General features: G+C 47.2%; 2 long non-coding RNA genes across 2 annotated transcripts; one reads left to right on the top strand and one right to left on the bottom strand.

Annotated features, from left to right (window-relative positions):
- The first annotated feature begins 50,761 nt into the window (after window positions 1–50,761).
- LOC125512370 (uncharacterized) lies at window positions 50,762–53,679 on the top strand. The gene is made up of 4 exons (XR_007285335.2): window positions 50,762–51,376; window positions 52,221–52,356; window positions 52,633–52,751; window positions 53,421–53,679. It is a non-coding gene; the product is annotated as an uncharacterized LOC125512370 (long non-coding RNA).
- A 9,521-nt stretch (window positions 53,680–63,200) lies between these two features.
- LOC147965769 (uncharacterized) lies at window positions 63,201–66,920 on the bottom strand. Its single transcript, XR_015607551.1, has 3 exons — window positions 66,559–66,920; window positions 65,049–65,123; window positions 63,201–63,476 (listed from the first exon to the last, which is right to left on the bottom strand). It is a non-coding gene; the product is annotated as an uncharacterized LOC147965769 (long non-coding RNA).
- Between the last annotated feature and the right edge of the window lie 5,169 nt (window positions 66,921–72,089).

Below are 72,089 nucleotides of genomic sequence, written 5' to 3'. Positions count from 1 at the left end.
CGGAGTCCACTCCTCGTGAGAATAACCCGCCTAACATGGAAGATACAGACAACCCTAGTTGATACATGAGCTATTCGAGCATACAAAACAGGATATTAATTTGAAGGTTATGAGTTTGGCACATACGAATTTACTTGGAACGGCAGGTAGATACCGTATATAGGTAGGTATGGTGGACTCATATGGAATAACTTTGGGGTTTATGGAGTTGGATGCACAAGCAGTATTCCCGCTTAGTACAGGTGAAGGCTAGCAAAAGACTGGGAAGCGACCAGCTAGAGAGTGACAACAGTCATGAACATGCATTAAAATTAATCAACACCGAATGCAAGCATGAGTAGGATATAATCCACCATGAACATAAATATCGTGAAGGCTATGTTGATTTTGTTTCAACTACATGTGTGAACATGCGCCAAGTCAAGTCACTTAAATCATTCGGAGGAGGATACCACCCTATCATACCACATCCCAACCATTTTAATAGCATGTTGGCACGCAAGGTAAACCATTATAAGCTCCTAGCTAATCAAGCATGGCACAAGAAACTATGATCTCTAGTTGTCATTGCAAACATGTTTATTCATAATAGGCTGAATCAGGAATGATGAAGTAATCATATTTACAAAAACAAGAGAGGTCGAGTTCATACCAGCTTTTCTCATCTCAGTCAGTCCATCATATATCGTCATAATTGCCTTTCACTTGCACGACCGAATAGTGTGAATAATAATAATAATAATAGTGCACGTGCATTGGACTAAGCTGGAATCTGCAAGCATTCAGTAAACAGGAGAAGACAATGCAATATGGGCTCTTTTGTCAGATCAACAATAATGCATATAAGAGCCACTTCAACAATTTAATTATGGTCTTCTCCTATCGACCCCCAAAGAAAAGAAAAGAAATAAAACTATTTACACGGGAGAGCTCCCAACAAGTAAAAGAAGAACATGAAATCTTTTTGGGTTTTCTTTTTAATTAGTACAACAAGCATGGAAAGTAAACTAATTAAAAGCTACAACCGATTTTTTGGTTTTTCTTAAGGTTTATTAAACACACAAGAAGTAAGCATAAAAGGGAAAATAAACTAGCATGGATGATACAATGAAAAATTATGAGCACCGACATCTAACAATGAGTGTGTGAACATAAATGTAATGTTGATGAGAAATATGTACTCCCCCAAGCTTAGGCTTTTGGCCTAAGTTGGTCTATGGCCACGGCTGGCCTGGCGGATATCCATAATAGCAGTTGGGGTCGTATTGCGATGAAGAAGACTCTGATTGCCACTGGTTGGCAATCATCTCTGGATCCCACTGGTAATTAGACTGTCATGGAGGATCAACTTGTGGTTCCGGCTCTGGCTCTGCAGCTGATGTAGGGTTCCGATAGGCATGGATAGCCTCTAACGGAACAAGGTACTGGCCTACAGATAAATCAAACAAGGAAGGAGCAGGCAGGGTAATAGTCTCAGGATGATGTTTATCAAAGAACAATTTGTATTTAAGCTCTCCTTCCCTATTCTTAACAATAAAATCATGTGCCACCATACTCTTATAATCTAAATAAACACGAGGCAGCACTTTTTCTTCCTTCTCATAATGCCTAATAGGTATATTAAAATGTGCAGCTAGGCGTGAAGCATAGATGCCTCCAAAGATGGGGCCCTTTGTACGGTTCAGACTTAACCATTTAGCAATAATGCCGCCCATACTAACAGAGTTATCACTGAATAAACCGTGGAGCAAAATAATAATATCAGGAACACTAAGGTTTCCACAGCTTTCGCGACCGATTAAACAACGACTAGCAAATAATGCAAAATAGCGTAAAACAGGAAAATGTATGCTAGTGATTTGTGCATCGGAAACCTTCCTCGTTTCCCCTACAGTGATGATATCAATAAACCCATCCACACTGCTGCGATGTGGTTCCTCTGTCATGCCCTTGGAAGGGACCAAACAAACCCGACAAAAATCATAAAGTGACATCTCCTTATGCTCATCATATAAGTAAAACTCCACCGTAGGTGGTGAGCTCCTAGAATGGAAATGAAAGTTTTGCATAAAGATATTTGTGAGTAAGAGATACTGATCGCGTTGGTCGTGGAGGAAAGCGGTGAGGCCTGCATTCTTAGCCAATTCATAAAAAATCTTCATAAATCCCGGCCGCTCTCAATAAATCATCGGAAGGCCATTCACACGATCGAACCTCCGCGGTGCGAGGCAGATTATACTTGGGCTTCTGTGCCTTTTCCTTCGAGCTTTGGCTCAATGAGCCCCTCAAAAGTCTCTTCATTATTTTCAAGGAACAATCTCCCCAAGCAGTTTTGTGAGAGGTGCTTTGAGCAAGGAGATCGAAAATGGCAGCAAAATGAGCTTGGACTCGAGTTTAAGTTGGATATTCGTGTTTGGGGGAGGAAGAAGGAGTGTGTGGGTGAAAGGATAAGTGGAGCAGGGCCACCGTGGGCCCACGAGGCAGGGGGCGCGCCCAGGGGGTAGGGCACGCCCACCACCCCCGTGGCCAGGTGGATGACCCCCCTGCTGTGTTCTCAGTGCCAAATATTCTCAAATATTCCAGAAAAAATCATATTTAAATTTCGGGGCATTTGGAGAACTTTTATTTTCGGGCTATTTTTATATTGCACGGATAATCAGATAACAGACAGAAAAATACTATTTTTATTTTATTTAATATAAATAACAGAAAGTAAAAGTGGGGTACAGAAGGTTGTGCCTTCTAGTTTCATCCATCTCATGATCATCAAAAGGAATCCACTAACAAGGTTGATCAAGTCTTGTTAACGAACTCATTTCGAATAACATGGAACCGGAGAAATTTCGAATAACACTATGTTACCTCAACGGGGATATGCACATCCCCAATAATAGGAATATCATATTTCTTCTTGACAGTAGGAAGAGGAAATTCAAAACCTCCAAATATAATCGATGGGATTTTTCCAATAGAGTTGATACTATGAACTTGAGGTTGTTTCCTCGGAAAGTGTACCATATGCTCATTACCATTAACATGAAAAGTGGCATTGCCTTTAGTGCAATCAATAACAGCCCCTGCAGTATTCAAAAAGGGTCTTCCAAGAATAATAGACATACTATCGTCCTCGGGAATATCAAGAATAACAAAGTCCGTTAAAATAGTAACGTTTGCAACTACAACAGGCACATCCTCACAAATATCGACAGGTATAGTAGTTGATTTATCAGCCATTTGCAAAGATATTTCAGTAGGTGTCAACTTATTCAAATCAAGTCTACGATATAAAGAGAGAGGCATAACACTAACACCGGCTCCAAGATCACATAAAGCAGTTTTAACATAGTTTCTTTTAATGGAGCATGGTATAGTTGGTACTCCTGGATCTCCAAGTTTCTTTGGTATTCCACCCTTAAAAGTATAATTAGCAAGCATGGTGGAAATTTCAGCTTCCGGTATCTTTCTTTTATTAGTGACAATTTCTTTCATATACTTAGCATAAGGATTCATTTTGAGCATATCAGTTAATCGCATGCGCAAAAAGATAGGTCTAATCATTTCAGCAAAGCGCTCAAAGTCCTCATCATCCTTTTTCTTGGATGGTTTGGGAGGAAAAGGCATAGGTTTCTGAACCCATGGTTCTCTTTCTTTACCATGTTTCCTAACAACAAAGTCTTTCTTATCATAACGTTGATTCTTTGATTGTGGGTTATCAAGATCAACAGCAGGTTCAATTTCTATATCATTATCATTACTAGATTGAGCATCATCATGAACATTATTATTAATATTATCACTAGACTCAGGTTCATTACCGGATTGTGTTTCAGCATCATAAATAGAAATATCATTTGGATTCTCAGGTGTTTCAATAACAGGTTCGCTAGAAGCATGCAAAGTCCTATCATTTTTCTTTTTCTTCCTTTTAGAAGGACTAGGTGTGTCTATATTATTTCTCTGAGAATCTTGCTCAATTCTCTTAGGATGGCCTTCAGGATACAGAGGTTCCTGAGTCATTCTACCACCTCTAGTCATAACTCTAACAACATTATCATTATCCTTACTATTCAATTCATTGAGCAAATTATTTTGAGCTTTAAGTACTTGTTCTACTTGAGTGGTAACCATAGAAGCATGTTTACTAATAAGTTTAAGTTCACCTCTAACATTAGCCATATAATCACCCAAGTGTTCAAGCATATTTGAATTGTATTTCAATTTTCTACCAAAATAAGCATTAAAATCTTCTTGCTTAGCCATAAATTTATCAAACTCATCTAAGCATGGGCTAGCAAACTTAGTAAATGGGATTTCAGCTTTATCATATCTATAGAGAGAATTTACCTTTACTACCTGTGTCGGGTTATCAAGACCATGAGTTTCTTCAATAGGTAAAGGATTAAGATCATATGTTTCTTCAACAGGCGGTAAATTAAGACCATGTATTTCTTCAATAGGAGGTAAATTCTTAACATCTTCAGCTTTAATACCTTTTTCTTTCATAGATTTCTTTGCCTCTTGCATATCTTCAGGACTGAGAAATAGAATACCCCTCTTCTTTGGAGTTGGTTTAGGAATAGGCTCAGGAGCTGGCTCAGGAGGTGTCCAATTATTTTAATTTGTTAACATATTGTTCAATAGAATTTCAGCTTCATCCAGTGTTCTTTCCCTGAAAACAGAACCAGCACAACTATCCAGGTAATCTCTGGAGGCATCGGCTAGTCCATTATAAAAGATATCAAGTATTTCATTTTTCTTAAGAGGATGATCAGGCAAACATTAAGTAACTTGAGAAGCCTCCCCCAAGCTTGTGGGAGACTCTCTTCTTCAATTTGCACAAAATTATATATATCCCTTAAAGTAGCTTGTTTCTTATGAGCAGGGAAATATTTAGCAGAGAAGTAATAAATCATATCCTGGGGACTATGCACACAACCAGGATCAAGAGAATTAAACCATATCTTAGCATCACCCTTTAATGAGAACGGAAATATTTTAAGGATATAAAAGTAACGAGTTCTCTCATCAGTAGTGAACAGGGTGGCTATATCATTTAATTTAGTAAGATGTGGCACAACAGTTTCAGATTCATAGCCATGAAAAGGATCAGATTCAACTAAAGTAATTATATCAGGATCAACAAAGAATTCATAATCCTTATCAGTAACACAGATAGGTGAAGTAGCAAAAGCAGGGTCAGTTTCATTCTAGCATTAAGAGATTGCTGATTCCATTTAGCTAATAAGCTCTTGAGTTCATATCTATCTTTGCAAGCTAAAATAGCTAAAGAAGCTTCTTTATAAAAAACATAACCCTCTAGAATAACAGGTGATTCTTCATCATCACTTTCATCAATATTATCAGATTCAATATTTTCATTCTCTCTAGTCCTAGCAAGTTGTTCATCAAGAAATTCACCAAGTGGCACAGTAGTATCAAGCATAGAAGTAGTTTCATCATAAGTATCATGTATAGCAGAAGTGGCATCATCAATAACATGTGACATATCAGAACGGATATTAGAAGCAGGTTTAGGTGTCGCAAGCTTATTCAAAACAGAAGGTGAATCAAGTGCAGAGCTAGATGGCAGTTCCTTACCTTCCCTCGTAGTTGAGGGATAAATCTTGGTTCTTGGATCTTTCAAGTTCTTCATAATGATAAGCAGATACAAATCCCAAGTGACTCAAAGAATAGAGCTATGCTCCCCGGCAACGGCGCCAGAAAATAGTCTTGATAACCCACAAGTATAGGGGATCACAACAGTTTTTGAGGGTAAAGTATTCAACCCAAATTTATTGATTCGACACAAGGGGAGCCAAAGAATATTCTCAAGTATTAGCAGCTGAGTTGTCAATTCAACCACACCTGGAAACTTAATATCTGCAGCAAAGTGTTTAGTAGCAAAGTAATATGATAGTAGTGGTAATGGTAGCAAAAGGTAACAGTAGTAAAAGTAATGTTTTTGGTATTTTGTAATGATGATAGCAATAGCAACGGAAAAGTAAATAAGCGAAGAACAATATATGGAAAGCTCGTAGGTAATGGATCGGTGATGGAGAATTATGCAGGATGCGGTTCATCATGTAACAATCATAACCTAGGGTGACACAGAACTAGCTCTAGTTCATCAATGTAATGTAGGCATGTATTCCGAATATAGTCATACGTGCTTATGGAAAAGAACTTGCATGACATCTTTTGTTCTACCCTCCCGTGGAAATAGGGTCCTAACGGAAACTAAGGGATATTAAGGCCTCCTTTTAATAGAGTACCAGAACAAAGCATTAACACACAGTGAATACATGAACTCCTCAAACTACGGTCATCACCGGTAAGTATCCCGATTATTGTCACTTCGGGGTTAACGGATCATAACACATAATAGGTGACTATAGACTTGCAAGATAGGATCAAGAACTCTCATATATTGATGAAAACATAATAGGTTCAGATCTGAAATCATGGCACTCAGGCCCTAGTGACAAGCATTAAGCATAGCAAAGTCATAGCAACATCAATCTCAGAACATAGTGGATACTAGGGATCAAACCCTAACAAAACTAACTCGATTACATGATAGATCCCATCCAACCCATCACCGTACAGCAAGCCTACGATGGAATTACTCATGCACGGCGGAGAGCATCATGAAATTGGTGATGGAGGATGGTTGATGATGACGATGGCGACGGATTCCCTTTTCCGGAGCCCCGAACGGACTCCGGATCAGCCCTCCCGAGAGGTTTTAGGGCTTGGCGGTGGCTTCACATCGTAAAACGTGATGAATCCTTCTCTCTAATTTTTTTGTCCCCGAAACCAAATATATGGAGTTGGAGTTGAGGTCGGAGGAGCTCCAGGGGGCCCACGAGGTAGGGGGCGCGCCCTAGGGGGGCAGGCGCGCCCCCACCCTCGTGGATAGGTGGTGGGCCCCCTGGCCTTCATCTTTTTCAAGGATTTTTTATTATTTCCGAAAAGTTGTTCTGTGAAGTTTCAGGTCATTCCGAGAACTTTTGTTTCTGCACATAAATAACACCATGGTAATTCTGCTGAAAACAGCGTCAGTCTGGGTTAGTTCCATTCAAATCATGCAAGTTAGAGTCCAAAACAAGGGCAAAAGTGTTTGGAAAAGTAGATACAACGGAGACGTATCAGCGGCCTCCCTGGCTGCGGGGGCACCTGCGTCGGCGGGTTGTGCTGCTGCCGCGGTCTTGAAGGCAATCCTGAGCGCTGTCGCGGCCTCCTTCATGTCCCCCTTGATGGTGAGGATGCCCTTGCTCCCTGGCATCTTCATGAGGTTGTAAGTCGGGTGAGTCGCTGCCATGAACTGAGCGAGAGCTGGGTACCCTAGGATGGCGTTGTACGGGAGGCCGATGCGAGCGACCTCAAAGTCCACCAGCTCGGTGCGGTAGTTGTTGCGTGTGCCGAAGGTGACAGGGAGGCGGATCTGTCCCAGGGAGTGGGTAGCTCCACCACCCGCTCCTGAGAAGGGCTTACTGAGGCCGAGCCGCTCGAGTGGCACATGGAGAAGGCTGAAGGCTTCCACGGAGAGCAAGTTGAGGCCGGTACCACCGTCGATGAGGGTCTTGGTGACGATCACGTTGCAGATGGTGGGCATGCAGAGCATCGGAAGCACTCCGGAGCCGGCGGTGGAGTCGGGGTGGTCTTCTGAGCCAAAGGTAAGGTCGGCCTCTGGTGCAGCCCAACCCGGGGAAGCCCGGGCGCCTGGAGGTGGCCCCGATCTGACGGAGGAACGGCTTGGTGTGGCGGTCTGACGGCGGTGCCTGAGAGCCGCCCAGCAGGGCCGCAACGGCGTGGTGCGCCGGCACCGCGTAGCGAGCAGTGAAGAGGTCGCGGAGCTCCTACCAAGATGCCACCGTGGATCTGGGAAGGTTGAGCAGCCAGGTGCGTGGCTCGCCGATAAGGGCCATGGGAAGCCAATTGGCCATGACCTTGTCATCGCCCCCGGCTTCGAGGACGGCCTCCTCATACGCCAGCAGGAAAGCTGACGGGTCCTCCAAGCCGTTGTAGCATGACGGCATCTCTGGCCTGAACTGGGGCAGCCACTGCACCCGCTGCAGGGCGGGGGGCCAGAGCTTGGAGCCCCCCTGGCCCCGTCATCGATGCTGACCGTCGGAGTCGGCGGTAGGGCGCCTACCATGTGGGCGAAGCGCGGTGGCGATAGAGCGTAGATCGACGGAAGGGAAGCCGCGGCGCACCCCTACTTGGCGCGCCAAATGTCGGATGTGGGGTTTCGGCAAACCCTTAAGGTTCGAACACTGGGGTGCACGCGAAGTCTCTTCCTCCCACCGATCTACGCCTTAGCTCGTTAAGATCTTGCGGACGAACTCTATGAACTCGCAACACAGAAAGACACATGATTTATACTGGTTCGGGCCACCATTGTGGTGTAACACCCTACTCCAGTGTGGTGGTGGTGGGTTGCCTCTTGGGTTGATGATGAACAATACAAGGGGAAGAACAGCCTCCTGAGGTTGAGGTGTTCTTATGCGTGGCTAACTTGTGTGGGTGAGAGAGCGATCTAAGATGCCGTCTCCTTGCCCCTCTTTTTCTATGGTGGTGGCTAGCCCTACTTATAGAGGCCCTTGTCCTCTTCCTAGATATTGAGTGGGAAGGGAGCCAACAACGGCGGGCTAATTTGAAGGCGGACAGCTAGTACAAGCTATCCTGACAAAAGGTGGCCTGCGCCTGCGAAAGGCTCTGGTGGTGACGCCGTATTGGGCTCCACGATGACCTCCGTCTTGCCGTCCTTCTAGTCTTGGTCTTGTTGCACCAAAATGGCAACCTTTGCCTGATGCCTCGGTACTCCTCGCATGCGCTAGTTTCCTTAGCACCAAAGAGGAAACAAGGACGCTGCGCATGCTGGCGCCCGCCTAGTGTTGATCGTCATGGCTCACGTCACGAGAGCCTCGTGAGGTTCGCCTCGCCTTGATATCTCCGCTCCTCATGAGCCTGCCTGACTAGGCCACTCCAGACGAGGTATCGTGTCGTCCTCCTTGCGAGGCTTGGCTCCTTGCGAGGGTCTTGGATGCCTTGTTGATGAAGATGGGCCGTACGGCCTGCTGGCTTAGCCACGCAGCGGGCCGCACGCAGGCAAGTCTGGGGACCCCCGTTCCCAGGACGCCGACACTTAGTGAATTCATGAACTCCTCAAACTATAGTCATCACCGGTAATTGTCCCGATTATTGTCACTTCGGGGTTAACGGATCATAACACATAGTAGGTGACTATTGACTTGCAAAATAGGATCAAAAACTCACATATATTCATGGAAACATAATAGGTTCAGATCTGAAATCATGGCACTCGGGCCCTAGTGACAAGCATCAAGCATAGCAAAGTCATAGCAACATCAATCTCCGAACATAATGGATACTAGGGATCAAACCCTAACAAAACTAACTCGATTACATGATAAATCTCATCCAACCCATCACTGCCCAGCAAGCCTATGATGGAATTACTCATGCACGAGAGTGAGCATCATGAAATTGGTGATGAAGGTTGATGATGACGATGGTGATGGTGACGGATTCCCCTCGCCGAAGCCCTGAACGGACTCCAGATCAGCCCTCCCGAGAGAGATTAGGGCTTGGCGGCGGCTCCATATCGTAAAACGCGATGAATCCTTCTCCCTGATTTTTTCCCCCGAACATGAATATATAGAGTTGGAGTTGAGGACGGTGGAGCCTCAGGGGGCCCACGAGATAGGGGGCATGCCCCAGGGGGGTGGGCGCACCCCCACCCTCGTGGACAGGGTGTGGGCCCCCTGACATTGATTCTTTCGCCGTTATTTTTTATATATTCCAAAAAAATCTCCGTGAAGTTTCAGGTCATTCTGAGAACTTCTATTTCTGTACAAAAATAACACCATGGCAATTCTACTGAAAACAATGTCAGTCTGGGTTAGTTCCATTCAAATCATGCAAGTTAGAGTCCAAAACAAGGTCAAAAGTGTTTGGAAAAGTAGATATGATGGAGACGTATCAACTCCCCAAGCTTAAACCTTTGCTTGTCCTCAAGCAATTCAGTTGACAAACTGAAAGTGATAAAGAAAAAACTTTTACAAACTCTGTTTGATCTTGTTGTTGTAAATATGTAGAGCCAGCATTCATGTTTTCAACAAAGATGTCGGTGGGAACGACACCTATGGGATCACAAGAATCCCTACTACGGTTGCGGGGCGCGGGGTCGTGATAAGAGCGGATCAAATAGATAGCACACGGTTCGTTTATCCAGGTTTGGGCTGTGGGGATGCGTAAAGCCCTACTCCTGCTTTGGTGGATTGTACATCTGTGTTCTTGAGCTAGCTATGGGGCGTGAGGAGCTCCAAAAAGCCGAATCCTCCTCCTGGTCGCCTCGGGCCTCCTTTTATAGGAAAGGGGGTGCCACAGTAGCACCAGGAGGTGGAAAGGGAACAGTGATGTGAGGTTATCCCTCGCATTACATGACAAGGCGCATTTAATGCGTCTTGCCCAGGTGTCCTTGCTTTATCGGGGATGGGGGAGAGCCTTGTCTCGTCCGTCGCCGCTCCCTCTCGCGTCGACACGCGCCCTGGCCAGCGGCGCCCGCGGTGCCATGTAGGCAGGCATGCAGCTGAGGTGGCGCAGTGGTGGGTCTCCATGAAGATCTGCATGCCGCCACACAAGTGCCTGCCCAGCTGGTTGGGTCGGCAGCTGCATGCGAACGGTGGTGGAGGTTTGACTGGCGTGGGCCTGATGGTGGCCCAATGGGTGTTCTTGGCAAGGGCCTTGCCGGGGCCCCGGCAAGGGTCTTGCCGTGGCGCCTGCTGTCATCCCCGGCAAGGCTCTTGCCAGGGGCCTTGTGGTCCTCCTTGGCTGGGATCCCGCCAAGGATCATCATCTTCTGAAGGGTGTATCTGATCTCGAATGTCTTCACAAAGATCTGCATTCCACCACGGGTATGTCTCCCGAATCCTTGCCCCATGGGGGCAGTGGACTCAAGGGTGACTCACTCCGTAGGTGTGGGGCGAGCTGCCACGGCAAGGGTCTTGCCGGGTTTGCTAAAACCGCCTCCCGACAAGGATCTTGCGGGGGGGGGGGGGTCCGCTTCATCCCCTTTGCTCTTTGTGGTCTTGGTCTTGGCGTCGTTCTGCTTCTCCTGAGCTTCGGCCTTACCTTGGCTCACCTCCCTTGCCTTGTTCAGTGTGGTGGTGCCCGCGGCTCAGACTGCCCGTGCATAGTTATAGGGGTACAAAAAGCGTACCCCTCTTTTTGTACACCGACAGGAGCCGCCGGGCCTAGGCCACACGTAAGCGCAATCGCGTCATTGGGCTAGGCCCAAAAACGGTGCGCGGGCAGGCGGGGTGGTTTTTACCGCGGTAAGTCTCTTCGTGCGCTGCGCTTCCCATGCTTCCCGCGCGTGGCGCGGCGTGGGGAGGCGTGTGTGACGTGGGCGGCATGCGTGGGGCTCAGCTCTGCATGCATGCGTCACGTCGTAGTAAAGGGGGTGGTTTGCGCCTTCCCCATAAACGGAGGGAGGCGTGGAGGCGTGGCCCATTTACTGAATGGGGCCGAGGCGTGGTCTTCAAGGCGTCCACTCCCCACGATCACGGGGTGGGGAGAGGTCGCCTCACCCGTCGCCTCGGTCCTGCATGCCTGCCACGTGGCTCTCATGCGCTTGGGGTGGTGAACGGTGGAGGCGGGAAACCGAGCCGCCGCGGGCTGGGGCAGCGGGTCGGTCCCAGTTCCCTGCGCCTTCCGCGTCTTGATTGGCTGAGCGGGGCAGCCGCGCCCCCAGCCCGTTCCTTTATAAAGAGCCGGAGGGGGGGATGGCATCCCGCATTCCTTCATCTCCTCCTTCCTTCAGCTTCTGCTCCCCCTTCCATCCGTCATGGAGAGAGGGAATCCTGGTCCTTCAACGGTGGCGGCGAGGGTCGCCGCTCAACAATGCGTCCCTCCTTCTCCTGCACCTACGGTGGCAGAGCCAGCCGTGAGGGGAAGGGGGAGGGGGCGAGGCCGTGGGCGAGGCCAAGGCGCTCGGGGAAGAGGAGGACGGGGCGGCGCGCCGGCCTCGCCTCCGCCAGCAGTTCTTCCCCCCGTGGAGGGCCACGTTGGGGATGACCCTTGCGAGTTCTTCGTCAGGCTACGCTGGCCGCCTCGCCGTCGCCTTCGTCTCCCGACTCCATTCGCGCGGGAGATGGAGCTGGATCCGCCGGAGTCGTTGTGGCTGCACATGAGGGGCTGCGCGATTAGTGGCACACGGGCCCACGTCGATTTCCCCGCCCCTCACGTGATGTATCTCCGTCGGGGATGGAAGACATTTGCCCATATCCACCGCTTGACGGAGGGGCTCACTCTCCATTTTAAGCTGATGGAGGGTGGCCTTCTCTCCGTCAAGGTCTTCGGGTGCTTTGGGACCCGTGCAAGGTGCTGCGTGGAGAGCTCTTCTGATAGTGAAGACTCCTCCTCGGGCGGGAGTGACGAGGAGGACAGCGGCAGCGACGATGAGGGTAGTAGGCGGCAGGATGACGGGTCCGATTAGGTGTCGGGCGCCGCTCCGTGCGGCACCGGCGACCCCATCATCCGCGTCGCCGGCTCCCTGAACTTCTCGGGGTCGTCTCCTTGGGCGGCTGGCGTTGGGAAGCTGCGGAAGAGGAAGAGGGCGGGAGGCAAGGCCGTCAAGTCGGAGTACGTGGGCACCGACGCCTTCGACGCGTGCTGACGTCTTGCCGCCTCTCTTCGAGATCTGCTTCCGATGCCGCCATCACCATCCAGCCTTCGGACGGCCACCGAGATGTTCTCTTGGTGTCTTCTGCCACCCGTAGCTCACCTAGGCGCCCCTTTTGCCCTTTTCGCCTCCTTGACCTGCCTCCTGAGGAGAGGGACAAGAAAGGGATTACGGGCACATTATCTCTTTTTAGTTTGTAAGCCTTCGGGCCTTAGCTGAATTTAAAACTTGTAATTCCATCATTCATGTTTTTCATTCCCTATGGACTGTACCTGAGTGGAATGTTTTTAATGAAAAAGGGATGCTTGCCGGGTCATTTGTTTGTGGGTAGAACCCACGACAAGGAGTAAATCCTTGATATCCTTAAGATAAACATTTCCTTGCCCGGCAACAGGCCTTGCTGTCTCCCCACTTCGCTCGACCTTTCTCACACCTTTGGTGGAGGCAGAGATGAGGTGGGTTCAGGCTCCTTGTTTCATCCTCTCGCTGCCGCGACTACTACCAAACCTGGCCCCAGGAACGAGCCCTAGGGCCTAGAGTTAGGGGAGCACGATAGTTTTAGGAAAAAACGAGGTTTCACATACCTCAGTCCATAAGGGAATGCATGATAAGGGATGAAGAACTTATCTGAAGCTGTAGCCCTCGGCAACTCTGGTTTGCCGTGGGTGAATCGTTGCTCTTGCAGCCCCCGGCAATACTGGCTTGCCAGGGTCTAGATGCTGGTCTGTCCCTCTTCTCTTTTTCGCCCTCAAGTGATCCGGCAAGGATACCTGTGAGTCCTGCAAACCAAAGAAGACGAAAGAACGGTAAAGAGACGCACACTCGACCTCTAAGCTAGGGGTTAGTCGCCGCTAAGCACTATCAACCCTAACCAAGGACGAGACTGGACCTAGCATGCATGCTATAACTTAGGGCGCCAGCGGTTCATTTACTTGTGCTCAGGGTCTGCGCCTAGCTTTGTACAAAGGGTTACATGCATCATCGGCAATGCTTGTACAAAATGTGGCTTGCTGGGGGGCCCGGCAAGCCGCGCCTCACGGGTAAAACTTGCGAAGATGCTCAATGTTCCAGGAGTTACTCACCGGAACGGCATTTTCGGTCTCCAGGCGGACTGCGCCGGGCCTGGTGACTCATATTACCCGATAAGGTCCTTCCCACTTTGGCGTCAACTTGTTGGAATTCTTGGCCAATTGAACGCGCCGAAGGACAAGGTTGCCTTCCTCAAGGCTTCGGGCATGAACCTTGCGGCTATGGTAGCAGCGCAAGGCTTGCTGGTAGCGTGCTGCTCTCACAGCCCCCCGAAGACGATCTTCCTTAAGGAGCATTGCGTCATCTTGCCGCAGTTGCTCTTGCTCAAGCTCATCATAAGCGAGCACTCGAGGTGACCCGTATATGAGTTCAGTGGGGAGAACTGCTTCTGCCCCGTATTCCAGGGCAAAAGGTGTCTGGCCGGTGGCTCGATTTGGCATCGTCCTGATCAACCAAAGAACCATCGGCAACTCATCAATCCAGCGCCTTCCACTCTTATGCAGCCTGTCAAAGGTCTTGGTCCTTAAGCCTCATAGTACTTCAGCGTTTGCCCTCTCAGCTTGACCATTGCTTCGTGGGTGAGCAACGGAAGCGAAACAGACTTTGCTGCCGAGGTCTTGGATATATTGCATGAAGGTTCGGCTTGTGAATTGTGTGCCGTTGTTGGTGATGACCTTGTTGGGTACACCAAAACGGCACACTAGTCCCTTGAAGAACTTGACGGCTGACTGAGCTGTGACCTTCCTCACTGCCTCCACCTCTGGCCACTTTGTGAACTTGTCGATTGCAACGTACAAGTACTCAAAGCCCCCGACAGCACGGGGGAAAGGGCCCAGTATGTCGAGCCCCCAGACCGAGAAGGGCCAGGAGAGAGGAATGGTTTGAAGGGCTTGAGCTGGCTGATGAAGCTTCTTTGAATGGAACTGGCACACTTCACACCTGGTGACTAGTGTCGTCGCATCCTGGAGGGCGGTGGGCCAGAAGAAGCCTTGCCGAAATGCCTTGCTGGCAAGGGCCCTTGACCCGATGTGGGATCCACATATGCCCTGTGTATCTCTGCCAACAGCTCCAGTCCTTCCTCCCGAGGGATACACTTCAATTTCACACCGTTCGGCCTCTTTCTGTACAGGACGTCATCGACGAACTGGTACATGGTAGAGCGACGGGCTACTTTTTCCGCTTCTTCCCGCTCTTCAGGAAGTTCCCCTGTTTGGAGGAATCAGACGGTATGCTGTGCCCATGCTGGAGCCTGAGGCTTGACGGCGAGGACTAAAGGCATTTCCTCCGCTATAGGAGCGGCTGTCTCGACGGTAAGAGCTTGACGCTCCGCCAGAGCTAGCCGTCCCGTGGCGGGCTCAGTGTCCCCGGCAACATCCTTGCCGGCGGCTCCGGGGAGCTCGGCGGGAAAGTACTTGCCGGGTCCTGATTTCCTCCTCTTGTTCTACTCTGTTGATGGATCAACGGATGGCTGAGTTAGCTGGAGCACAAAGGTACCTGGTTCCACAGGTAGCTTGAGGGCAGCGCGTTTTGACAGGTAATCGGCGATATCGTTCTCCACTCGGGGAACGTATTCAGCCTGTATACTGTCGAAACACTCTTCCAGCTTTCTCACTTCATCGACGTAGGCCTTCATCAACGGGCTCTGGTAGTCCTTGTTGACTTGCTTGACGACGAGCTGTGAGTCGCTCCTGACGATGAGCTTCTTGATTCCGAGGTCTGCCGCGATCCTAAGACCGGCAAGCAGCCCTTCGTACTCTGCCGTATTGTTTGTTGACACCTCCCTGGGGAAGTGCATCTGGATCACATACTTGAGGTGCTCTCCGGTGGGCGCGACAAGCAGTACGCCAGCCCCGGCGTCGTGTAAGGAGAAAGCTCCATCAAAGTACATGATCCATATGCAACTTGCCTCCTTGCCGGGGAGAGCAGTCTCTTGGGCTTCTTCGTCAGGCGTTGCGGTCCATTCTGCAATGAACTCAGCCAGGACTCGGCTCTGAATCGTCGAAGTACTTTCAAACTTGAGGCCAAAGCTAGACAGCTCCAGTGCCCATTCCACAATTCTTCCCGTTGCATCTGGATTGTGCAATATCCGTTGCAGTGGGAGGCGAGTGATGACAGTGATCTCGTGTGCCTGGAAGTAGTGACGCAGCTTCCTCGAGGCCATAAGAAGGCCGAAGAGCAGTTTCTGCACGCCGGAGTACCTTGATCTAGCTCCCTGCAGGAGGGAACTAACAAAGTAGACCGGGTGCTGCATCATTTTCTTCTTCGGTGGCACTTCAACTGGCTGTGTCGTCTCTGCATTGGTGGTGTCGGGCTCTGTCGCTGCCATTACCTCGTCGTCAACCTCTCTCTGCGCCACTAGTGCGGCGCTGACCACCTGGTTCGTTGCCGCCAGGTATAGCAGCAACGGCTCCTGTGGCCTAGGCGCAACTAGTATTGGCGCGGAGGAGAGGTACTTCTTCAAATCTTGCAATGCTGCTTCGGCTTCTAGCGTCCACTCCATCGGGCCCTCCTTTTTCAGGATCTTGAAAAAGGGAAGGGCGCCCTCGGCAGACTTGGAAATGAATCTGCCCATGGCGGCGACGCAACCAGCAAGCCGACGCACATCCTTGATTCGCTTGGGTGCTTCAATATGCTCTATAGCCTTGATCTTGTCCGGATTGGCCTCTATTCCACGCTGTGACACAAAGAACCCGAGAAGCTTGCCGGACGGGACGCCAAAGACGCACTTCTCAGGGTTCAGCTTGAGATTGATCTTGCGCAGGTTTGCAAATGTTTCTTGCAAATCCGGTATGAGGGTTGCCCTGTCCTTGGTTTTGACCACTATGTCATCCATATAAGCTTCCATATTTCTATGGAGCTGGGGTTCAAAACCAATCTGGACCGCCCTTGCAAACGTCGAACCAGCACTCTTCAGCCCGAAAGGCATCCGCATGAAACAATACGTACCACATGGGGTGATGAATGATGTTTTCTCTTCGTCTTCTCTTGTCATGAAGATCTGGTGGTAGCCGGAGTAGGCATCGAGGGATGACAACAGATCACACCCAGCTGTGGAGTCAACAATCTGGTTGATGCGCGGCAACGGGAAGGGGTCCTTAGGACAAGCCTTATTGATATCTATGTAATCAATACACAGCCTCCACTTCCCATTAGCCTTGCGCACTATGACTGGATTATCCAACCACGTTGGATGGAGCACTCCTCTTACCAAACCCGCTGCTTCCAGTTTCCGGATCTCCTCTGTGATGAACTCTTGTCGTTCCAAAGCTTGCTTTCCGACCTTCTGCTTGACGGGCCGCGCATGAGGACAGACAGCAAGGTGGTGCTCAATCACCTCCCTGGGAACGCCGGGGATGTCGGAAGCTTGCCATGCAAACACATCGACATTCGCCCGCAGGAAGGTGACGAGCGTGTCTTCCTATTTGTCGTCAAGGGTGGAGCTTATGGTGAAAGCCCCTCCCGTGCCGTCCTCATTGACAAAAACCTTCTTGGTTCCCGGCGGTATGGCCCTGGGCTTCTTGTTTCCGCCGGTGGAGCTCTCTGGCACGTCCTCGACGGGAGCGCTACACTCCGAAGAGGTGCGCTTGCCGGAGTGGGTGTCCGAGGTCTCACCGGTCTTCTTCTTCTTCTTCTTCCCTCCCGGGGTCCCAGCGGCAGGAGCAAGTGCCCTAGTGGCGGCAGCTGCTACAACTGGTGGTATAGTTGGTCAGCGCAAATCAGCGCATCTTTCTTATCGGAGGGGATGGTGATGATCGTCACAGGTCCTGGCATCTTCAGGGTGTTGTAGGCGTAGTGTGACGCCGCCATGAATTTGGCCAGCGCTGGGCGGCCAAGGATCCCGTTGTAGGGCAAGGGGATCTTGGCAACATCAAACACGATCCTCTCCGTCCTGTAGTTCAGATCGCTTCCAAAAGTCACGGGCAGCGTGACCTTTCCCTTAGGTTGGCTTCTTCCCGGGTTGACCCCCTGAAACGTGCCCGTCTCCTTGAGGTCTCCATCAGGAATCTACAGTTTCTCGATCACGGCAGGCGAGATCAAGTTCAGACCGGCCCCGGCATCGACTAGCATCTTTGTCACCTTGAGGTTGCGTATTGTTGGTGAGACCAACAATGGCAAGCACCCGACCGCAGTAGTGCGATCAGGGTGATCCTTAGTGTCAAAAATGATAGGTGTGTTGGACCACTTCAGCGGCCTTTGGGCATCAAACGACGGCTCTGCCGCTGTAATCTCTCGCGCCCACTGTTTAAGCTGGCGGTGAGAAGTATGCAGCGAGGCGCCGCCGTCGATGCACATGGCCTCTGTAGCTTTCTGAAACTCTTGGTCGCCGGATTCGTCGTCCTCTTCGTGATCGTCGTCTTTTGGCTTTTTGTCATGGCCCCAGGCGGGCCTCTCCTATTGTTTATCTTTGCCGCGACGGCCCGCCTGGCCGTCACGCTTCTTGCCGGACCCCTCAGCACCGTCTTGGCCCTTCTCCTTGTCCCGCCTCTCATATTCAGCCCTCTGCTTCTCAGCGAGGAGCTCAACCTGTCAGCAGTCTTGGAGAGCATGGCCTTTGGTGCGATGGATCTTGCAGTATCGCTTGTCAGAGTTCCCTGGCTTCTCGGCAACCGCCAAGGCCCGGCAGGTGACACATCCGGCAATTTCCTTGCCGGGGTCATCTGCCTTGGTTTTCTTGGTGGAGCCGGTGTCACCAGATCCCTCGACGGCAAGAACGGCTTTACCTTTGCGCTTCCTGTTGCGGCGCCGGCCCTTCTTCGCCCGGGCGGCAGTATCTTCATCTGAGGAGTCGGTTTCCACGCCGGCGTCTTCGCCGGGGTACTTCCTTCCCTCTTCAGCCCGGGCACATCTGTCAGCAAGAACATAGAGTTCTGCTACATCTTTCACCTTGTTCATTGCCAGCTCTTCGCGCATCTTGCGGTTACGCACGTTCTGATGGAACGCGCTGATGATGGCGGCAGGGTGAACATCAGGGATATTGTACTGTATCCGGCTGAACCTCTGTATATACTTGCGGAGACTCTCGCCTCCCTTCTGGGGAATGACGTGCAGGTCGCTCGCTTGGCCATGGGCTTGGTGGCCTCCAGTAAAGGCGCCCACAAACTCATGGCACAAATCCGACCAGGAGGAAATAGAGTCTACCGGCAAGTGCATCAACCATGACATGGCATTGGGTTTAAGAGCCAACGGAAAGTAATTCGCAAGCACCTTATCGTCGCGGGCTCCGGCAGCTTGCATCCCAATGGTGTAGATGCTGAGGAACTCGGATGGGTGGGTCTTGCCGCTGTACTTTTCGCCCACGTCAGGTTTGAAGGTGCGGTGAGTGGGCCACTGGAACTGCCGCAGCTCACGGGTAAAAGCCGGACAACCTACCTCGTAAGGTAGGCCTCCAGGGCTCTCCGGTGCCGGGTGGTTCACAGCAGGCCCTGCTCGCCTGTCTGACTGGTGGCGCGCTCTGCACCGGCGCTCGATAGTGGTTCGAGCGTCTTCATGTTCTCGTTCCCGAAGGACTTGGTGCTGGTCACAGTGGGTCCGCGGGTCGGACGACGCTATGGAGATTTCGTCGCCCGCAACGTCACGACGGGCTGGGGTCCGCGGTACCGGGCGAGGAGGAGGCGAGTGCACCGTGGTCGCGGTGCCGCCGGCTTTCCTGCCACTGGTGCGTGGGACTCCATCGGAGCATCGACCCGGGGGCTCCACCGGACTCGGTTCGTCTTTGTTGGCCACCGCAACAAGGCTTCGGATAGTGGCTCTCCATTCGTCGAGTTTCCCCGTAGTGGGAGGAAAATCGAGGAGCAACTGCGCGCGCCAGGGCTTCTGCTGGCATTGGTGGCAGTGAAACCTGCACGGATCGCGACGCGCTTCGACTTCTGACCATGTCAGAAGGAGCTCTATCACGACCCCGCGGTCGCATGCCACCTTCACCAGCGCCTCAGCGAGCGGGCAGGTCTTCCACCTCCCGAGAGTGGCGCTCGGGGCTCTTCCCGCGGCGACGCCCGAGGTCTTCGGCGTGGTTGCGCCGTTCGTCGCGCGCCGCTTGAGAGGAGCGCGCCATCGGCGCTGGCGTGGGAGTCTTGGAGGCCCTCGCATCGCCTTCGGGCGGGGCGGTAGCAATTTTGGAAGGCCCCGCGCCACCCGCGGAGGGCCTGGCTCCGTCTTTGGATTTGGCGGCGTGCGGCCCGCTACCAGGCGCACGAACATCGCCGCCTCCCAAACTCCGGCTGCTGGGACGGTGTTGGTGTTCGCGAACGGCGCCCCGGATCCTTTCTGTGACCGGTCCGCTGCTCGCTCGCGTTGGGACGGGATGTCCGGCTTCCGACGGGCCAACCGCCACCGTCGTCTTCTTCTTGGGAGCCATGACGATGAAGAAGCGTCGAACTAACTGCTAAAGTCGATTCTCACAATTGTGCGCCCCCCTACCTGGCGCGCCAAAGATGTCGATGGAAATGACACCTACGGGATCACAAGAATCCCTACTACGGTTGCGGGGCGCGGGTTCGTGAGAAGAGCGGATCAAACAGATAGCACACAGTTCATTTATCAAAGTTCGGGCCGCGGGGATGCGTAAAACCCTACTCCTACTTTGGTGGATTGTATATCTGTGTTCTTGAGCTAGCTACGGGGCGTGAGGAGCTCCAAAAAGCCGAATCCTCCTCCTGGTCGCCTCGGGCCTCCTTTTATAGGAAAGGGGGTGCCACAGTAGCACCAGGAGGTGGAAAGGGAACAGTGATGTGAGGTTATCCCTCGCATTACATGACAAGGCGCATTTAATGCGTCTTGCCCAGGTGTCCTTGCTTTATCAGGGACGGGGGAGAGCCCTGTCTCGTCCGTCGCCGCTCCCTCTCGTGTCGACACGCGCCCTGGCCAGCGGCGCCCGCGGTGCCATGTAGGCAGGCAGGCAGCTGAGGTGGCGCAGTGGTGGGTCTCCACGAAGATCTGCATGCCGCCACCCAGGTGCCTGCCCAGCTGGTTGGGTCGGCAGCTGCATGCGAATGGTGGTGGAGGTTTGACTGGCGTGGGCCTGATGGTGGCCCAACGGGTGTTCTTGGCAAGGGCCTTGCCGGGGCCCCGGCAAGGGTCTTGCCATGGCGCCTGCTATCATCCCCGGCAAGGCTCTTGCCGGGGGCCTTGTGGCCCTCCTTGGCTGGGATCCCGCCAAGGATCATCATCTTCTGAAGGGTGTATCTGATCTCCAATGTCTTCACAAAGATCTGCATGCCACCACGGGGATGTCTCCCGAATCCTTGACCCATGGGGGCAGTGGACTCAAGGGTGACTCACTCCGTAGGTGTGGGGTGAGCTGCCACGGCAAGGGTCTTGCCGGGTTTGCTAAAACCGCCTCCCGGCAAGGATCTTGCCTGGGGGGTCCGCTTCGTCCCCTTTGCTCTTTGTGGTCTTGGTCTTGGCATCATTCTGCTTCTCCTGAGCTTCGTCCTTACCTTGGCTCACCTCCCTTGCCTTGCTCAGTGTGGTGGTGCCCGTGGCTCAGACTGCCCGTGCACAGTTATAGGGGTACAAAAAGCGTACCCCTCTTTTTGTACACTGACAAAAGATTATGAACTAACCGTATTCACAATAACATTTAGGTCTCATGTTTACTCATATCAATGGCATAATCAACTAGCGAGCAATAATAATAAATCTCGGATGACAACACTTTCTCGAAACAATCATAATATGATATAACAATATGGCATCTCGCTAGCCCTTTCTGATACCGCAAAACATAAATATAGAGCACCTCTGAAGATCAAGGACTGACTAAACATTGTAATTCATGGTAAAAGAGATCCAGTCACGGTCATACTCAATGTAGACTAATAGTAATGCATGCAAATGACAGCGGTGCTCTCCAACTGGTGCTTTTTAATAAGAGGATGATGACTCAACATAAAAGTAAATAGATAGGCCCTTCTCAGAGGGAAGCAGGGATTCGTAGAGGTGCCAGAGCTTGATTTTGAAATAGAGATGAAAAATATTTTGAGTGGTATACTTTCATTGTCAACATAACAACCAGGAGATCTCGATATCTTCCATGCTACACACATTATAGGCAGTTCCCAAACAGAATGGTAAAGTTTATACTCCCCCACCACCAACAAACATCAATCCATGGCTTGTCTGAAACAACGGGTGCCTCCAACTAACAACAATCATGGGGGGGGTGTTTGCAATTATTTTAATTTAAGCATGGGACTGGGCATCCCGCTTACCGGCCATTTTCTCGTGAGTGAGGAGCGGAGTCCACTCCTCTTGAGAATAACCCGCCTAGCATGGAAGATATAGACAGCCCTAGTTGATAGATGAGCTATTCGAGCATACAAAACAAAATTTCATTTGAAGGTTTAGTGTTTGGCACATACAAATTTCCTTGGAACGGCAGGTAGATACCGCATATAGGAAGGTATGGTGGACTCATATGGAATAACTTTTGGGGTTTATGGAGGTGGATGCACAAGCAGTATTCCCACTTAGTACAATTGAATGCTAGAAAGAGACTGGGAAGCGACCAGCTAGAGAGTGACAACAGGCATGATCATGCATTAAAATTAATCAACACTGAGTGCAAGCATGAGTAGGATATAATTCACCATGAACATAAATATCGTCGAGGCTATGTTGATTTTGTTTCAACTACATGCGTGAGCATGTGCCAAGTTAAGCCACTCGAATCGTTCAAAGGAGGATACCACCCTATCATACCACATCACAACCATTTTAATAGCATGTTGGCACGTGAGGTAAACCATTATAAACTCCTAGATAATTGATACGTCTCCAACGTATCTACTTTTCCAAAGACTTTTGCCCTTGTTTTGGACTATAACTTGCATGATTTGAATGGAACTAACCCGGACTGACGCTCTTTTCAGCAGAATTGCCATGGTGTTATTTTTGTGCAGAAATAAAAGTTCTCGGAATGACCTGAAAATCAACAGAGATTATTTTTGGAATATATAAAAATACTGGCGAAAGAATCAATGTCAGGGGCCCACACCCTGTCCACGAGGGTGGGGGGCGCGCCCCCTGCCTCGTGGGCCTCCTGACGCTCCACCGACCTCAACTCTAACTCCATATATTCGTGTTTGGGGAGAAAAAAATCGGAGAGAAGGATTCATCACATTTTACGATACGGAGCCGCCGCCAAGCCCTAAACTCTCTCGGGAGGGATGATCTGGAGTCCATTCGGGGCTCCGGAGAGGGGAACCCATCGCCATCGTCGTCATCAATATTCCTCCATCACCAACTTCATGATGCTCACCGTCGTGTGTGAGTAATTCCATCGTAGGCTTGCTGGACAGTGATGGGTTGGATGAGATTTATCATGTAATCGAGTTAGTTTTGTTAGGGTTTTATCCCTAGTATCCACTATGTTCTGAGATTGATGTTGCTATGACTTTGCTATGCTTAATGCTTGTCACTAGGGCCCGTGTGCCATGATTTCAGATCTGAAACTATTATGTTTTCATGAATATATGTGAGTTCTTGATCCGATCTTGCAAGTCTATAGTCACCTATTATGTGTTATGATCCGTTAACCCCGAAGTGTCAATAATCAGGATACTTACCAGCGATGACCGTAGTTTGAGGACTTCATGTATTCACTATGTGTTAATGCTTTGGTACGGTACTCTATTAAAAGGAGGCCTTAATATGCCTTAGTTTCCAATAGGACCCCGCTGCCACGGGAGGGTAGGACCAAAGATGTCATGCAAGTTCTTTTCCATAAGCACGTATGACTATATTCGGAATACATGCCTACATTACATTGATGAACTGGAGCTAGTTTTGTGTCACCCTATGTTATAACTATTGCATGAGGAATCCCATCCGACATAATTCTCCATCACCAATCCAATGCCTACGAGTTTTTCATATATTGTTCTTCGCTTATTTACTTTTCTGTTGCTACTGTTACAATCACTATAAAACCAAAACTGCTATTGTTACTTTTGCCACAGTTACCACTACTATCATATTACTTTGCTACTAAATACTTTGCTGCAGATATTAAGTTTCCAGGTGTGGTTGAATTGACAACTCAGCTACTAATACTTGAGAATATTCTTTGGCTCCCCTTGTGTCGAATCAATAAATTTGGGTTGAATAATTTACCCTCGAAAACTGTTGCGATCCCCTATACTAGTGGGTTATCACTAATTAAGCATGGCATGAGCAACTATAATGTCTAATTGTCATTGCAAACATGTTTCATTCATAATAGGCTAAATCAGGAATGATGAACTAATCATATTTACAAAAACAAGATAGGTCGAGTTCATACCAGCTTCTCTCATCTCAATCAGTCCATCATATATCGTCATTATTGCCTTTCACTTGCACGACCGAACTGTGTGGATAATAATAATAGTGCACGTGCATTGGACTAAGCTGGAATCTGCAAGCATTTCATACACAGGAGAAGACAAGGTAATATGGGCTCTCTGTTGGATCAACAATAATGCATATGAGAGCCACTCAACATTTTCATCATGGTCTTCTCCTCTCGACCCCCAAAGAAAAGAAAAGAAACAAAACTATTTACACGGGAAAGCTCCCAACAAGCAAAAGAAGAATGAGAAATCTTTTTGGGTTTTATTTTTAATTACTACTACTACAAGCATGGAAAGTAAACTAGCTAAGAAGTACATCTAATTTTTTTTGTTTTTCTTAAGGTTTTTCAAACACACAAGAAGAATGCTGGAAAAGAAAATAAACTAGCATGGATATTACAATGAAAAAGTATGAGCACTGGCAACTAGAATGAGCGTCTGAACATGAATGTAATGTCAGTGAGAAATACGTACTCCCCCAAGCTTAGGTTTTGGCCTAAGTTGGTCTATGGCCATGGTTGGCCTGGTGGATATCCAAAGTTGTAGCTGGGGTCGTACTGAGATGCAGCAGCTACTGCCTGACGAGCTGCAGCTTGGAGGCGAGCTGCCTCCGTCCTCCTCTCGTACTCGTCCGCCTCCTCCCTGGTTATAACATATCTCCTTTTTGCCTAAAAGTCAAAGAAAGTAGGAGCAGGGAGAGCAACATGGACGGTGCACCGTCTGTCAAAGATTAGTCGGTACTGGAGGAACTGATCGTTCCTCTCAACAAACTGATGGCGAACCATGGCATTATAATCTAGGTAAGCAGGAGGCAACTCAATATCATTTCTACGTATGGGTATATCAAGATAGTTAGCTAAACGAGTTGCATAAATTCCACCAAACAAATCTCACTTATACTGTTGTGATGCAACCTACGTGCAACAATAGCCCCCAAGTTATATTGTTTATCACCTAATACCGCACTCTTGAGGACACTAAGATCTGGAACACACATGTGACAAGCATCATCTTCACCGTTAATGCATCTACTAATGAAGAGAGCAAAATAATGTATGGAAGGGAAATGAATGCTCCCTATGGTAGCTTGTGTAATCTCCCTAGACCCCCCACGGCAATACTAGTAAGAAAGTCTTTATATTCAGATTTGCGAGGTTCACTAACATTGCCCCAGTGCAGGAGTTTACAAGTAGTATTAAAATCTTCTAGGTCCATGGTATACGATTTATCATAAAGATCCAATAAAACAGTGTGAGAATTGCGCGAGGATGTAAATTTAAACCTTCTCACAAATGAATCAGTTAGATAGAGGTACTGTCGGCACTTATCTGACACGAGGCTCTCAAGATTAGCGTTACGCACATACGCGTCAAATTCATCCTTGATGCCTGCCTGGACCATGAACTCCTCTGACGGCCATTCACAAGGCCGCACTTGAGCTTCCCTTGGTAGTCCATTGTCCGGCTCACGTAGCGCGAGCCTCGGGCCTTGCTTCCTTGAGGAACCACCTTGGTACATTTTCCTAAACATACTTCTTCCTCTAAAAAATTTCTGAAATTTTTGGTGACTCAAAATAAAAGTGAACCAAACTCAACAAGATTGATAGCAACTACTCCTACAAGTGCCTAGAGGCCATATCATGCGTTAAAACTAATTTTGACCACATAAATTTGACATGCAAGCTCAAGAACAGGGTCACCTAAGCAGCAAAAATTTGCAATAAATAAAGCACTAGAACAAAAACTAATTGAACCATTGGAGGAGTCACATACCAAAGAACAATCCCCCAAAGCAGTTTTGTGAATGGAGCTTTCAGCAAGGAGATCAAAAGTGGCAGCAAGATGAGCTAGAACTCGGGTTTGAGCTGGTGGAGGATTTTTTCTCGAGGAAGACAAAGTGTGTGGGTGCAAGAATAAGTGGAGGGGGGCCACATGGGGTCCACGAGGAAGGGGGCGCACCCTGGACCCTCGTGGCCAGGTGGTGAGGCCCCCTGGTGTGTTCTCAATGCCAATAATTCTTAAATATTCTAGAAAAAATCTTATAAAATTTTCAGGACATTTGGAGAACTTTTATTTTTGGGGTATTTTTTTATTGCAAGGATAATTCAAAAACAGACAAAAAAACTATTTTTGCTTTATTTAAACTAAATTACAGAAAGTAAAAGGAGGGTACAGAGAGTTGTGCTTTCTAACTTCGTCCATCTCATGCTCATCAAAAGAAATCCACTAACAAGGTTGATCAAGTCTTGTTAACAAACTCTTTCCGAATAACATGAAACCAGAGAATTTTCGAATAACACTAAGTTACCTCAACGGGGACATGCATGTCCCCAACAATAAGAATATCATATTTCTTCTTGACAGTAGGAAGAGGAAATTCAAAACCTCCAATAGTAATCGTTGAAGTTTTTCCAATAGAATTAATACTGTGGACTTGAGATTGTTTCCTCGGAAAGTGTACCGTATGCTCATTACCATTAACATGAAAAGTGACATTGCCTTTGTTGCAATCAATAACAGCCCCTGCAGTATTCAAAAAGGGTCTACCAAGAATAATAGACATACTATCGTTCTCGGGAATATCAAGAATAACAAGGTCTGTTAAAATAATAACGTCTGTCAACTTATTCAAATCAAGTCTATGATATAAAGAGAGAGGCATAACACTAACACCGGCTCCAAGATCACATAAAGTAGTTTTAACATAGTTTCTTTTAATGGAGCATGGTATAGTTGGTACTCCTGGATCTCCTAGTTTCTTAGGTATTCCACCCTTAAAAGTATAATTAGCAAGAATGGTGGAAATTTCAGCTTTCGGTATCTTTCTTTTATTTGTAACAATATCTTTCATGTACTTAGCATAAGGATTCATTTTAAGCATCTCAGTCAAAAGCATACGGAAAAAGATAGGTCTAATCATTTCAGCAAAGCGCTCAAAATCCTCATCATCCTTATTCTTGGATGGTTTAGGAGGAAAAGGCATGGTTTCTGAACCCATGGTTCTCTTTCTTTACCGTGCTTCCTAGCAACGAAGTCTCTCTTACCATAACGTTGATTCTTTGATTGTGGGTTATCAAGATCAACAACAGGTTCAATCTCTACATCATTGTCATTGCTAGGTCGAGCATCAACATGAACATCATCATTAATATTATCACTAGGTTCGTGTTCATTACCAAATTGTGTTTCAGCATAAGAAATAGAAATATCATTGGGATTCTCAGGTGTGTCAACAACAGGTTCACTAGAAGAATGCAAAGTCCTATCTTTTTTCTTTTTCTTCTTCTTAGAAGAACTAGGTGCATCAACATTAGTTCTCTGAGAATCTTGCTCAATTCTCTTAGGGTGGCCCTCAGGATACAAATTTTCCTGAGTCATTTTACCCCCTCTTGTAGCGACCAGACCTCAAACAGTCGAGTCTATGTGCATGAGTGTCATCCCTGGATCGGTAATGCTGACACGCACAGTACTTGAGGATTTATAACAGAGTAGCAATCACACACTTATTACATCGAATGTCTCAAAAGAGAACTTATTACAATAAATATGGCTTAAGGCCATCTAATATGATAACAACGGAAGGCTTGGAAGATAAAGTGAGTCCATCAACTCCAACAACATCACTGAGTGAAAGACCACGACCTAAGGCTCCTTACTCGTCGTCTGAAAAGTCTGCAACATGATACGTTGCAGCCCAAAACTGGGTCAGCACATGGAATATGCTGGCAATGTAACACAAGAGAGTAATGAACAGAATAATGCTATCACTACATGCATATATGGCTGGCGGAGGCTGTATGGTTAATAGGTTTTGCGAAAAGCCAATTTTTCCCTACTGCAAAGGAATATATTTTATTTAACTACAAAGTTTGTTGAAAACATTGAGAATGGTAAACCCCATCTCAATCCCAATTAAAAGTAATTAATAACCCAATCAGATTATATAATTAAGAGTGATGAGATCCACATGATAATCAAAGAACCAGATACTCAAGACGTCCATAACCGGGGACACGACTAACCATGATTAGTTTGTACACTCTGCAGAGGTTTGTGCACTTTTCCCCACAAGACTCGATCTCCTCCATTGGATTTCTCGCACTACATGGTGTTTGAGAAACGGATGACCGAGACACAGTCTTTCAAAAGCGTTAGCACCTTATGATGGGTAGACAGTACCACCTACATCCCCTACATCTGCTAGTCTACCACTGTAAGAGTTCACACTACTTAATCAACCATGCCAGAGCCCATAATAGCATGTGGCTGCACACGGAAGTTTCTAGTATGAAAATTCTCATGATCCCTTTGAGCCTGGGTGGCGGTCCATAGGAGAATCACACGGTACCCCGGGATTTCCAAAAATACAGGCAATCACCAGATACCCCAGGTGCCTCAATCCACCCAGATGTGTATTTAAGTTTCCACCTTAAGTTGAACCATTAATTAACAATCTCACATCTGTCATGGATTCACTCACCCAAATCGACATCTACGAGCATAGCATAGCAACATAAGCATAACGTAGAAGTAACTCCCAGGGTTTGATAATAAACAGGTGAATAGGTACTACCTCATATACTTCCCATCCCACAATTCAATTCAGATCCTAACCATGCAATGTTTGAGGGTTGATCTAATGCAATAAAACTGAGTAGTGAAGAGGTATGATCAAAGTGTTACTTGCCTTGCTGATGATCCGCGAAACCTAGAGACTCGTAGTAGCACGCTTCACACTCCGGGTACTCTATCGCAAACAAGCAAGCATACAATAAGCAATCAAGCAAGGGCATGGGTAAAACTCAAATAAGATATCTAACCAGAAAGTTCAACTTAAGAACTCTGGTATGCAAAAAGAATCAAATCAAACGAAGCAACAAAACTCAAACGGCGAAAGAAACAAGCTTCGTTTACTAATCTGGACTAAAGTCAAATTTTACAGTAGCAAAATCTTGTTCAAGTTGATTAAACAGAAAGAGGGCTTCGAGACGGTTCTCTAGGCGCTTGAATCGCCTGATTCCGATAAATGAGCGAAAAGTTATACTAAAACGAAAATCGGATCAGAAATCGCGATCGAAAATAATCACAGAAAATCTGAGAAAAAGAAAAACTGACGAACATGCCAACGAACGAACGTTTGCTCTCTGCGGCTAAACGATGAAAACCGTTCGTTAAAACGAACGTACAGACATAACTAAACCGGGAAAAAAATAAACCGAACCGGATCTAAAAAATGGATCTAGGGTTTTCTAAAAAAAAGATGGTTTTCTAAAAAAACGATGGTTTTCTAACGAAAACCGCAGTGGCGGCGGCTGCCTCGATGACTGCGGCGAGGGCGGCGGCGCGTCCGGCAGTGGTGGTCGGCGGCTCCGGGAGGCGGGGCGGCGGCGAGCGCGACGGCGTCGGGGGGGCGACAGTGGCGTCGGCGCCGCACGGCGGCGGCGGCGGTTAGGGTTTGGGGCGGGGCGCGGCTGGTGGGCTCGGGGTGCGGGGCGGCGGCTTATAAAGGGCCGGCCCGAGGTCTCCTGGCCGGGTACGGCCCGAAGTCGGTTCCCTTTTTTTAAATAATTCCGACGTGCAGAAAAAGAAAGAAAAGAAATACTAAACGGACTGCAAAAATCCCAAAATAAATTTTCCCCGTCCTCTAAAAATAGGCCGAACAAGGTGAACATTTATTTGGTCATAAAATACAATTTTGAAAAACGCAATTTTTTCCTAATTCAAATAAAATAGCAATAAAACTCCGAATAAAAATCTTATTTGATTTTAATATTAAATCTCCAATATTTCTTTATTTTGAGGAAGTCATTTTATCCTCTCTCTTTTATTTTTATAGAAGAAATATTTGAAGATAAAATAATTAAAATCAAATGATACTCTTTTCAAAATTTAAGAAAAACTCAAATATGAAAATAACGAAATTCCCGACTCTCTCCGAGGGTCCTTGAGTTGCGTAGAATTTCTAGGATCTAGCCAAAATGAAATAAAATATGATATGCAATGATGATCTAATGTATAGCATTCCAAATTGAAAATTTGGGATGTTGCACCTCTAGTCACAACTCTAACAGTATTTTCATTTATCTTATTATCAAATTCATTGAGAAAATCATTCTGAGCTTTAAGCACTTGTTCTACTTGAGTGGTAACCATAGAAGCATATTTACTAATAAGCTTAAGTTCACCTTTAACTCTAGACATATAATCACTCAAGTGTTCAATCATATAAGCATTACATTTCAATTATCTACCAACATAAGCATTGAAGTTTTCTTGTTTAACAATAAAATTATCAAACTCATCTAAGCATTGGCTGGCAGACTTATAACGAGGAATATCACCTTCATCAAATCTATAGAGAGAATTTACCTTTACTACATGTGTCGGGTTATCAAGACCATGTATTTCTTCAATAGGTGGTAAATTCTTAACATCTTCAGCTTTTATACCTTTTTCTTTCATAGATTTCTTTGCCTCTTGCATATCTTCAGGACTGAGAAATAGAATACCCCTTTTCTTCGGAGTTGGCTTAGGAGTTGGTTCAGGAAGTGTCCAATCATTTTCATTACTCAACATATTATTCAATAGCAAGTCAGCTTGATCAATAGTTCTTTCCCTGAAATCACAACCAGCACAACTATCCAGGTGGTCTCTGGAAGCATCAGTTAGTCCATTATAAAAGATATCAAGTATTTCATTTTTGTTGAGAGGATGATCAGGCAAAGAATTAAGTAATCGGAGAAGCGTCCCCCAAGCTTGTAGGAGACTCTCTTCTTCAATTTGCACAAAATTATATATTTCCCTTAAGGCAGCTTGTTTCTTATGAGCGGGGAAATATTTTGCAGAGAAGTAATAAATCATAACCTAGGGACTACGCACACAACCAGGATCAAGAGAATTAAACCATGTTTTAGCATCACCCTTTAATGAGAACGGAAACAACTTAAGGATAAAGTAATAGTGAGTTTTCTCATCATTAGTGAACTGGGTGACTATATCATTTAATTTAGTAAGATGTGCCACAATAGTTTCAGATTCATAGCCATAAAAAGGATCAGATTCAACCAAAGTAATTAACTCATGATCGACAGAGAAATCATAATCCTTATAAGAAATACAGATAGATGAAGTAGCAAAAGCAGGGTCATGTTTCATTCTAGCATTCAAAGACTTTTCTTTCAGGTTAGCTAAATGTTTCTTAAGATCATATCTATCATTGCAGGCTAAAAAGTCTCTAGTAGTTTCTTCATCCATAACATAACCCTCAGACACAACAGGCAATTCATATCTAGGGGGATAATCTTCATCATCACTTTCATCAATATTATCAGTTTCAATAATTTCATTCTCTCTAACTCTAGCAAGTTGTTCACCAAGAAATTCACCTAATGGCACAGTATTATCAATCATAGAAGTAGTTTCATCATAAGCATCATGCATAGCAGAAGTGGCATCATCAATAACATGCGACATATCAGAATAAATAGCAGGTGTAGGTGTCGCAAGTTTACTCAAAATAGAAGGTGAATCAAGTACAGAGCTAGATGGCAGTTCCTTACCTCCCCTCGTAGTCGAGGGAAAAATCTTGGTTCTTTCATCTTTCAAGTTCCTCATAGTGATCAACTGATATAAATCCCAAGTGACTCAAAGAATAGAGCTATGCTCCCCGGCAACGGCGCCGGAAAATAGTCTTGATAACCCACAAGTATAGGGGATCGCAACCGTTTTCGAGGGTAGAGTATTCAACCCAAATTTATTGATTCGACACAAGGGGAGCCAAATAATATTCTCAAGTATTAACAGTTGAGTTGTCAAAGCAACCGCACTTGAAAGACTTAATATCTGCAGCAAAATATTTAGTAGCAAAGTAATATGGAACTAACAGTAACGGTGGCAAAAGTAACAATATTGGTTTTGTAGTGATTGTAACAGTGGCAACAGAAAAGTAACTAAGCAAAGATCAATATGTGAAAAGCTCGTAGGCAATGGATCAGTGATGGATAATTATGTCGGATGCGATTCCTCATGCAACAGTTATAACATAGGGTGACACATAACTAGCTCCAGTTCATCAATGTAATGTAAGCATGTATTCCGAATATAGTCATACATGCTTATGGAAAAGAACTTGCATGGCATATTTGGTCCTACCCTCCAGTGGTAGCGGGGTCCTATTGGAAACTAAGGGATATTAAGGCATCCTTTTAATAGAGTACCGGAACAAAGCATTAACACTTAGTGAATACCTGAACTCCTCAAACTATAGTCATCACCGATAATTGTCCCGATTATTGTCACTTCGGGGTTAACGGATCATAACACATAGTAGGTGACTATTGACTTGCAAAATAGGATCAAGAACTCACATATATTCACGGAAACATAATAGGTTCAAATCTGAAATCATGGCACTCGGGCCCTAGTGACAAGCATTAAGCATAGCAAAGTCATAGCTGGAGGAAATATGCCCTACAGGCAATAATAAGATTGTTATTTATATTTCCTTATATCATGATAAATGTTTATTATTCATGCTAGAATTGTATTAATCGGAAACTTAGTACATGTGTGAATACATAGACAAACAGAGTGTCACTAGTTTGCCTCTACTTGACTAGCTCGTTGAATCAATGATGGTTATGTTTCCTAACCATAGACATGAGTTGTCATTTGATTAACAGGATCACATCATTAGAGAATGATGTGATTGACTTGACCCATCCGTTAGCTTAGCACGATGATCGTTTAGTTTGTTGTCATTGTTTTCTCCATAACTTATACATGTTCCTATGACTATGAGATCATGCAACTCCCGAATATCGGAGGAACACTTTGTGTGCTACCAAATGTCACAACATAATTGGGTGACTATAAAGGTGCTCTACAGGTGTCTCCAATGGTGTTTGTTGAGTTTGCATAGATCGAGATTAGGATTTGTCACTCCGATTGTCGGAGAGGTATCTCTGGGCCCTCTCGGTAATGTACACCACTATAGCCTGGTAAGCAACGTAGCTAATGAGTTAGTTACAGGATCTAGCATTACGGAACAAGTAAAGAGACTTGTCGGTAACGAGATTGAACTAGGTATTGAGATACTGAGGATCAAATCTCGGGCAAGTAACATACCGATGACAAAGGGAACAATGTATATCGTTATGCGGTTTAACCGATAAAGATCTTCGTAGAATATGTAGGAACCAATATGAGAATCCAGGTTCCGCTATTGGTTATTGACCGGATATGTGTCTCGGTCGTGTCTACATAGTTCTCGAACCCGTAGGGTCCGCACGATTAACGTTCGGTGACGATCGTATTATCAGTTTATGTGTTTTCATGTACCGAAGGTAGTTCGGAGTCCTAGGTATGATCACAGACATGACGAGGAGTCTCGAAATGGTTGAGACATAAAGATCGATATATTGGACGACTATATTTGGACATCGAAATGGTTCCGGGTGAGATCGGGCATTTACCGATGTACCGAGAGGTTACCGGAACCCCCGGGAGGTATATGGGCCTTATTGGGCCATAGTGGGAGAGAGGAGAAGGGAGCAAAGGAGGGGGCACCCCCCAAGCCCAATCCGAATTGGGAAGGGGGCCGGCCCCCTTTCCTTCTTCCTTCCTCCCCCTTCCTTCTAGGAAAGGGAGGGGGATCCTACTCTCGGTGGGAGTAGGACTCCCCTTAGGGCGCGCCTAGGAGGCCGGCCCCCTCCCCTCCTCCAGTCCTTTATATACGGGGGAGGGGGCACCCCATAGACACACAAGTTGATCATTGATCTCTCAGCCGTGTGTGGTGCCCCCCTCCACCATAATCAACCTCGGTCATATCGTAGCGGTGCTTAGGCGAAGCCCTGTTCCGGTAGCATCATCATCACCGTCATCACGCTGTTGTGTTGATGAAGTTCTCCCTCGACACTCTGCTGGATCGTGAGTTCATGGGACGTCACCGAGCTGAACGTGTGCAGATCACGGAGGTGCCGTACCTTCAGTGCTAGGATCGGTCGATCATGAAGACGTACGACTACATCAACCGCGTTGTCATAACGCTTCCGCTTACGGTCTACGAGGGTACGTGGACAACGCTCTTCCCTCTCGTTGCTATGCATCACCATGATCTTGCATGTGCATAGGATTTGTTTTGAAATTATTGCGTTCCCAACAGTGGCATCCGAGCCAGGTTTATGCGTAGATGTTATATGCACGAGTAGAACACAAAGGAGTTGTGGGCGTGGGTACATACATATTGCTTGCCGTCACTAGCTGATTCTTGATTCAGCGGTATTGTTGGATGAAGCGGCCCAGACCGACATTACGCGTACGCTTACGAGAGACTGGTTCTACCGACGTGCTTCGCACACAGGTGGCTGGTGGGTGTGTGTTTCTCCAACTTTAGTTGAATCGGATTCAATGAACAGGGTTCTTTCTGAAGATCAAAAAGCAATCACTATACTGCGTTGTGGTTTTTGATGCGTAGGTAAGAACGGTTCTTGCTCAGCCCATAGCAGCCACGTAAAACTTGCAACAACAAAGTAGAGGACGTCTAACTTGTTTTTGCGGGGCATGTTGTGATGTGATATGGTCAAGACATGATGCTAAATTTTATTGTATGAGATGGTCATGTTTTGTAACAGAGTTATCGGCAACTGGCAGGAGCCATATGGTTGTCGCTTTATTGTATGAAATGCAATCGCCATGTAATTGCTTTACTTTATCGCTAAGCGGTAGGGATAGTCGTAGAAGCAATAGTTGGCGAGATGACAATGATGCTTCAATGGAGATCAAGGTGTCAAGCCGGTGATGATGGTGATCATGATGGTGCTTTGGAGATGGAGATCAAAGGCACACGATGATGATGGCCATATCATATCACTTATATTGGTTGCATGTGATGTTTATCCTTTATGCATCTTATTTTTCTTAGTTCGGCGGTAGCATTACAAGATGATCTCTCACTAAATTTCAAGGTATAAGTGTTCTCCCTGAGTATGCACCGTTGCTATAGTTCGTCATGCTGAGACACCATGTGATGATCGGGTATGATAGGCTCTACGTTCACATACAACGGGTGCAAGCCAGTTTTGCACACGGGGAATACTCGGGTTAAACTTGACGAGCCTAGCATATGCAGATATGGCCTCAAAACACTGAGACCGAAAGGTTAAGCGTGAATCATATAGTAGATATGATCAACATAGTGATGTTCACCATTGAAAACTACTCCATCTCACGTGATGATCGGACATGGTTTAGTTGATGTGGATCACGTGAGCACTTAGATGATTAGAGAGATGTCTATCTAAGTGGGAGTTCTTAAGTAATTTCATTAATTGAACTTTAATTTATCATGAACTTAGTACCTGATAGTATTCTGCATGTACCTGATAGATGGCCCGTGCTGTTGTTCCGTTGAATTTTAATGCGTTCCTAGAGAAAGCTAAGTTGAAAGATGATGGTAGCAACTACATGGACTGGGTCCGTAACTTGAGGATTATCCTCATTGCTGCATAGAAGAATTACATCCTGGAAGCACCGCTAGGTGACAAACCCGCTGCAGGAGCAACGCCAGATGTTGTGAACACCTGGCAGAGCAAAGCTGATGACTACTCGATAGTTCAGTGTGCCATGCTTTACAACTTAGGACCGGGACTTCAACGACGTTTTGAACGTCATGGAGCATATGAGATGTTCCAGGAGTTGAAGTTAATATTTCAAGCAAATGCCCGGATTGAGAGATATGAAGTCTCCAATAAGTTCTACAGCTGCAAGATGGAGGAGAATAGTTCTGTAAGTGAACATATACTCAGAATGTCTGGGTACCACAACCACTTGACTCAACTGGGAGTTAATCTTCCTGATGATAGTGTCATTGACAGAGTTCTTCAATCACTTCCACCAAGCTACAAGAGCTTTGTGATGAACTATAATATGCAAGGGATGGATAAGACGATTCCTGAGCTCTTCGCAATGCTAAAGGCTGCGGAGGTAGAAATCAAGAAGGAGCATCAAGTGTTGATGATCAACAAGACTACCAGTTTCAAGAAAAAGGGTAGAGGGAAGAAGGGAAACTTCAAGCAGAACAGCAAGCCAGTTGCTGCTCAAGTGAAGAAACCCAAGTCTGGACCTAAGCCTGAGACTTAGTGCTTCTACTGCAAAGGAACTGCCCCAAGTATTTGGCGGAGAAGAAGGATGGCAAAGTGAAAGGTATATTTGATATACATGTTATTGATGTGTACCTTACTAATGCTCGCAGTAGTGCCTGGGTATTTGATACTGGTTCAGTTGCTAACATTTGCAACTTGAAACAGGGGCTACGAATTAAGCGAAGATTGGCTAAGGACGAGGTGATGATGCACGTGGGAAATGGTTCCAAAGTCGATGTGATCACCGTCGGCATGCTACCTCTACATCTACCTTCAGGATTAGTTTTAGACCTAAATAATTGTTATTTTGTGCCAGCGTTGAGCATGAACACTATATCTAGATCTTGCTTTATGTGAGACAGTTATTCATTTAAATCAGAGAATAATGGCTATTCTATTTATATGAGTAATATCTTTTATGGTCATGCACCCTTGATGAGTGGTCTATTTTTACTAAATCTTAATAGTAGTGATACACATGTTCATAGTATTGAAGCCAAAAGATGCAGAGTTGATAACGATAGTGCAACTTATTTGTGGCACTGTCGTTTAGGTCATATTGGTGTAAAGCGCATGAAGAAACTCCATTCTGATGGACTTCTGGAATCACTTGATTATGAATCACTTGGTACTTGCGAACCATGCCTCATGGGAAAGATGACTAAAACTCCGTTCACCGAAACAATGGAGCGAGCAACAGAATTATTGGAAATCATACATACTGATGTATGTGGTCCAATGAACATTGAAGCTCGCGGCGGATATCGCTATTTTCTCACCTTCACAGATGATTTGAGAAGATATGGGTATATCTACTTAATCTTTACCTAATATTAAAAGAAGGAGGCTTTCACAGTTCTTCATACGTCATCCTTTTTTATCCGTTGATTTTACGTTAAGCACAAAGATTGATGGATGAGATTTAAAGGGACAATTGCTAATACTACAGATCTTTATTGCTTTTGGTTGTCCATCTTACACTTTTGTATAAAACGCCTGAAAAATTTTAGAAACCAACCCGCAGTCCGCTCTAGCCCGATCTAAGTTAAAAAAACGTTTCATATACGCAGCCCTTCTCGCCCATTGTTGAATCTTCCCCGCACGAGCTAGGGTTTCGTTTGCCGCTACACCCCCACCCCTCTGATCTGCGCAGCCCGTCCTTGCTCCGCGGTCGCCAAATCCAGATGAAATTGGCATGATCCGCCACATATCGAGTGATGCGCAGCTGCTGTGCTTCATCTTTCGCTGGTGGCGAGCAATCCCCGGCCACATCACCTTGCCGAACATGGTGGGGGGCAGCATGTGCTTGCTGCTCGTTGGTCATGGGGGGAGCACGGAGAATGATAAGGCGGCCGGTGATGAAGCTATGTACCTAGGGTAGGGTCATGGACCTGTCCCAGCTGCCCTACCCAAGGACATCTCAAGAAGAAATCACCTTTCAATCGACTTGAAGGTGTTTCACTCGACAGACTCGAAGACACTCGACCAAGAAGTAATCACTCGACCAAGGTCCAATCACTTGACGGCCAGGAGACCTAAAGGCACTCCACATGCTAACGTTCGGTTATTAAGTAGCCTTTATGGTCATCATAGCACTTTATTAGAGGCGTTACCAGTAACGCCCAACTTTAATGTATTTAAGACCCTACACAACTGAGGGCCGGAGGGGGCCGGCGAACTCTATATAAGCCACCCCCCTCCTCAGTGTAAAGGGTTCGCACCCGTGTAATTCATACACGCATAATCCAGTCGACCGCCTCCGGGCTCCGAGACGTAGGGCTATTACTTCCTCCGAGAAGGGCCTAAACTCGTAAACCTTGTGTGCTTACAATTTCTCCATAGCTAAGATCTTGCCTCTCCATACCTACCCCCCTACATTACTGTCAGGCTTAGAACCACGACAGTTGGCGCCCACCGTGGGGCCGGTGTTTTAGCGATTTGTTGGAGGAGTTGCGATCTTTTCTGATCCAAATCATCATGGTTTCTGGCGGAGTTTTGGTGGAGGGCCGCGAGATCCGTCTCGGCGCGCTCACGTTCATCACCGACGACTCCGCTTGGCTTCAGGAGGCTCCGCTCGACGTGGACGCACTCCCTGTCCGCGGGGCGACGCACTTTCGCGCGTGCGTCCGCGGCGTCCTCTTGCGGCAACCATCGACCCACTATCGGTCGGCTCCTGTGCTGTCCTCCCTCCCTGTTTCCCGCCGGCGCAAGCGCTCTGGTCGGTCGAGACTTCAGCGGTGGGTGAGACACGCGGTGGCACGCCAGTCGGCCACCCCTCAAGTTGCGGCGATCGAGCCCGACGAATCCCTCTACGGCCTGTTCGACTGGCTCCGCAGAGACCGCATCCGAGTGCGACAGCAGTGATCCGGCGGCGGAGGTTCTGATGGTCGACGGACCACCCAGTCCTCCCGGTTTTCCCCGCACTGACGGAGGCGCCGGTGGAGGCGACCCGTCGCGTCCCCATGAGGAATATCTCCCCGAGCCTCTCACGTCGCTGCAGAGAGAAGAACTGCGTTGCCGGAACATGGATGCACTGCACACTCCTATCGTTGGAGAAACCCCCGAGGCTCGTGCCTTGGAGGACGCGCGCCTGGCAAACTTGGCCGAGCGCGCTCGACTGGAAAACCTCCAGCGAGCACTCGACGAGCGTGCGCGACAACGGGTTCCAGAATCCAGTCGACGTCAGCTCTTTCCGCCCCCGCAGGTATATCGAACTCCGATTCAGAATTTAGCAGCTGCAGCCCGTATAGCAGAGTCGATTCAGCCTTCCCAGTCGGAGGCTGGCAGAGGCTTGCTGCAGATCAGAGCATTACTTCGGGCAGCAGGAGACCAGAATTCCGCTGTTTCTCAGTCGCGGAACATGATTCATAGCAGATCCGTTGCTGCAGACACAGTCCAGTCGGCTCATAGCCCAAGATCGCCCCCGAGGCGTGAGGGACGTGGGGACCGGCGCAATCAGTACGGGAACCGTGAGCAGTATGATCACCGATTCGATCGTGATGATCGACATCGAGTGCCCACCCCTCCCCCGAGGAGCGGGTCGTATGCGCCTCGACAGCAGGATGACAGGCGCCCTCATAGTGTTGGGCAAAGGATTCCAGTCGACCCCAGGGAGCCAGGCTTTGATGCGAGCTCCATTCTCGTTCAAGGTTTGGTCGACGGGAACAGAGCTCACCGAGAAGGTCACGACAGGGATGCACCTACCAGCAGTAGAGTACATGTTTCGGGGCCAGAGTGCTTTAGTAGAGCCATCAGGGCCGCTGTGATTCCTCCCAACTTCAGGTTGGCGACTGGAGTCGGTAAGTTCACTGGTGAGTCCAAGCCCGATACTTGGCTTGAAGACTACCGAGTGGCCGTCCAGATTGGCGGCGGCAATGATGAAGTGGCCATGAAGCACCTGCCTCTCATGTTGGAGGGCTCGGCCAGAGCGTGGCTGAACCAGTTAGCACCCAGCAGCATTTACACTTGGGAAGATCTCGCCCGAGTGTTTGTCACCACATTTGAAGGAACATGCAAGCGACCGGCAGGGCTGACGGAACTGTGGTCTTGCGTGCAGAAGCCGAATGAAACTTTGAGGGATTACATCCAGAGATGGATCACGTTACACCACACGATAGAGAATGTGCCTGACCACCAAGCAGTCTATGCCTTGAAAGAAGGCATCAAGTACAGATAACTGAATCTGAAATTCGGTTGAACCGGAGATATGTCTCTGAATCGGATGATGGAGATTGCCATCAAGTACGCTAATGGTGAAGATGAGGATCGACTCAGGAGTGGCAAGCTCAAGTCAGTCACTCAAGAAACCAGAGGAAATTCCAATCGGAAACAGAAGCGGAAAGCCGAGCCAGCTGCTCCTGGGGAAGCCTTGGCTGTAACTCAGGGAAAGTTTAAGGGGAAACCCAAAGGACCTTGGAACCCCAAGAAAGTTAAAGACCAGGACGGAAATGATGTGCTGGATTTGCCATGTCACATCCACACCAAGAAAGATGAAGAGGGTAATTTCATTTACCCAAAACATACCACTCGACAGTGTCGACTCTTGATCCAGCAGTTCCAGGGCAAGCAGCCCAAAGATAAGGAAAAGGAGTCGGACAAAGTTGAGGACAAGCAAGATAGTGACGATGGATACCCCCAGGTCAATTCCACCCTGATGATTTTCGCTGATGTTGAAAGCAAAAGTTGACTGAAAGTTATCAACTGAGAGGTGAATATGGTTGCTCCGGCGACACCCAGTTATCTGAAGTGGTCTCAGACTGCCATCACATTCGACCGGTCAGATCACCCCCGGGAGGACAAGCTTTGGTGGTCGACCCAGTTGTTGAAGGCACTCGACTGACCAAAGTCTTGATGGATGGTGGCAGTGGTTTGAACATACTGTATGCTGAGACGTTGAAAGGGATGGGCATTCCGTTGTCCAGACTCAGTACCAGGAACATGAGTTTCCATGGAGTCATTCCTGGGAAGAAGGCTGAATCACTTAGCCAGATTACTCTTGATGTGGTTTTCGGTGATTCCAAGAATTACCACAAAGAAAAGTTGACGTCTGAAGTTGTAGACTTCCAGAGTGCCTATCATGCTATTTTGGGAAGGCCAGCTTATGCACACTTCATGGCCCGACCGTGTTATGTGTATCTCAAATTGAAGATGCCTGGCCCCAAAGGTGTGATCACTGTTACGGGCAATCGGAAGAAAGCAGAAGAATGTTTTTAGAAAGGTTCAAAGATCGCTGATGCTCAGATGGCAGTGGTGGAGCTGCAGGAATACCAGAAGACTGTAGACCCGAGTGATTTGTTGCGAGCCAAGAAGCCTGCTACAGAATCAGCTTTTCAGTCGTCTGGTGAAACGAAGACAGCTCACATTCACCCGACCGATCCCAGCGCTGCTCCAACTCATATCTCAATGACACTCGACTCCAAATAGGAAGAAGCGCTCATCCAGTTCCTCCGTGAGAACTGGGACATTTTTGCATGGAAGCCTTCTGACATGCCGGGTGTTCCCAGGGAGCTGGCTGAGCACCTCCTAAGAGTCAACTCAAAAGTAAAACCTGTCAAAGAGCATCTCCGACGGTCCGCCGTCCAGAAGAGAAAGGCTATTGGCGAGGAGGTGGCTCGGCTCTTAGCAGCAGAGTTCATCCGAGAAATCTACCACTCCGAGTGGCTCGCCAACATTGTCATGGTCCCCAAGAAGGACAAGTCACTTCGCATGTGCATTGACTTTAAACATATCAATCGGGCCTGCCCGAAAGATCATTTTCCTCTCCCCTGCATCGACCAGATAGTCGACTCGACTGCGAGGTGTGAGCGACTGTCTTTTTTAGACGCCTATTTCGGGTACCATCAGATCCGTCTGTATGGACCTGACGAGATCAAAACAGCTTTTATCACTCCATTCGGGTGCTTCTGTTATGTTACCATGCCGTTCGGCCTCAAGAATGCCGGAGCCACATTCATGAGGATGATTCAGAAGTGTTTGCTCACTCAAATCAGTCGGAATGTGGAAGCATACATGGATGATATTGTGGTCAAGTCATGGAAGGGTTCCGACCTACTGACTGACCTTGTTGAAACCTTTGCCAACCTCAGGAGGTATGATATCAAGCTCAATCCATCAAAGTGCACATTCGGAGTTCCTGGCGGAAAATTACTCGGTTTTCTCGTTTCCGAATGGGGAATCGACACCAATCCAGAAAAAGTCGGTACAATACTCCGAATGAAAAGTCATGTGCGAGTGCACGACGTCCAGAAGCTTACTGGTTGCTTGGCCGCTTTAAGTCGATTCATATCTCGTCTCGGTGAAAAGGCATTGCCTCCTTACGGATTGATGAAGAAGTCCGACAAGTTCAAGTGGACTCCCGAAGCTGATGCAGCGTTTGCAGAGCTCAAAGCTCTGCTCTCCACCCAGCCGGTGCTTGCTGCCCCAATCAGCGAGGAGCCTTTGCTGCTTTACATCGCAGCCATGGGACAAGTCGTCAGTACAGTACTTACGGTCGGGCGGGAAGAAGAAGGAAAAGCCTTCAAAGTTCAGCGCCCAGTATATTATATTTCTGAAGTTTTGACCCCGTCGAAGCAAAGATATCCTCATTATCAGAAGCTTGTATATGGGATTTATATGACCACAAAGAAAGTTGCTCACTACTTCTCTGATCATTCCATTACAGTCGTCAGCGACGCTCCATTGTCAGAGATCCTGCATAACAGAGATGCAACTGGTCGAGTGGCAAAATGGGCGATTGAACTCCTTCCTCTAGATATCAAGTTTGAGGCAAAGAAAGCTATCAAGTCCCAGGCAATCGCAGATTTCGTCACCGAGTGGATTGAACAGCAACTGCCGACTCAGGTTCACTCGGAGCATTGGACCATGTTCTTCGACGGTTCCAAGATGCTGAATGGTTCCGGTGCCGGAGTGGTGTTGGTCTCCCCCTGAGGAGATAAGCTCAGATATGTTCCTCAAATCCACTTTGATTCCTCCAATAACAAGGCAGAATATGAAGCACTTTTATATGGGTTGCGCATGGCCATTTCACTCGGCGTCCGTCGCCTCATGGTCTATGGCGACTCAGATTTGGTGGTTAATCAGGTGATGAAGGAGTGGGACGTCAGAAGTCCATCCATGACTGATTATTGCAATGCAGTGAGAAAGCTGGAGAAGAAATTCGAGGGGTTAGAACTTCATCACATACCCCGACTGAAAAATCAAGCAGCTGATGATTTGGCAAAAATAGGTTCCAAAAGAGAAGCCATTCCCAGCAATGTGTTTTTGGAACACATCCACACACCATCAGTTCAGGAGGATCCCTTCACTGAAGAGGCCCCGCAGCCAAAAAGTGCCACAGATCCGACTGAAGTTGAAGTTCCAGCTGTGGTCGACCTGATCATGGAAGTCTTGGTCATCACTCCCGACTAGACAGTACCGTACATCGCGTACATCCTAAGGAAAGAGCTCCCAGAAGATGAAGAAGAGGCTCGACAAATCGTCCGTCGATCCAAGGCCTTTACAATCATAAAAGGACAGTTATATAGAGAAAGCGCGACTGGAGTCAGTCAGAAGTGTATTACACCATAAGAAGGTCAGATGATCCTTGATGATATCCACTCGGGGACCTGTGGTCATCATGCGTCCTCTCGGACCATTGTGGCTAAAGCATACCGAGCGGGATTCTACTGGCCAAGAGCGAATGAAATGGCGAAAGAGATAGTCGACAAATGTGAAGGATGTCAGTATTACTCCAATATGTCGCACAAGCCCGTGTCAGCCCTGAAAACCATTCCACTCGTCTGGCCCTTCGCTGTTTGGGGGCTGGACATGGTTGGACCACTGAGAACAGGCAGGAGCGGCTTCACTCATGTGCTAGTAGCAGTCGACAAGTTCACCAAATGGATTGAAGCTAAGCCTATCAAGAATCTTGATGCTTGCACTGCTATCAGTTTCATCAGAGAGTTGATATTCAGATATGGAGTTCCGCACAACATCATCACTAATAATGGGTCGAACTTCGATTCCGACAAATTCAGGGCCTTTTGTGCCTCTCAAGGCACACGAGTCGACTATGCTTCGGTCGCTCACTCCCAGTCGAATGGACAAGCGGAAAGGGCAAATGGCCTACTTCTCAAAGGACTGAAACCTCGATTGATGCGCGATCTCAAGCACGCAGCAGGTGCATGGGTCGACGAGCTTCCAACAGTCCTTTGGGGATTGAGGACAACCCCGAACCGATCGACCGGAAGAACCCCATTCTTTCTGGTCTACGGAGCCGAAGCAGTCTTGCCGAGTGACCTGCTTCACAATGCCCCCCGAGTCAAGCTCTACTCTGAAGATGAAGCAGAACAAGCCCGGCAGGACGCAGTCGACCTCCTGGAAGAAGAAAGAGAAATGGCCATGATCCGATCGACCATCTATCAGCAAGACTTGCGTCGATTCCATGCCAGAAATGTGAAGAGTCGACTTAGTCCTCCGAGTGGATCAGCAGAAACCACACAAACTCGCTCCTACTTGGGAAGGCCCCTTCATAGTCACCAGAGTCCTCCACAATGGAGCGTACCACCTCTATAATGTCGATCGCCAGATTGATGAGCCACGAGCCTGGAATGCGGAGCTCCTCTGCCCCTTTTATACTTGAATTCTCACTCGAATGAGATGTAATAAGAAAAACTCATGTAGTTTATTTATCAAAGACAAGAGTGTTATAATTTTCCCAGTGATTGTTATTGTTTTTGTTTGCGTGAGAAATCCCCCAGTGGGTGGCTTAGCTGCGAATCCGTTTCGCCTAAGTTTGTAAAAATAATTTCCTACCGAGTGGTGAGCCAGCCTCCCACTCGGGGGCTTAGCTGCGAACCCGTTTCGCCTAAGTATTTGAAAATCCTACCGAGTGGTGAGCGATCCTCCCACTCGGGGGCTTAGCTGCAGTCCAGTACTCACCTAAGTATTTGAAAATCCTACCGAGTGGTGAGCGAGCCTCCCACTCGGGGGCTTAGCTGCAGTCCAGTACTCGCCTAAGTTTGAGAAATCCTACGGAGTGGTGAGTGATCCTCCCACTCGGGGGCTTAGCTGCAGTCCAGTACTCGCCTAAGTATTTGAAAAATCCTACCGAGTGGTGAGCGACCCTCCCACTCGGGGGCTTAGCTGCAGTCCAGTACTCGCCTAAGTTTGAAAAATCCTACCGAGTGGTGAGCGACCCTCCCACTCGGGGGCTTAGCTGCAGTCCAGTACTCGCGATCCTCCCACTCGGGGGCTTAGCTGCAGTCCAGTACTCGCGATCCTCCCACTCGGGGGCTTAGCTGTAGTCCAGTACTCGCCTAAGTATTTGAAAAATCCTACCGAGTGGTGAGCGACCCTCCCACTCGGGGGCTTAGCTACAGTCCAGTACTCGCCTAAGTTTGAAAAATCCTACCGAGTGGGGAGCGACCCTCCCACTCGGGGGCTTAGCTGCAGTCCAGTACTCGCCTAAGTTTGAAAAATTCTACCGAGTGGTGAGCGACCCTCCCACTCGGGGGCTTAGCTGCAGTCCAGTACTCGCCTAGGTTTGAAAAATCCGACCGAGTGGTGAGCGACCCTCCCACTCGGGGGCTTAGCTGCAGTCCAGTACTCGCCTAAGTTTGAAAAATCCTACCGATTGGTGAGCGACCCTCCCACTCGGGGGCTTAGCTGCAGTCCAGTACTCGCCTAAGTACGAAACACATCACCGACCCGCAAGGACGATGAGGTGCAGGTCGACTGCCACCCTCTCCTTGGGAGCTTCGCCACAAATACGACGTACGCTCCATCGCCGACCCGCAAGGACGATGAGGTGCAGGTCGACTGCCACCTTCTCCTTGGTAGCTTCGCCACAAATACAACGTGCGCTCCATCCCACTCCGCAAGGACGACGAGGTGCAGGTCGACTGCCGCCTTCTCCTTGGGAGCTTCGCCACAAATACAACATGCGCTCCATCGCCGACCAGCAAGAACGACGAGGTGCAGGTCGACTGCCACCTTCTCCTTGGGAGCTTCGCCACAAATACAACGTGTGCTACATCCCACTCCGCAAGGACGACGAGGTGCAGGTCGACTGCCACCTTCTCCTTGGGAGCTTCGCCACAAATACAACGTGCGCTCCATCGCCGACCCGCAAGGACGACGAGGTGCAGGTCGACTGCCACCTTCTCCTTGGGAGCTGCGCCACAAATACAAAAGTTGTCTCGAGTGAAGAACGATTTCCACTCGACGGAGGATTCATAAAGATATTCAACGATAAACCAAGTTCAGATAAATCCTAAAGGTTCCGGACCACAGATCGAAGTGCTCGGGCATTCAGCCCGAAAGAGTTTAACGGTTACAAAAACCACTCGGCATTCCGAGGCAAATTTAAGGTGAGGCATAAAAGTTTGTTCACTCCGCGGGAGGAGGACTGGCAGGCTCGACGAACTCGTCTAGGTCGACACCGTCGGCGATCCGAGTGGCTGCAGCGATGAAAGTCTCCATAAAAGATCGGAAGTCATGCTTCTGGGTGTTGGCGACCTTGATTGCTGCCAGCTTATCTTATCGCACCTCCTTGCAATGGACACGAACCAAAGACAGAGCCACATCAGCACCACACCGGGCAGAAGATTTCTTCCACTCCTGCACTCGGTCAGGGATCTCGTTAAGTCGAGTCATCAGAGACTCAAGATCATTCTGGAGCATGGCCTCTGGCCAAAGTGCCGGGTCGATCCGTGACGTGGCGACCTTCAGTCGAGCCAAGTAGTCCACAACACCGTCGATGCGGGATTCTAGTCGGAGCAGATTCATGGCAGTTTCATCTTTCACGGGAGAATTGATTGGGTCCAAACCTGGCTCAATCCGCCCAGTCTCCTCCTCGAAGTTCTAGCAAAACTTTGCATTCACAATCCAAGGATAAGTCAATTTTCATACGATGAGTCGACAAAAAAATCAGTCGGAACAAAATGTGTACCTTCAAGCTTGATGAACAACTTCTTGGCAAGGCTCCTTAGATAGCCCTCCAGATCGTCCCTCCTGCGAGCGATGCTTTCCATCTTCTCGTACAGATTGAGATTGTCCTTCTTCAGGCGCGTGCACTCCTTGTTGGCTTCGTTCAGAGCAGATTTCATCTTGGTATTCTCTTCTTCCAACTGGCCGACCGAAGCCAGTTTCTGTTCAGCCAGAGCAGTTCTGTCGTCAGCTTCCTTTCGAGCAGTAGCCAAATCCTGATCCTTCTTCGCCAGAGCTTCTCTCAGTTTTTCTGCAAAGAAATGATGCTCGATTCAGAAAGAGCAGAAGGGTACTCAAGCCTAAGACAAATCAGTCGACAAACTCGTCTTACCATTGGCACCGTCCTTGGCCTTTTGCAGCTCTGTCTTGGCCAGCTCCAAGTCAAGGTTCAGTTGGATCTGCTGTTTCTCCAAGTCAGCAAAGCGAGCTCCAAGATCACAAGATTTCTGCAATCAAAGAGGAGAAGTTATTTTACAGCGAAAAACGACAAAGACAATAAGTACTAAGACTACGGTCGACTGCCCGCAGTCCACCATAGTCTCGGGGACTACACCCAGTGGGTGCACTTTGCGTGCCCCCACCGGCTCTGATCCCACTCGACCGGCCCGCCGGAGTCGAGTGTAGGGAGTAAAAAAAGGAGAGAGAAAGAACTCAGACCACATTCGACTGCCAGCAGTCGACCGCGGTCTCGGGGACTACACCCAGTGGGTGCACTTGGCGTGCCCTCACCGGTTCTGATCCCACTCGACCAGAACGAGTGGAAGAGACAAACTACCAGTTCGGTTTACACTCGACAAAATGCAAAGACTACAGTCGACTGCCAGCAGTCCACCGTAGTCTCGGGGACTACACCCAGTGGGTGCACTCAGCGTGCCCCCACTAATTCAAAAATTCAATCAACGCACCCAGTGGGTGTACAGATGCAAAGATTTTCGGAAAGAGTCTTCAGATAGCATATCCTAACAGAACAAGTGGCGACCAACTAACCTGAACGTTGCTTTGGAGATCCGAGCTGGCGTCGTAGGCGGCCTGACTGGCGTCCCGCGCCATCTTCATCTTCTCCATCATGATGCCCGCCTGGCGTATAGCTTCCTTGGAAGCATTCACTTCGTCCTCTGGGACATGATGGGTCGCAAAAACTGAAGGTGGGTCGACAGGGGCCTGAGCAGTCGACGAAGAAGGCAAGGCACTCGACAGTGGCACGACGAAGGTAACAGAACCCCGATTGGCGTCGCCAGTGTCCTGAACGACTGGTTCCGCCCTCGGCGTCGACTGTAGCACCTCGCTTGCAGGAGCTTGCCTATTCTTCCTCGTCAAAGGCCTCTCGGGCTCTTCATCATCATCGGGGAGGTCAATAATGTTGGGAGCTGTGCAAAGTTCAATCGCCAAAATCACATCACCCAATGGTGCACATTGCAGTTGAGTCGACCAAACACAGACAGAAATGGCAGAAATCATACCCAGATTGGAAGTGACCACATCCTCCATCACCTCATCCTCGTCCCTGTAAGCTGAGGTCCCGGAAGTAGCAGCACTGCCAGTTCCAAAGTTCATCTGGTTAAAACAAGAAAATCAAATAGTGTGGGGCGTCGAGTGAATACAAAGGGAGACACTCACGCAGAAGCGACGGGGATGTCAATCTTAATCTTCGGCAACACCTTCCGAGTCTTCGGCTCTGCAACTTTGGGATGCTTTCACGCTTTTCGGTCGGGGTTGGTGAAGAGATCCGAGGACGCTTTGAAGACTGACCAGCCTGAGCAGTCGCCTTTTCGCGGGCGCTCGATCGTTCTTGGTCAAGCTTGGATCGCCTCTCCCTGCGAGGAGGCGACTCGACTTCTTCTTCGTCACTTGAGTCGTCGCTTTCTCCGTCCCCTTCACCGTCAGAAGTCCATTCGCCACTGTCGCCGCCGCTCGCCTCGCCTTCCAGATCTTGCTCTTGCTCTCTATTGGGCATTGAATACATTTCGATAAGGGCCTGAAAGAAATCAGGAAGAATAAAGTCAGTCGACGTGGTATAGACGGCTGCGCGAGTGAATTCAGATTACAATCAAAAGCTCGGAATCGGACCTTCTCTGGTACATGGGACTGGTCGAATTGAGGAACTCTCCTGGCTCCCCTGGGGTTGTCCTTGTTTCCGGTCATGCCCGACAGCCACTTCTCCAATGTGTCGTCGTCGACCTCCTCTGGGTGAATCCGAGTGGAGTCGTCAAGACCCGAATACATCCACATTGGATGGTCTCGAGCTTGAAGAGGCTGGATGCGCCGCTGAAGGAAGACCTCCAAGAGATCCATACCGGTGACCCCGTCACGGATAAGCTAGACCACTTGCTCGACCAGCACCCTCACCTGCGCCTTCTCCTCCGGGAGCACCTTCAAAGAGGAGGGTTTCCTCACTCGGTCCATGGTAAAAGGAGGGAGGCCGGTCGACTGCCCTGGCGTCGACTGGTCTTTGCAGTAAAACCAGGTCGACTGCCATCCGCGAACCGAGTCGGGAAGAATCATGGCCGGAAAGGAACTTTTCCCTCTCATCTGAACACCAAGACCCCCGCACATCTGAATCACTTGAGTTCTCTCGTCACTCGGATTGGCCTTTTTCACCGTCTGAGAGCGACAAGTGAAAATGTGCTTGAAAAGACCCCAATGAGGCTGGCAACCCAGAAAATTCTCGCACAAAGAAATGAAAGCGGCGAGATAAACGATTGTGTTGGGAGTGAAGTGGTGGAGTTGCGCCCCAAAGAAGTTCAAAAATCCCCCAAAAAAAGGGTGAGGAGGCAAGGAAAATCCACGGTTGACGTGGGTGGCGAGGAGAACGCGCTCACCCTCCCGAGGTTGCGGCTCGGATTCCTTCCCCGGAAGCCGCGCCGATTCATGGGGGATCAGCCCTCCTTCGGCCAGGTCGTCGAGATCCTCTTGGGTGATCGTCGAGCGGATCCAGTCCCCCTGGATCCAGCCCTTTGGCAGGCCGGTCCGCGAGGAAGATCCACCCCGACTGGTCGCCTTCCCCTTCGCCTTTGCCGTCGCTTTCTTCGCCCGCTCCAGAGCCGCTGTCTTCTCCTTCCCCATCGTCGCCGGCGAGTCGCGTACGGAGAGGTGGTGCTGGGGCGAGAGCGAGCGCGACAAAGGAGGCTGAAGAGGAGAAGAGATAATGGGGCGCACTGTTCAAGAGACCCCGGTTCAACGCCTTATATGAGGCCGCTTCCGAGTGGCTGACTGGTAGGCCCGGGCGGTCCTGTCAAATCCTGTAACAATCGCGCGCGCGGTATGTGGCGAAAAAGGTGGCGTGGGGATCGAGGCAGCTCCGCCCTATCCCATCCGATTACTGCGGCCTTCCCCGTCCCGCGCGCTTCCCAAAATTTGGATCCCGTGAAATCTGCGGGCAGCAGAACAACTTGTCAGACTGAAGATCTCCTCCACACCGTCACTCGGAGCCTCTCAAGTAAGGAAACTCACTCGACAAAAAAATAAGAATGGATCAAGGCGACTGAAAAGAAAGTTGCTATCATCACTCAGGTTCATTGATCCGAAACAAGATATGCTCATAGCATGAAAAATGAGTCGGAGAAGTGCTCAACTCCTTCCCCACTCAAACCTCGATCCATTCGGGGGCTAATGATGAAGCTATGTACCTAGGGTAGGGTCATGGACCTGTCCCAGCTGCCCTACCCAAGGACATCTCAAGAAGAAATCACCTTTCAATCGACTTGAAGGTGTTTCACTCGACAGACTCGAAGACACTCGACCAAGAAGTAATCACTCGACCAAGGTCCAATCACTCGACAGCCAGGAGACCTAAAGGCACTCCGCATGCTAAAGGTCGGTTATTAAGTAGCCTTTATGGTCATCATAGCACTTTATTAGAGGCGTTACCAGTAACGCCCGACTTTAATGTATTTAAGACCCTACACAACTGAGGGCCGGAGGGGGCCAGCGAACTCTATATAAGCCACCCCCTCCTCAGTGTAAAGGGTTCGCACCCCTATAATTCATACACGCATAATCCAGTCGACCGCCTCCGGGCTCCAAGACGTAGGGCTATTACTTCCTCCGAGAAGGGCCTGAACTCGTAAACCTTGTGTGCTTACAACTTCTCCATAGCTAAGATCTTGCCTCTCCATACCTACCCCTACATTATTGTCAGGCTTAGAACCACGACAGCCGGTGTGCTCGCTTGGGGCGAGGCGTCGCGGCGGAGGACGATAAGACGACCGGCATGCTCACTTGGTAGGATGGCGGCCGCTTCGCCCGGGCGCTCGGGCGCGGCAGCACGGCGTCGGGTCGTTGCTGGTGGCGCCGCGGCCGGGGCTATGGTTTGACGGGCGACGCGGAGGAGGCACTGTCCTAAAGCCAGCGACGATGGCTGCAGCGGGCGTCAACATCTTGCTTCACGGGCTACCAAACAGAGGATCCCCAAAATCGCTGGCTACTGAACGCCATGAGGCCGCTCGCCCACGGCCAATCGAAATCGAATCGATGCCGGCGGCCACACCGACCTACGTCATGTCCTTTTCTCGGCCTGATCCTAAGCGCCTCCTCCTTCACCGCCTCACCTCGCCCAGCATAGCCCTAGGCGGCTCCATGGGCCGTGGTGGCATGGTGGCTGGCCACGCTGGGTCTTCGGGACGTGCCGAACAGCGTCGCGTTCCTACACCTTGGGGATGGCTTTGGGTCGAATTCTCCTCCGTGCAATTTCGTGCTCCTTTGGTATGTGTGGCTTCGCCCATCTTCCTCCTCATGTTTTCTTCTGCTGACTGATGTACCCTTACTATGCATCCTAGAGTGACACCATGTATTCCAGAGCTACTACATGAACACAATGAAACACCTGACCTTCAAAGAAAATGATACAGCTGGCCAATTTGGTTTGGAGTTTGCAGGAGGCTTTCAGATGTTCTTCTATGTTACATACCCCATGTTAGCCAACAAAATAGGTCAATATTCTGTATGGATATAGGATTTGCATATTTTCTACTTCTTCTAGCAAATACAGACTAAGTCTCTGATTATCTGCAGGGTGTTTCTAATCTTTCTGCCTTCCAGCGTAAATTGAGATATGGTGCCTAGACTTCAACTATTTATCCTATATAGTATAATTGACATTTAAGTTATACATCCTTTCTAGATTTCTCAATATCATGCCTAGAGTTTATAATCCTTTCTTTGAATATCCGTAGCCAGACTTTGAAACTGTTGCACATACATAAATTAAACTAGCTGCCTGTAGTACGAGTATTATATACTCTGTAGATTTGTATGTATGTGGTTACTTTGTTCTGTGGCAAAAGGGTTCAAGGCTAGCATTTTTTAAATATAGCACATTCATATAAATTTTCTTGCAATTCTAACTATGAAATCCATATTCATTTGGTAGTTTTTCTGTAACAATATAAATGATCTTTCAGTCACAGTGCCAGTATTTAGAACTAAATCTGATGGGACTAAATTCCCCTTGGACCCCCACCCCCTTATTATATTCCTATATCTCCATCTCCTTTCTCCACTGGCCATCAGAGAATAGAGATCACATCATGAATTTGTTTTTTGTCAGAGATGTGCTCCCGATGCTTTTGGTTGTCAAATTTGTGATGCAATCCGTCCCTATGTCGGCACAATCAGCAGAATAAAGCAGCTACCATGATTTTCCCATTGATCTCTTGGAGTGATTCAAACCTGCAAGCACCAGGGTAAGAAGTTTCGGTTTTCTTACTAATGCAAGTGATTTTGTAAGGTTAGAACAATGTCAGTTTGCTTTTATGTTGGTTTTTCTAATTTCTACATATTCCTTTCTTATGGATTCTGCCTTCAAGGAAATATAATTATCTAGGTAGTATGGAAAAGCATGAAAATTATATAACTATTTGGTTATACTCATGCTCTGCTATGTCAGATTGAGGAGAAAGAATTATTTTGTTCACCCATCATATTTTTCCCAGGTAATGACTCATGCTCTGTTATGTCAGATTGAGTGACTCCTGCATATGATGATTGGAGAATTTTTCATCAATTTTCCAACATGAATTAGCTACAGAAATTGGGAAAAGAGGAGTCCAGACTCTGATGAACACATCGTCTTTCCTAGGTAACTAATAGTTGGCACCTCTACATTTACATTATAAGATGCCAGCGCCACAAAGTCCCTGGATGCGTCTGCCTGCCTACGTTGATGGGTGATCCGGTTGTAAAAAAATTGAATAAAAAATACACATCAGTTTGTCAAGATACATGTTGGTTACCTTATGAACGAGTATAGCTATTACCAGAGTACAAGCAAATATGTTTCAATTTTCCTTGAAATAAACTTGTATTATGATTACTACATTTAGATCTTGGAGCTATGGTCGACTTTATTAGATGGTTACTGAAGTCTGCACGAGTCAAATATTTTCTAATTACATGTCTGAGCACCATCGGGATAACCTGATTACTGTGTCACAAGCTTGCTATTTCTATTTGTGCAAATTCTGTAATTGTTTCAGTGTTTTGCATTATGCATAGGTTTTTCACAACAGAAAGAAGTGGATGCACAACTTGATTCTGCTTTATTATTTAGTACCAGTTGACTTTGTAAATCCCAGTTTCTCCGGTATTATAACTGTCAAATCATCAAGTTAACCTGATTTTTCTCTTTGGACAACTTGCAATTTGTAATATTATGATTTTCATTTTTAGAAACCACTTCAACTAGCCCAGGACTGTGTCTATTAGTCCTCCAGTATTTGTTGAGATGAGATAACACATTGTATGACAGGTAACAAGCAACTGAAGCAAGAAGATTTTTTGAAAGTATAGCCACCTTAACCTAGGATGCATGATGGAAGGATCCAATATGTCAGCACCAACGGGGGAATTGCAGAGCTTCATATTCAGTTTATTTTAGCTGCTTGCCCGCTTCAACTGTCTACATTACAGGAAACATGTTTCTTTAAGTGACGAACCTAGATACCAATTTATTCAAACTATTATATTTCTTATAGAAGTAATGCAATATATTCTCTCTCTTATGCCTATTTGAAATACCATTTTGGGTCTGTACTTTGCATCTCATATTGCAAGGATAACACATTGTATGCATACTCTCTATTTCTCTTAACTGTAGCAATGATGGAGCGGGAAAGAGTGATGAACCTTGTAACATGGATATTGTACATGTATGAGCTACGGGTCACTATTGTTTATCATATGGATTGTAGATGTAGCAACACTAAAATTTATAACATATCCTCAAATTTCTTTATTTTAGCATTGATGATATACAAGAGCCAGCAAAAAATAGAATAAAAAGGTTCATTAGAGAAATATTATAATTAGCGATTGAATGTCAAATGGCAGTGATTTTATATCTATGTGTGGGAGCTTGATGAAAGATTACATGCAGAGTATACAAGTGAAACCCATCATTTTTCTAGATGAGCTATTACCAGAGGAGATATATATTTCTAGCTAAAGTTAACATTGCTAAAATATTCCACTGGGTGGCAACTCTAGGGCAAGAAGCATACATGTAAGCCTATTCTAGAAATGTTGTAGCTTCAGTGTCGTGCTCCAGCTTCCGTGGAACTTCCACGCCCTTTTGGGACGTGACAGTCAACTTCTGTTGGTTGAGGGGTTCGTCATGAACATAGCATAGGCTGACTACGGGGAGGTGGTCTATACCGGGGAAGATGGCGTTGCCGGGGTTTCAGAAATGTCTAGAAATGTTGACGCTTTAGTGCCACGCTCCAGCTTCCGTGGAAGGGCCACACCGTTTGGGACGTGATGGTCAACTTTTGTTGGTTGGGTGGTTCGTCATGAACATAGCATAGGCCGATGATGGGGACATGGTCTATACCGAGGAAGATGGCAATATTGGGGAGGAGGCCAATGGCGTGGAAGACTAAGACGGCAGGGAGGAGGTCGACAAGAGGCATTTGGCGGGGTAGCAGATGAATAGAATGAGGTGGAGGGTTGGCAGTCGGCCCCGGCGGGCTCATGAGAAGGGAACAATGGCGATGTCATGGCTTGCGCTTTGACCAGGTTCATTTTGCAATTAAGTGTTACACAACTTGGTGATGGCATTGTCGTCGAAAATATATTAAGCTCTGTGATTTCGACTTCACCAAATTGTATGAGAGGCCTCCGATCCGCGTAGTTGGTGAAGCATGGAGTTGAAGGAGATCCGAACAACCCCTAAACTAAAAGTATGCTCTTGGACGTCAACATACCAAATTGAAACAAGACTGATTGATGTGCCTACCCTATCAATGGTTGAATAATTTTTTTTACGTTTTAGTGTCATCGCATGATACTATCCATGCATTATCAATGGTTGAATAATATTTTGTAGGTTTTAGTGTCATCTCATGATACTATCCATGCATTCCATCCTCAAGAAGTTACCCATGTAACTTAATCATTTGTTTGATTCGTACACCTGCATTGTCACCCGTGGCAACGCACGGGCACATTTACTAGTCTGAAACATTTGAAAAGTTCAAAGAATTTCAGAGTGAAGTGGAAAATCATCGCAACAAGAAAATCAAGTTTCTCTGATCTGATCGTGGAGGTGAATATTTGAGTTATGAATTTGGACTTCATTTGAAACAATGCGGAATAGTTTCACAACTCACGCCACCTGGAACACCACAATGTAATGGTGTGTCCGAATGTCGTAACCGCACTTTATTAGATATGGTGTGATCTATGATGTCTCTCACTGATTTACCGCTATCGTTTTGGGGTTATGCTTTAGAGACGGCTGCATTCACGTTAAATAGGGCACCATCTAAATCCGTTGAGACGACACCTTATGAACTGTAGTTTGGCAAGAAACCCAAGTTGTCGTTTCTTAAAGTTTGGAGCTGCGATGCTTATGTGAAAAAGCTTCAACCTGATAAGCTCGAACCCAAATAGGAGAAATGTGTCTTCATAGGATACCCAAAGGAGACTGTTGGGTACATCTTCTATCACAGATCCGAAGGCAAGATATTCCTTGCTAAGAATGGATCCTTTCTAGAGAAGGAGTTTCTCTCGAAAGAAGTGAGTGGGAGGAAAGTAGAACTTGACGAAGTAATTGTACCTTCTCCCTTATTGGAAAGTAGTTCATCATTGAAATCAGTTCCAATGATTCCTACACCAGTAAGTGAGGAAGCTAATGATGATGATCATGAAACTTCTGATCAAGTTACTACCGAACCTCGTAGGTCAACAAGAGTAAGATCCGCACCAGAGTGGTACGATAATCCTGTTCTGGAAGTCATGTTACTTGACCATGACGAACCTACGAACTATAAGGAAGCGATGATGAGCCCAGATTCCGCAAAATGGCTTGAGCCCATGAAATCTGAGATGGGATCCATGTATGAGAACAAAGTATGGACTTTGGTTGACTTGCCCGTTGATCGGCAAGCCATAGAGAATAAATGGATCTTCAAGAAGAAGACTGATGCTGACGGTAATATTACTGTCTACAAAGCTCGGCCTGTTGCAAAAGGTTTTCAACAAGTTCAAGGAGTTGACTACGATGATACCTTATCACCCGTAGCGATGCTTAAGTCTGTCCGAATCATGTTAGCAATTGCCGCATTTTATGATTATGAAATTTGGCAAATGGATGTCAAAACTGCATTCCTTAATGGATATCTTAAAGAAGAGTTGTATATGATGCAACTAGAAGGTTTTGTCGATCCAAAAGGTGCTAACAAAGTGTGCAAGCTCCAGCGATCCATTTATGGAGTGGTGCAAGCCTCTCGGAGTTGGAATATACGCTTTGATAGTGTGATCAAAGCATATGGTTTTATACAGACTTTTGGAGAAGCCTGTCTTTACAAGAAAGTGAGTGGGAGCTCCGTAGCATTTCTGATATTATATGTAGATGACATATTGTTGATCGGAAATGATACTGAATTTCTGAATAGCATAAAAGGATACTTGAATAAGAATTTTTCAATGAAAGACCTCGGTGAAGCTGCTTATATATTGGGCATCAAGATCTATAGAGATAGATCAAGATGCTTAATTGGACTTTCACAAAGCACATACCTTGATAAAGTTTTGAAGAAGTTCAAAATGGATCACGCAAAGAAAGGGTTCTTGCCTGTATTACAAGGTGTGACGTTGAGTCAGACACAATGCCCGACCTCTACAGAAGATAGAAAGAAAATGAAAGGTGTTCCCTATGCTTCAGCCATAGGCTCTATCATGTATGCGATGCTATGTACCAGACCTGATGTGTGCCTTGCTATCAGTTCAGCAGGGAGGTACCAAAGTAATCCAGGAGTGGATCACTGGACAACGGTCAAGAATATCCTGAAATACCTGAAAAGTACTAAGGATGTGTTTCTCGTATATGGAGGTGACAAAGAGCTCGTCGTAAACGGTTACGTTGATGCAAGCTTTAACACTGATCAGGATGACTCTAAGTCACAAACCGGATACGTGTTTTTATTAAATGGTGGAGCTGTCAGTTGGTGCAGTTCCAAGCAGAGCGTCGTGGCGGGATCTATGTGTGAAGCGGAATACATAGCTGCTTCGGAAGCAGCAAATGAAGGAGTCTGGATGAAGGAGTTCATATCCGATCTTGGTGTCATACCTAGTGCATCGGGTCCAATGAAAATCTTTTGTGACAATACTAGTGCAATTGCCTTGGCAAAGGAATCCAGATTTCACAAGAGAGCCAAGCACATTAAGAGACGCTTCAATTCCATACGCGGTCAAGTCAAGGAGGGGGACATAGAGATTTGCAAAATACATACGGATCTGAATGTTGGAGACCCGTTGACTAAGCCTCTCTCACGAGGAAAACATGATCAACACCAAGACTCCATGGGTGTTAGAATCATTACAATGTAATCTAGATTATTAACTCTAGTGCAAGTGGGAGACTGAAGGAAATATGCCCTAGAGGCAATAATAAAGTTGTTATTTATATTTCCTTATATCATGATAAGTGTTTATTATTCATGCTAGAATTGTATTAACCGGATAGTACATGTGTGAATACATAGACAAACAGAGTGTCACTAGTTTGCCTCTACTTGACTAGCTCGTTGAATCAATGATGGTTATGTTTCCTAACCATAGACATGAGTTGTCATTTGATTAACGGGATCACATCATTGGAGAATGATGTGATTGACTTGACCCATCCGTTAGCTTGGCATGATGATCGTTTAGTTTATTGCTATTGCTTTCTCCATAACTTATACATGTTCCTCTGACTATGAGATCATGCAACTCCCGAATACCGGAGGAACACTTTGTGTGCTACCAAACGTCACAACGTAACTGGGTGATTATAACGGTGCTCTACAGGAGTCTCCGATGGTGTTTGTTGAGTTGGCATAGATCGAGATTAGGATTTGTCACTCCGATTGTCGGAGGTATCTCTGGGCCCTCTCGGTAATGTACATCACTATAAGCCTTGCAAGCAATATAGCTAATGAGTTTGTTATGGGATGTAGCATTACGGAACGAGTAAAGAGACTTGCCGGTAACGAAATTGAACTAAGTATTGAGATACCGACGATCAAATCTCAGGCAAGTAACATACCGATGACAAAGGGGACAATGTATATCGTTATGCGGTTTGACCGTTAAAGATCTTCGTAGAATGTAGGAACCAATATGAGCATCCAGGTTCCGCTATTGGTTATTGTCCGAAGACATGTCTTGGTCATGTCTACATAGTTCTCGAATCCGTAGGGTCCGCACGCTTAACGTTCGGTGACGATCGTATTATGAGTTTATGTGTTTTGATGTACCGAAGGTAGTTCGGAGTCCTGGATATGATCACGGACATGATGAGGAGTCTCGAAATGGTCGAGACATAAAGATCGATATATTGGATGACTATATTTAGACATCGGAATGGTTCCGGGTGAGATCAGGCATTTACCGATGTACCGGGAGGTTACCTGAACCCCCCGGGAGGTATATGGGCCTTATTGTGCCATAGTGGGAGAGAGGAGAAGGGAGCAAAGGAGGGGGCGCCCCCCCAAGCCCAATCCAAATTGGGAAGGGGGCCAGCCCCGCTTTCTTTCCTCCTTCCTCCCCCTTCCTTCTCTCCTAATCCAACTAGGGAAGGGGGGATCCTACTCCCGGTGGGAGTAGGACTCCCCTTGGGGCGCGCCTAGGAGGCCGGGCCCCTCCTCCTCCTCCACTCCTTTATATACGGGGGAGGGGGCACCCCATAGACACACAAGTTGATCATTGATCTCTCAACCGTGTGCGGTGCCCCCTCCACCATAATCCACCTCGGTCATATCGTAGCGGTGCTTAGGCGAAGCCCTGTTCCGGTAGCATCATCATCACCTTCCTCACGCCATCGTGCTGATGAAGCTCTCCCTTGACACTCTACTAGATCGTGAGTTCGTGGGACGTCACCAAGCTGAACGTGTGCAGATCGCGGAGGTGTCGTACCTTCGGTGCTAGGATCGGTCGATCGTGAAGACATACGACTACATCAACCGCGTTGTCATAACGCTTCCGCTTATGGTCTACGAGGGTACGTGGACAACACTCTTCCCTCTCGTTGCTATGCATCACCATGATCTTGTGTGTGCGTAGGAATGTTTTTGAAATTACTGCGTTCCCAACAATAGCAACATCAATTTCAGAACATAATGGATACTAGGGATCAAACCCTAACAAAACTAACTCGATTACATGATAAATCTCATCCAACCCATCACCGTCCAGCATGCCTACGATGGAATTACTCACACACGGCAATGGGCATCATGAAATTGGTGATGGACGAAGGTTGATGATGACGATGGCGATGGATTCCCCTCTCTGGAGCCCCGAACGGACTCCAGATCAGCCCTCTCGAGAGAGGTTAGGGCTTGGCGGCGGCTCCGTATCGTAAAACGCGATGAATCCTTATCCCTAATTATTTTCTCCTCAAACGTGAATATATAGAGTTGAAGTTGAGGTCGGTGGAGCCTCAGGGGGCCCATGAGATGGGGAGGCGCGCCCCAGGGGGTGGGTGCGCCCCCACCCTTGTGGACAGGGTGTGGCCCCCTAACATTGATTCTTTTGCCAGTATTTTTTATATATTCCAAAAATATTCTCCGTGAAGTTTCAGGTCATTCCGAGAACTTTTATTTCTGCACAAAAATAACGCCATGGCAATTCTGCTGAAAACAACGTCAGTCTGGGTTAGTTCCATTCAAATCATGCAAGTTAGAGTCCAAAACAAGGTCAAAAGTGTTTGGAAAAGTAGATACGATGGAGACGTATCAGTGGTGTCCGGCGACGGCGTGGCTGGGCGAGGGCAGACGCGGTACGGGAAGGGCAGCGGCACGCGACAGCAGCAACAAGAAGCAGCAATAGCGGCTCGCAAAGCAATAGAGCGGCAGCAGCGGGCGAGCAGCAGGGTCGAGGCTGCGGTAGCAGCAGGCGGGTGTGCGAGGCGCGGCGGAGGCGTGGGAGCGAGGCTCATGGCGCAGCGACGGTGTGCGTGCGGGCGTGCGGTGTCGTGCAGCAGAGCAACGCAGCAGCGACAACGGCGCAGGAGCAGCAGTACAGAGTGCCCGTGGCCACGGCGGGCAGCGGCGACTGTGGCCAGGGCGCGGCGACGCGCACGCCTTAACCGGCGTAGGCCGCGATAGGGCACGTCGAGCACGGCTAAGATGAGCAGGGGATGGCCCGAGACGAGCAAAGGCAGTCAAGCACGGGACGTACACGGGTCTACGTCGTCGATTCAACGTGGAAAAGAGAAGGGGAGAAAGGAGCTCACTACGGTGGCACACGGAGGCCCGTTGGTGGCTTAGGAGCTGCAGAGGCGATGGAGATGGGGACGGTGGCCGGCAAGGCAGAGGTGGACGAAGAGCACGGGTTCGTCTTTGTAGCTGCCCCCGGCTCCAATCCATTGGTGTAGAGGAAGTAGGGGAGGACGACGGAGGTCAGGGACACACCGACGTGGTTGGAGGGGCTCGGTGGCCGTGATGGTGCAGCGTCGGGACGGAGGGGATCCGCCATGGGAGAGAGTGAGGGGAGGCGATATCTAGGGGGAGTGGGGTGAGTGGAGTGGGGAAAATATCTGGTGGGGGAGCTGACGAAGCCGACTCGTCCTTATCCCCTCGGCGCGGCAGCGACGCGGGGGCGACAAGCGGGTTCGGCGAGGACGGCGGGTGCGCCTCGGTCGGCTTCCCCTGTAGCGAGGTGGAAGGCGACCGAGGAGGAGTTGGGTCGGGCCGGCTCGGTGAGATGGGCCGAGGCCTGGGGGGTTAGGGGAGGCCTTTTAGGTTCTATTTATTTATTTGTTTTCTATTTTCTTTTATTGATTTAACTTAGTTTTAGCTTTTTGTAAAATATAGCGCTAGCCTCTAAATTAGTATTATCAATTATGCTACTGCCACAATTATTTTGGAACTAAAATAAATTAGTTTAGAATTTTTATAAATTAAAAAGCATTTATATAGTTGTTCTTAGCCACTGCATATTCACAAAAAGGGATGTAAGTACTTTACAAAAGTGTTGGGTCACCACCATAATTAGTTATGGAGTATTTTCCACACTTTGAACATTTTATTTTGCATGTATGAGAAATTTAGATTTTGATCCTTAATTTAAATTTGAATTTGATTCTTGATTTGGATCAAGTGAGGATTAGCAACAGTAATGTGATGACATGGCACCATTAACGGGGGATTACTGTAGATTAATTATCCAGGCGTCACAGTTCTCCTCCACTACAAGAAATATCGTCCCGAGATTTTAGGAGGTAGACGGAAACAAAAGCGGAGTATTCATCTCGAAGACGATCCTCGAGTCCCCAATTAGCTTCATCTTCAGAAGGATTTGACCACTGGACTTTTAGAAATTTGATAGCCCTCGGACAGGTACGACGTTCATCTTGAACGAGAACGCTGATCGGATGCTCTCTGTAAGTGCGATCATCATGCAAGGGTTGAGCTTTATAAGCCATGGGGTTATTGCAAAAGGATTTGCGACACGGGGCATCGGCCCTGACGTTAGCCTTGCCAAGGGTGTAAGAAATACCATAATCATAGTCTGTGATTGTTTTCATACATTGTTGTTTAGGGAGATCCAGATCTAGCTGAGTAAACAAGTACATCAGACTTTGATGATCGGTGGATATCTCGCAACGATTACCAAAGAGGAAATGTCGCCGCAACTTCAGTGCAAATTTAAGTGCAGCAAGTTCAAGGTCATAGACTGGGTAGTTCTTCTAGAAAGACTTCTTGGAATTCACAAACGCTAGAGCGTTTTCAATTCTAACAAGAGGAGAAGTGTTTACGCGTCAAGGAATAAATCCGTGCTTCGGCATTTTGAACCAAATGAGCCTCGTAGCTTACTATCTCACTCGAAGGATGCAATAGATAGACGGTTTTAGTGGCGCAAATGATAGCAGTGGTATGTGTTTACAACCATTCAATTTCAACGAGGACGTTGTGACTAATCAAGGTGGTTCTACATTGGCCCACGAAATGCAGCTTGGAATTCTGGCCAAGTGATGGCGGTTCCAACAAATAAGGAACGCCTGAGGCTGTCCCACCATTGAGTAGCGGGACCTTTCAGATAATGAGCCGCGAAGGTGACATAGTTGGCAGGGGCTACATCAGCAGACTCCCACTCAAAAGTGATGTCACGGAGCTAGTCATCAGCATCAAGGGGCTGAGATGAGCTGCGGTAGACGATAGGGTCGAGACGTGCAAAGTCTTGCAGAGTCATTGGAGCTGGTTGTTGATTCATATTGGGGCACGGAAACTGATCCATGACTCCTACCATGAACCGATGATTCAGCTGAACTGCTGTATCATTTCAGCCATGTATTGGGCGGTCATGACCAGCGGGTTTAACCATCCTGCTTAAAGCAACAAGGGGTAGTTAAACAAGGGTTGATGCAAGCATATGGAGTCATTCATGAGGTGATCAGAACAATGAGCAAAGGCAAAGTATGTACAAAGAAGTAGTCACTTAAGACATACTGATACATATATAGAGCCAATTACATGTTGTTCGTATGAGTTCGGACAGAGAAACATCGTAAACATACTAGGCGACACACATGCACGCGATGGGGGATACAAGAACGGAACATAGCAAAGGCCACACCAGTGTCGGAAAAACCAATAGAGTGAGGGATTTGCAAGTGACGATGCAGGGTGCCCTTGATAAGAGGATCCTGCGGTCAGTGAACATTTTGAAGCAGATCTTGGCCCTCAATTCGAGAAAGGGGTAATACAAACCTCCGGTGGACGTGATCGCGAGATCCTAATGTTAGAGTTAGCAAAATCATTTAACCCGAGTAGAAGAGAGATCAGAGTCCCAGAGTAAAGGAAGAGGAGTAAAAGATACTAATACCACCCATTTGACAATGTGGGCCCATAAGCCACACAACCATGTTAGTAAAAAAAATCAAAGACTAGACTCAACTTCGGCCAAGGAGTTGGAAAGGGGGATCCTACAGGCAGTTGGCTCTGATACCAACTTTGTGATGCCCCCAATTCGACCGTGCACTAATCATACATGCAAATGTGTACGATCAAGATCAGAGACTCATGGGAAGATATCACAACACAACTCTAGACACAAAAGGAAATAATACAAGCTTTATATTACAAGCCAGGGGCCTCGAGGGCTCAAATACATAGCTCGATACACAAGAGTCAGCGGAAGCAACAATATCTGAGTACAGACATTAGCTAAACAAGACTGCCTTAAGAAGGCAAACACAAAAGCAACAACGATCGAAGAGGCAAGGCCTCCTGCCTGGGACCTCCTAACTACTCCTGGTCGTCGGCGGTCTCCATGTAGTAGTACCCGTCGACGGTGACATCTGGCTCCAGGGATCCACCATCTGGTTGCAACAACCGGAAAGAAGATAGAAGGGGGAAAAGGGGTAGCAAAGCAACCATGAGTACTCAACCAAAGTACTCGCAAGCATCAGATCTATACTAAGTATGCATTGGTATCAAATGGGAGGGTTGTATCCGTGGACTGAACTGTAGAATGCCAGAATAGAGGGGAAGGCCTAGCCTATCGAAGACTAGCATCTTCAAGTAGCTCCAAGCATCTTGCAGCATGTAGAAGAGTAAAGAATAGTAGTTTATATTTAACAAATATGTTGTAGCATTAACGCCTAGAGATCCTTTCTCAACTCCTTGCGAGAAAGCAATCCCGAAGCCACATATCCATCAGATGTCTCAAGTATCCCTTTCTAGTTATATAAGATCGGGATACAAGTCTGAACGTCCATTACCGTGGACACAGTATTCGAATATATATCTTCCATGCAGGGGTGCACCACATTACCCAACATGCTCAATCACTCTGGCCGGACACACCTTTCTAGGTCAATGCCCGGCCTAGGAAGATCAACAAGTCGCATCCCTACCTAGGCTCAGCAGAGAGGTCCCCGCCGGTCTACATCCTAAGCACTCCGGGGTTTGGGCCCACCGCCCATTGCACTCTAGGTCGTTGTGTGCAGGGTGGATACTAGCACGACCCGTGTAGTGGATGGCACGATCCGACCATGCCACAATGCTGAACTTGACATCTAACAAAGCTTCGGCTGATACGATGACATCGAGGCCCATATCTATTCTCGCATGGTGTTTAGTGCGTAAAGGCCAAAGGCCAACTCAGAACAAATACCAAAACCCGTTAGTGCATTGGGGGCTCGCGGAGACGATCAGAGACTCACGATAATGTGACCCCGTCGCCCCGTCTCGTGGACTTATGGCAAGGGCCCAGAATGCACGGTCGTGCCTCGTGGAAAACTCGTGGGTGCTCAACGGGCCCGCCCGGCTTTCACATCAACTCACGGGTACCCCTCAGTGCTGACCCGACTTCCACAATGGTCTCAAGTAAAGTCAAAGTAACCGTGTGTCCAAACATCAAGGGGTAGACCCGAGGAATCACCCTCGGTGGATTCCACTCAATGTAATCATCAAGGTGAACGTAAGAGGAACCACCCTCGAGGTTCACACTTGAGGGGTTGCACGTCAGAGTCGTATCGGGAGTGGTGAAGGAGGAACCACCCTCGTTGACCACGACTGAATAGCTACACTACAGAGTTGTCATCAGGAGTGCGTTGTGAGGTATCACCCTCGGCACTCGATAGTAGCTCTGCAGAGTCGAGCAACAAAAGGGGTGTGATGTGATGTGATGTGAGGTGTCGGGTCTGTTCATTGATCACGTTGATCGAGTCGTCGATGATGAAGCAGGGGCAACAAGGACAAGGTGGGGGTCACTGATGGATCACTAACCAACCTATACTAACCAGTTTAGGATAAGCAGGTAGGTAAAAATAAGCAGGTTACAAAACCAGGCTATGCATCAGAATAGGAGCAATCAATAACAGTAGCAAAATCTAATGCAAGCATGAGAGAATGGAATGGGCGATATCGGGATGATCAGGGGGGCTTGCCTGGTTGCTCAGGAGAGAAGGAGGGGTCGTCGGTGACGTAGTCGATCACAGGGGCATCAACAACGGTCTCGGGGTCTATCGGAGAGAAGAGGGGGAAGAAACAATAAATACAGAGCAAACAGATGCATAACAGGACAACAGGCAGAGCTAGACATGTTCTAACGTGGTGCTACACGATACCGACGAAGGGGGATAACATCCGGGAAAGTTTTCCCGAAGTTTGCATTTTCGGACAGGCGAACCGGAGGGGGGAAGGTTACATGTTCGCTATGATAGGGGCATGTGACAAATGAATGGAGAGCGTATTCCGATTTGTCTTGTCGTTCTGAGCAACTTTCATATATAAAACTTTTTCATCCGAGTTACGGATTATTTTCTATGATTTTACAAAGATTTAATAATACCCGGAAAAATCCCTAAAATTTAGCTAAGTCTGAGAATTCGTCAGTTTTAAACATCTTTTAGCTGTCTTCAAAAGGCTACAACTATGAATCTGCACCTCCTATGATTCTGTGCCTTATATCAATTTTGAGCATTTTTCTGTGATCTACATGTTAGTACGGACTACATCCATATTAGAGTTCATTTGCTTGATCATCAATAGCACTAAAGTAGCTATGAAAATAAAGTTGTTTTTCGGTTTTTCTGTTAACATAACATAGAATTTTGTGATTTTTGTAGGAATTAATCCACACATCGAAAGGATTTGGTCCAGTGGGATAAAATGGAGTTTGTCAAGTATACCATCTACTCATATTTTTCTTAGCCTTGTTAACAGTTGTTTAACCGCAGTTTAGAGGCTGTTTAGAGGGCTAGCCAGTGTAGAAATACAAAAGCTAGCTAGCGTAACTACAGTAAAATTCAGCAGCAGCAGTACATTAAGCAGAACAGCAACGGCATGCACACGAGCTGGGCGCGGCGCTGCATGGCGTGCGCGTGTTGCGGAGCCGTGGTGAGGCGCGCGGGCGATGCGCCGGTGCGGGGTAGGCATGAGCGAGGGCGGCAGTCAGCGGGCGACAGGGCAGTGGTGTCCAGCGACGGCGTGGCCGGGCGAGGGCAGACGCGGTACGGGACGTGCAGCGGCGCGCGGCGGCAGCAACAAGAAGCAGCAATAGCAGCTAGCAACAGCAGCAGAGCGGCAGCAGCGGGCAAGCGGGGTCGAGGCTGCGGCAGCACCAGGCGGGTGCGTGAGGCGTGGGAGCGAGGTTCACGGCGCGGCGACGGTGTGCGTGCGGGCGTGCGGCGCCGGGCAGCAGAGCAGCCTAGCAGCGACAGCGGCGCAGGAGCAGCAGCAGTACAGGGTGCCCGTGGCCACGGCGGGCAGCGGCGACTGTGGCCGGGGAGCGGTGACGCGCACGCCCGGACCGGCGCAGGCCGCGGTAGGGCACGGCGAGCACGGCTAAGATGAGCAGGGGATGGCCCGAACGAGCAAAGGCAGGCAAGCACGGGACGTACGTGGGTCTACGACACCGATTCAACGTGGAAAAGAGAAGGGGAGAAAGGAGCTCACTACGGAGGCACACGGAGGCCCGTTGGCGGCGAGGCAGAGGTGGACGAAGAGCTCGGGTTCGTCTTTATAGCTGCCCCCAGGTCCAATCCGTCGGTGTAGAGGAAGTAGGGAAGGACGAGGGAGGTCGGGGACACGCCGACAAGGTTGGAGGGGCTTGGTGGCCGCGATGGTGCGGCGTCGGGACGGAGGGGATCCGCCGCGGGAGAGAGTGAGGGGAGGCGAGATCTAAGGGGACTGGGGTGAGTGGAGTGGGGAAAATATCTGGTGGGGGAGCTGACGAAGCCGAGGGGACTCGGCCTTATCCCCTCGGCGCGGCAGCGACGCGGGGGCGACGAGCGGGTTCGGCAAGGACGGCGGGTGCGCCTCGGCCGGCTTCCCGTGTAGCGAGGTGGAAGGCGACCGAGGGGGAGTTGGGTCGGGCCGGCTCGGTGAGATGGGCCGAGGCCTGGGGGGTCAGGGGAGGCCTTTTAGGTTTTATTTATTTGTTTTATGTTTTATGTTTTGTTTTCTGTTTTCTTTTATTGCTTTAACTTAGTTTTAGCTTTTTTTAAAATATAGCACTAGCCTCTAAATTAGTATTATCAATTATGCCACTGCCACAATTATTTTGGCACTAAAATAAATTAGTTTAGAATTTTCATAAATTAAAAAGCATTTGTATAGTTGTTCTTAGCCACTACATATTCACAAAAAGGCATGTAAGTACTTTGCAAAAGTGTTGGGTCACCACCATAATTAGTTATGGAATATTTTCCACACTTTGAACATTTTATTTTGCATGTTTGAGAAATTTAGATTTTGAGCCTTAATTTGAATTTGATTTTTAATTTTTATTTGAATCAAGTGAGGATTAGAACAGTAATGTGATGACATGGCACCATTAATGGGGGATTACTGTAGATTAATTATCCGGGCGTCACAATAAAAGATCGTCATAGAGTTTCAGGTCAATTGGACTCTGTTTGATATTCCTTTTCTGCGAAACTAAAAAATAAGGAAAAAACAGAAACTGGCACTGGGCTCTAGGTTAATAGGTTAGTCCTAAAAATCATATAACATAGCATATAAATGCATATAAAACATTCAAGATGGATAATATAATAGCATGGAACAATCAAAAATTATAGATACGTTGGAGATGTATCAAGTATCCCCAAGCTTAATTCATGCTCGTCCTCGAGTGGGTAAATGATAAAAACAGAATTTTTGATGTGGAATGCTATCTAACATATTTATCCATGTAATTTTCTTTATTGTAGCAAAAATATTCAGATCCGTATGATTCAAAACAAAAATTTAATATTGGCATAAAAATAATAATGCTTCAAGCATACTAATAAAATAATTATGTCTTCTCAAAATAACATGGCCAAAGAAAGTTTATCCCTACAAAATCATATAGTATGGCTATGCTCCATCTTCATCACATAAAATATTCAAATCATGCACAACCCCGATGACAAGCCAAGCAATTGTTTCATACTTTTGATGTTCTCAAACTTTTTCAACTTTCACGCAATACATGAGCGTGAGCCATGGACATATCACTATAGGTGGCATAGAAGGTGGTTGTGGAGAAGACAAAAAGGAAGGAGATAGTCTCACATCAACTAGCCGTATCAACGGGCTATGGAGATGCCCATCAATAGATATCAATGTGAGTGAGTAGGGATTGCCATGCAATGGATGCACTATAACTATAAGTTTATGAAAGCTCAAAAAAAACTAAGTGGGTGTGCATCCAAATTTCTTGCTCACAAAGACCTAGGGCAATCTGAGGAAGCCCGTCATTGGAATATACAAGCCAAGTTCTATAATGAAAATTTTCCACCAGTATATGAAAATGACAACATAGGAGACTCTCTATCATGAAGATCATGGTGCTACTTTGAAGCACAAGTGTGGAAGGATAGTAACATTGTCTATTCTCTCTTTTTCTCTCATTTTTATGTCTCTCTCTTTTTTTGGCCTCTTTTTTTATTTTTATATTTTTTCGTCTGGAGTCTCATCCCGCCTTGTGGGGGAATCATAGTCTCCATCATCCTTTCCTCACAAGGGACAATCCTCTAATAATGATGATCATCACACTTTTATTTACTTACAACTCGATACTTAGAACAAAATATGACTCTATATGAATGCCTTCGGCGGTGTACCAAGATGTGCAATTATGAACGGTGGCTTTGCCACAAATACGATGTCAACTACATGATCATGCAAAGCAATATGACAATGATGGAACATGTCATAATAAATGGAACGGTGGAAGTTGCATGCCAATATATGTCGGAATGGCTATGGAAATGCCATAATAGGTAGGTATGGTGGCTGTTTTGAGAAAGGTATATGGTGGGTTTAAGGTACCGGCGAAAGTTGCGCGGTACTAGAGAGGCTAGCAATGGTGGAAGGGTGAGAGTGTGTATAATCCATGGACTCAACATTTGTCATAAAGAACTCACATACTTATTGCAAAAATCTATTAGTCATCAAAACAAAGTACTACGCACATGCTCCTAGAGGGATAGATTGATAGGAAAAGACCATCGCTCATCCCCGACTGCCACTCATAAGGAAGACAATCGATAAATAAATCATGCTCTGACTTATCACATAACGATTCACCATACATGCATGCTACGGGAATCACAAACTTTAACACAAGTATTTATACAATCCATAATTACTCACGAGCATGACTCTAATATCACCATATTTATATCTCAAAACAACCATAAGAAATCAAACTTATAGTAGTCAATGCACTTTATACGAAAGCTTTTATTATATCCCTCTTGGATGCCTATCATATTAGGACTAAATTCACAACCTAAGAAAATTACCATGTTGTTTAGAGACTCTCAAAATAATATAAGTGAAGCATGAGAGTTCATCAATTTCTTCAAAATAAAAATACCGTCATGCTCTAAAAAGATATAAGTGAAGCACTATATCAAATGACAAACTACTCCAAAAGATATAAGTGAAGATCAATGAGTAGTCGAATAATTATGTAACTATGTGAAGACTCCTTCTCATAAATAAAATCTCATATCTTAAGTACTTTATTCAAGCAGTAATAAAAACAAAATAAAATGACATTGCAAGGATAGCACATATCATGTGAAGAAGCAAAAACCTAGGCTCAACCAAAACTGACCGATAGTTGTTGAAGAAGAAAGGTGAGATGCCTACCGGGGCATCCCCAAGCTTAGATGCTTGAGACTTCTTGGAATATTAATTAGGGATGCCTTGGGCATCCCCAAGCTTGAGATTTTGTGTCTCCTTAATTCCTTTCATATCGCGGTTTCCCTAAATCTTAAAAACTTCATTCACACAAAACTCAACAAGAACTCGTGAGATAAGTTAGTATAAATCAACGCATAAACCTTATCATTCTCTACTGTAGCAAATCACTAAAATTATTATTTGATATTGCATACTAAATGCCTCTGCATATTTAATATTCCTATCCTCAAATAGAATCATTAAACAAGCAAACATATGCAAACAATGCAAACATAACAGCAATTTGTCTAAACAGAACAGTCTGTAAGGAATGCAAGAGGAATCATACTTCCCTAACTCAAAAAATTCTGAATAATTACCACACTTTCAAGATTTTATCATGTTCTGACTATTCACAAATATTCAAAACATAACAGCAAACTTTCTGTTTTCAAACAGCAACATATAGACATGAAAAATAAGCATGGTAAAGGCTATACTTGACCTTTTTATTGAACTAAAAGGATGCCAAACTTTACTCTGATTAACAGCAAGAAAATACTAATCAAATAAGATGACGCTCCAAGCAAAAGGCATATCATGTGGTGAATAAAAATATAGCTCCAAGTAAGGTTACCGATAGATGAAGACGAAAGAGGGGATGCCATCCGGGGCATCCCCAACCTTAGGCTCTTGGTTGTCCGTGAATATTACCTTGGGGTGCCTTGGGCATCCCCAAGCTTAGGCTCTTGCTACTCCTTATTCTATAGTCCATCGAGACTTCACCCAAAACTTGAAAACTTCTTAACACAAAACTCAACAGAAAACTCGTAAGCTCCGTTAGTATAAGAAAATAAATCACCACTTAGGTACTGTTGTGAACTCATTATAAATTTATATTGGTGTTATATCTATTGTATTCCAACTTCTCCATGGTTCATACCCTTCTATACTACTCATAGATTCATCAAAATAAGCAAACAACACATAGGAAACAGAATCTATCAAAAACAGAACAGTCTGTAGTAATCTGTAACTCTCAAATACTTATGTAACTTAAATAATTCTAAAAAATTTGGATGACCTAAGCAATTTGGTTTTCAATCTTCTGCAAAAAGAATCAATATTTTATCACTGATGCGTGTCGGTCCTAAACAAACAGTTTTTAACCCCTTTCCGCGATGGCATATGGAACCATCTCCAAGTGAGTGTGGGCGATAGGGGGGTCCTTCCCACATGACCCAGAAACCTTCGGGGATAGGGAGCCTTGATGCATACAGTTGTCCCTGTATAACCGTTTCTGATATCATGAATATCCCAAACGCTTCATCCTTGCTACTCGTTTGTGCTCGCATTGCCATCGCAGTCGGAGTTTTGTGGTTCTGCCTAAAACCAGGCAGATTCTAGGCACGGGAGCTTTCCAGGCAGATTCCAGGCACGGGAGATTTACGATGCCTGGCACATCACAAACAGTTCATGATTATAAACCGTGTATGATAGGTAGATAATCACACACATTTAGTTTTCGGGCACCGTATGTGATAGTGTCTGACATCACACACGCTTTGCGAACGGCAACTGTGTGCATGCTTGCACATGTTTCCTCTGTGTGAACCGTCTCGGATTATGGTGTATATCGCAAACGTTTGTGTTTTACCAACCGTGTGTGCCGTAATGACCTGCACAATGTAATTTTGCCCTAATTTAATTGCTGCTATTTAAAATTATACCTAATTTAAACTTGAAAGTAGGCTATAGCTTTATTCATATCCATCAGGTTCAAACAACCAATGCATTATTCGATTCACAGGTACATATGTTTAAGAATTACAGAAGCACCAAATAAAGAATGATGTACCAGGGTTCTATACTTGTACTATTACAGATGGTAAAGAAAGAGGCGACAACCATTCCAGTTGCTGAACAAGGTGAAGCGGAATGGCCCTATTGTGCTCTCCTGGGTGCAGAAGGCATGCAAGACTCTAGCCCAACCCCTTGTGATGGTCGACCACCAATCATGTAGTTTGAGAGGTAATCTTGAGTAAACTGCTTCAGGATCCACTGCAAAAGAAAAAAGATTCAGATATTGTCATCTAACACAACTCATTACGGGCAGTAACAAGAAGGTTACATGGTTCTTACTTACCATCCTGCAGTTCACTATTGTCTTGCATAAAGTGTAAACAAATAGTTCGATTGACATCTTTTGACCCATTTTAGTAACAATCTTTATTAGTTTCCTCACTTGATGCTGGTTCATGAATATCTCATTGCCCCATGCGCAGAAAGGGTCGAAGTGTGGATCT

Source organism: Triticum urartu, chromosome 6A (genome assembly GCF_056163025.1).
Source record: "Triticum urartu cultivar PI428250 chromosome 6A, HENAU_Tu73, whole genome shotgun sequence".
Taxonomy (NCBI): domain Eukaryota; kingdom Viridiplantae; phylum Streptophyta; class Magnoliopsida; order Poales; family Poaceae; genus Triticum; species Triticum urartu.
This window is presented reverse-complemented; position numbering and strand designations above follow the sequence as displayed.